This window comes from Coptis chinensis, chromosome 7, assembly GCF_015680905.1.
Source record: "Coptis chinensis isolate HL-2020 chromosome 7, ASM1568090v1, whole genome shotgun sequence".
Classification (NCBI taxonomy): Eukaryota; Viridiplantae; Streptophyta; class Magnoliopsida; order Ranunculales; family Ranunculaceae; genus Coptis; species Coptis chinensis.
In genome coordinates, this window is record NC_141462.1 from 95,031,338 (window position 1) to 95,085,452 (window position 54,115).

Below are 54,115 nucleotides of genomic sequence, written 5' to 3' on the forward strand. Positions count from 1 at the left end.
TCTGCCACTGTCTTTCCATAGTGTGTTGCATGAGTTTTCTTTGTTTTCCAGTGGCAAGACGATGAGGGTAGTGTTCGAAATTTGGCAGTATTGCTTCGCGGGCCTCGCAGCTAAGATCTTGTTGTTCCTGTTCATTGCTTCTTTGTTTTTGTTGTTATATGATGCAATGAGCCCCACGTACCTTGCTTCTTTTCTTGTAAGTAGTGGATCAATCTTTTTCAACCAATAATTTATGGAGTGAACTTCTTATTTCGAAACTGGAAAGAGTCCTTATAATGAGACAAAAAAAACTTTTTAGACTCATAAAAGAAACCAAATCCTTTTTGCTTTTTACATGATTGTCAAACTTCTATTTTTCGGTTTTAGCTTTCCTTTTGAGTTAAGCAGGAGACCATATCCTTTTGAATTAAGCAGGCCCAACCGGCAATTAAGTAGGCCCAATGTATTTTGGACGGATCAAACAAAAAACTACTTATCTACTCCACATTCTTATCTAATCCAAATTCTTATATAATCCGAATTTTTATCTATTTCACATTCTTATCTAATCCAAATTCTTATCTAATCCGAATTCTTATCTACTCCACATTCTTATCGATCTAATCCGAATTCTTATCTATTCCACATTCTTATCTAATCTATATTCTTATCGAATCCGAAGTTGGCATCCAGTTTTAGTCACTAAAATCTTCACCTTCGAATCAAATTCATATTTAACTTTCTTTTCTTCCTATTATTACTAAACTGGCCCTACATTTAATTTTAATTGTCTAATCCTATTATCGCTATCCCGCTGGCATGCGTCGTCGAAATCAATTTTCGTATTATTACGTAATGCGTTCGGTACAGTTTCGGCCATCAATTTCTTTTGAAATTTTTTCTGTGCATTTTCAGCCATCTTTTATTTAACTACATTGCGTCCCGTATATGTTAGTTTGACATTGTTTAGTTCCCGATAATTTATGAATTTTTCCCGACTGTCTATTTTCCTATCGTTTATATTCACACGACACTTTGTTATACATTCTGCTCACTCTTTTTTTATTCTATTTTTTCCTTGATTTTTCTTCTCTTCTTTGCCATATGAACTTTGTTCGCATGCCAAAGAGGGGGAGGTGTTTCGACCCCCACCTACGTGGCAAACGTTCATTAGTAAGGGTCTCTATTTTATTCGTTTAATCAACAGGGCTAAAGTCCAATTTACAAGACCATGGATCAATGTATATGCCCATTAACTCATGTATCTAAGGCTGAACCTTAGCCACATGGTTTGCCACTAACATACATTAATTTATGTTCAGATTTGTTTTTTATCAAAGAGATAATCATCAACTAAGAGTCATACTCCATTACAATTACTTGAGCTACAAGAAATCTCTACTCTACAGATATAAATACCAAACTATTTTTCATACAGAATTACGTTCTTGAGACTTGATCCCATCGATAATTTGGGTACGTAGGCAACCAAAAGATACAGTCTCATCATTCACTCAATCACCATCACTTTTCTCAATATTTTTCTACGTTCTCCGTCTCTTTCTTCACCACTTAGTGTTTTGATCATATTTGGTCGAAACACATAACATTAGAAGAATTGCAGCATAGTTTGACTCAAGTAATGTGGTGTCTTTCATGAAGAACAGAGGACACCCATGGCAAGCAAACTGCTTAATGGAGGAGATACAAGACTACATAAGACACTTAGACCATTTTCCTATTGCACATGTCTATAGAGAGGCTAACAAATTAGCAGATGCCTTAGCTGCTAATATTCATACTGTAAGTTTTATTGAGATTGTACCTAGCTCTTTCTCTGAAAATGTTAAGAAAATTGTGTATAAGCCTATAGGCAAAGTATATGCAAGAATGTAATTGGCTTTCCTTTTTTAATGCAAAGGGGTAAGGGACCTCTATAACAACCTTGCTTACCTACCAAAAATAAAATAAATAAGTAGCATATACCGCTTCGAAGCTCCTACATACATTCGAGCACAAAGACTGAGGTGAAGGAGAAATTCTTTGGAATTAGGTTGTACGCTGGTTTTTGGATATACTTGATGTGAATGCCAATGGTTGAAGCTTTGAATCTGGCTAGAGGAAGAAGTTCCATATCAAGAATTTGAGGTGTGTTGCCTCTGCTATGGTTGCCATCTATATATAGGGGAGGGATCAATATACCATGGTTTATACCATGTCCCACAACTTCACCCACAAGACGAACTAGAACCTAATTTTTTGCAGATATGTCCAACAAACCATGAAGATCACCTTTACAAAATTTCAGCTCATTTGATGATGTTTACCAATGTCAAAAGATGATTGCAAAATTGAAAAATCTGGGCAGTTATAAAAAATTTAAAGTTGTCAACAATTTTTAAATAGGTTAGAGATTTCCAAATAAGCCGAATTTTTGTGGAAAATCTATCCATAGTTAGGAGATCATATCCACAAAATATTAGCTTTTAACTCATCTTGTAAAGGGGCATGGTATAAACCATGGTATAAAAAACATGGTAAATGGATCCCTCCCCATATATATATATATATAGACATCGGGACATACTGGAGGTTCTAGTGGCAAGATAAGTTTCGACAATACTGAAAGACAACATTTCTAGCAATCTACTCATACATTATATGAACTCAAGTTAGCTTATATATAGAGTGATGAGCTGGAGTGAACTGATATATATGAATTTTTGTTAGCGTATATGCAATGAACTGACACAGTAAAACGTACCATCTATCCAAAATTCCAAATAGTAGGTGTCAGTACCATCCACTCTCAACCACTCGTAGCAGACCACGTGTCTAGACTACAAGCAAGTTGTGCTTACGACCTAAGGTCAGGTCGTCCAAACAACCTAGGAAACGTAACCGCTGCAAGCTGGTCAACAACACCATTAATGACAGATCATTACTTCATAACAGAAGGAGTGAAAGCAATCATCAAGACAGCGCAAAAGGGGGATCTATGCCTATAAAAGGAGGCGTCTTCTCCATTCTCAGGGGAGGCTGACATTCTCTCCATCTCCAACTCAATCACTCAACATGAACTCGTCTGACTTGATTCCAGGTCATCAGAGAACTAGATATGTAGGCAGCTCAAAATACCGACTTGAGTTCAGTCAAACATCTTATACAAATCCTATTCTCCGAGATTGTAAGATCATGACTAAAATGTACTTCCACATTTGCGCCGTCTGCCGGTTTGTTTTCTTGAGAAAAAGCATTTACACCATTTTCTCAAGCCCACGAAACTTGGTAAAACCACCATGGAAGAACAGTCAGTATTCTTCCATTCAACTATCAATGGCAGCAAGCGAAAAGTCAACGCTCTAAGAGATAAGTCTATATTCAACTATCCTTCATTTATACTAATCTTTAATCTTAGATCAATTCGGATAATCTGTGCACACTTCTATATTGCAAGATATACTTCATATTTACAGATCACTTGCAGTCGATCCAGTACCAACCCGAGGGTCACAACTACCACCATGTCATATGTTCCTTTACAGCGAATCAGTGACAATACAAATCCAGGAATCCAGCTTACAGGTCGCTCCTTACCAGGTCAACTAAGGTGTTGGTTCAACCACTCTCAAATAGAAATTTCAGAGCATGCTAATATCAATAAGGCAAAGCGTACACCAACATAACTCATCACAGAGCTATATCAAAACCTCAGCCAGATCTCATGCAAAGACCCGCCAAGTTGTCCATCAGCTCAGGTCATCCTTAGCCAGGTCGTCCTCAACCAGGTCATCCATCAGATCAGCACATCATCAAGTCAGGTCATCCTCAGCTCATGTCGTCCTTCGCCAGGTCCTCCTCCTCCAGGTCCTCCTCATCTAGGTCATCCATCAAATCAGTGCATCATTAGCTCAGGTCGGACAAAAACAGAAAAAAGTGAATTTGGAAAGGAAAACAGTGGATTTTGACCTTGAAAATGGCCACCACGGATATGGCCAAAATAGCTAATCCTCAGAACAAGTCATTGACAACTGTAGCCAAAGTTATGGCCAAAATACCAAAACACATCCAAACTTACTCCAATTAGCTAAAGATCAGCTCATCCTCAGCTCAGGTTGTCCTCAAGATAGGTCGTCCTCAAGTTAGCTCATCCTCAGATCAGCTCATCCTCAGCTCAGGTCGTCCTCAAGTCAGCCCATCCTCAGAACAACTCATCCTTAGATCATCTTATCCTCAGCTCAGGTCGTCCTCAAGACAGGTCATCCTCAAGTAAGCTCATCCTCAAGATAGGTCATCTTCAAGTCAGCCCATCCTCAGAATAGCTTATCCTCATATCAGCTCATCCTCATAGCAACTCATCCTCAGCTCAGGTCGTCCTCAAGTCAGCTCATTTTCAGAACAGCTCATCCTCAAGTCAGCTTATCCTCAGATCAATTCATCCTCATCTTAGCTCATCCTCATGTTAGGTCATCCTCAAGACAGGTCGTCCTCAAGTTAGCCCATCCTCAAAACAACTCATCTTCAGATCAGCTCATCCTCAGATCAGCTCATCCTCAGAACAGCTCATCCTCAGCTCAAGTCATCCTCAAGTCAGGTCAGAGCAGGTCTACAACCTGGAAGAAGCAACCAATATTCCAACTATCAGTTCAACTCAAACACAATCACTGTCAATTTAGCTTGTACACAGGTTGTTATCAGTTCACTGGAGCTTGAACAAACATCAATATTCCAGGTCGTCCCAGACTGACCACACCGCAAAGCTCGCGTCGATGATGTCAATCAATATAAAAAAACTCACTTGCCATGGAGTTATACCACACACAAAAAGTTGCCAACATATCCATCATCAATTGAAATAACAAATCAAGGGGAAGCAATACTTTGTCGAATCAAGGAATCAACAATTCCAAATCGAGAAACATCCAAGTGTTCCCAAATCAGATATAACAATTCAAAGCACGTAGTTCCCTCCTCAATAGTTCACATATACTACAAACTAGTGAGTCGCTCGAATTGCAAAATGGAAGCTCACTCCCTTACAGTTTATTGCAAGCCAATCAAGCTGGGGGCTAGCCATAGCCATCTCCGAACTGGGACAAGTTATTTCACTAGGGTTAAACAACATTAACACCCACAAAAGGCTGCTTCTACTACGAACTGGGGGCTAATGATAAGCACGCCAACTAAAGGCTAACGATTAATCATAGTAATGCCCCCAAAATGCTTACTATCAACCAACCAAATTGGCATTTGCGATCATAGTAATGCCCCCAAAAGGCTTACTATCAGCCAACTCAAATGGCATCTACGACAACAATAGCGCCCCCAAAAGGCTAGCTATCAACCAATCAGCTTGACTCCCTGCTAAGGATCAAGTTCGAACCACACACTACGATTACAATCAAGGACGCTCAACGGGAAACAACTATAGTGACGCCCCCAAAAAGCTAGCTATCAACCATAGTGATGCTCCCAAAAAGCAAGCTATCAACCATAGTGACGCCCCCAAAAGACTAGCTATCAACCATAGTGACGCCCTCAAAAGGCTAACTATCAACAAAATTAAAACGCCCCCAAAAGGCATACAATCAACTTAACACCAACGCCAGGATTAAGCTTGATTCAACTGTAATTACCACTCAAAGGCTAATTAACAGTCAAATCCAATTCACGGTAACCCCAAAAGGACCACAAATCAACTTAAGGTTTATGATATGGTTAAGCTTGATTCAACTGTAATTACCACTCAAAGGTTAATTATCAGTCAAATCCAATCTATGCACTACGAGCTACGACATACGATTTACAATTTACGTATTACAAGCTACGATCTGCGCATTACGACGTAGAACCTACCACATCAACTCCCAATAAAGCTCTAACCAACAAACGACATCCAACCTACAAACATAGAAAATTCAATTCGCAGCAATCTCCATTTTCAACCAAGTAAGACACGCAATCTCCTTTATTATCTTTCTTTATACTACTATTCTACAAACAATGATATAAAGAAAGGGGGCTATGTCAGTACCATCCACTCTCAACCACTCGTGGCACACCACGTGTCCAGACTACAAGCAGGTCGTGCTTACGACCTAAGTTTAGGTCGCCCAAATGACCTAGAAAACGTAACTGCTGTAAGCTAGTCAACAACATCATTAGTGAGAGATCATTACTTTGTAACGGAAGGAGTAAAAGTAATCATCAAGACAGCACAAAAGGGGGATCTACACCTATAAAAGGAGGAGTCTTCTCCATTCTCAGGGGAGGCTGACATTCTCTCCATCTCCAACTTAATCACTTAACATGAACTACGTCTGACTTGATTCCAGTTCATCAGAGAACTGGATACGTAGGCATCTCAGAATACCGACTTGAGTTCAGTCAAACATCTTATACAAATCCTATTTTCTGAGATTGTAAGGTCATGACTAAAATGTACCTCTACCCTCGTAAATGTGTGGCTAGAAAACGTGCGTACCATTAGTTTCGGTACATCTTGCACACCATAGATTTAGCTAAAAAAAATTAAGTAACAAAACAAATTTTCACAGAAAGTTCAACACGAAATTGTAACAAACATTTTTATCGAAAAATGAAATTGTAACAAACAGATTTTCATTGGAATTTGTTGGGGTTAAAGTTGAATAAACCAACTACAAGAACTAGATTTATCCAAAAAAGAAGAAGCTACCAGAACTGGGCCCATAAACATACAACTGAAGGCCAAACGCTGAATCAGTGTAGTCAAGGCGCAAGGCGCACTTTAGTGCCTCGCCTTGACCAAGGCGCGAGAGGTAACATAAGGCGTGCATTTTTGTGCCTTTTTGCGCCTTTTGTTGAGGCGCACAAAGCATGCGCCTTATCAACTTTTACAATTTTTTGGTTTTTTTTTTACAATATTTGCTATACGTGACACATTTACACTCGATCCAATTGATGTATGATATAAGAAATTGTACAAATTTAGTAAGTTTCATTGTGGAGTATACTTTAAACTTAATTTTGACTAGTTTTTGTTAATTTGTATGGATTGAGAGAAGACACAAAGATGGATTAAATTTTAAATGAAGTTTTAAGGGATTCTAAAATTTGAATCACGTGTTCTATTTTATGAAGAACTCATTTAGCTTAATTCGATCGGTTCATTATTTTAGTTTATTGAAGTTGAGATAGATTGTATTGAGAGACACGAGTTTTATTTTGCTCTTTACTTATTGCTTAAGATTTTTCTTTTAAATGACTACAATGGTTTTATGTTTACAATCACGTAAAATTAATTTTAAAGTTTGGCTAAACAAATCAGTGATAATTCATGGCATATTTAATATTTATTTTATTTTTTATTTGATATATCTATTTTTTTTATTATTACTCACTTCAATCAAAGACGCCATTTGCGCCTAAGGCACAAGAGGGTGTTGCACCTAAGGTGCGCTTTAACGCCTTTACTACACCGCGCTAAATACGGCTAAACAGTAGGGCCACAAGCTTTTTTTCCTGAATGAGCAAATTACAAATAACTCTTTACGATATGTGCTATGTGTTTTGTGTTTGATACTGTAGTGGTAGGGTCGAAGGGGTGACAAATCAACAGTGAAGGGAACCTGGGGTAACATATACTGCGAAGGTGAGGTGCACAGGATCGGTCCGTAAACCCTAAGTTATGGTACGACACCCTACACGTGGAGAGAGGCGTACTGTGAGATCAAGGGACAGATGGAGGACTGGGGACAAAGATAGGATAAATATAAAAAGGAAAGATGGAAAGGGGAAAGAGGGAGGGCATTGGAAAAAGAAGGGGCTAGACCTAGAGAAGAAGAGAAGGAAAAAGAAAAGTGAGGAGACATTAGAGTGTGAGATATAACATTTGGCGCCGTCTGTGGGGACCGAAAAGAACAAAAGCAGCATGAAAGGAGCTACAGTAGGAAAGAGAGCAGTAGGCCGACCGCGAAAGGTGGTGGCGCAAGAGATGGAGGCGGAAGTTGTAAGCAGCGAAAGGGGAGATCAGCGAGAGGAAATAGATGCGGGAACGGTCTCGGAGGAGACACGACTAATGCGGGAAGAAATCGCGAGGTTGAGAGAGGAGAATGATACACTAAGGAAAGAAAGAGAAAAGACGGAGGAGAAGGAGAGAGCGGAAGCAAGTGAGGAGTCTGACAATGAAGAAGAAGGTCCGATTCTCGTAGAAAATCCAGTAGCGGGCCTTACAATGGAGTAAGTATAGGAAATGATAAACAACGACCAGGAGACAAATCTTCAACAGACGAAGAACCCAACAGGCACGGCCAATCAGGTGGTGGCTGGGTTGAACCACAACCCGCTGGCGGATGCGATATGGACTTTGGAGGTGTTAAAACGGTTCAATCAACCAAGGTTTGAAAGATACAATAGTACAGGAGACCCAGCAGATCACATTCATCATTTTAGGCAATAGATGTCACTCTGGCAAGAGTCGCGGTATGATGGGTTGTGATGCATGATGTTCCCGGCCAACTTGAAAGGGGGAGCTTCAGACTGGTATTATCGGTTGCCTTCGAAGAGTATAACCAATTTCCAAGAGTTGGAGCAGGCGTTTATAGATCATTTTATACATCAGAAGAGGCGGGTTGTGGACATCCCGACCTTGTTCAATGTTAGACAACGGTCTGCATAATCTGTCAGGGAGTATCTGTGCCGCTTTAAGGCTAAGACCTTGAAGGTGGAGAATTTGAACGAAAGGATGGCAGTGATAGCGTTTGAAAGAGGTCTGCGGCCTGGAACAGGGGTCCATCAGTCCGTCCCAAAGAATGAGATTGCGACCTTGCACGAGTTATATCCGTAGGTAGAGAAGTACATTAGATACAAGGACACAATGCAGAAGGATTCTAAGAGGGCAGCAAAGGTAGTGTCATCGGTGGAGAAAGAAGGGGATCGTAGAAAAACGGAGTCGGTTGATAGAGGCAATGGAAGATATCGCGGACAGCCATCGCATCCGGAAAGGAGTAGAGAGATAGTGCGAAAAGAACAGAAGGAAAGGAAGCCATACCGCGAGCTAGAACATACGCCTTTAAATAGGCCGCTGAGTGAGATATTGTCGTTGATCAAGAACATGCAGGGGTATGAGGGACCACGAAGCGTCCCTACAAAGATGCCGAACAAGTCGTCTTGTGCGTACCACCAGGTGTGCAATCATGAAACTAATGATTGTTATGCGTTGAAATGGTTGGTCCAGAGGTTGATAGAGAAGGGAATGATGAGAGAATTTATAGTGGAGGCCCCAAATGTGGAGCAGGTGCCAGCTCCAGGGAGAATATTGGGAACCATCAATGTTATTTTTAGTGGAGAAGTTCTGAGTCATAACGTCTACAGAGATAAGGTAAGAAGGATAGCAAGTATTCAGCAGGTCAATGAGGCGACCAGAGGACCGCGATATAGTGCAGGGACAATGGACGGGGAAGATAGGATTATATTTTCTAGTGCAGACCTCCGAGTCGTCGATACTCCTCATGAAGATGTGTTGGTCATTACTATGGCGATGGGCAATTACATGGTCAAAAGGGTACCGATCAATTGTGGCAGTACGGTGGACTTGCTATTTAGGGGAGCTTTAGATGAAATGAGGATCGATCCGGGGTAACTAAGGCCGCCGCGGTCCAGTTTGTATGGGTTTAATGGGAGTGTCACGGAGCCTATAGGGGAGCTTTTGTTACCAGTGACGACGGGGCCTGTAACTGTGTTCTCAAGATTTATGGTGGTCGATTCCAACTCCCAATACAACGCGATCCTAAGAAGGAGGTGGATCCACGAAATGAAAGTGGTGCCTTCGACCTATTACCAAATTATTTGATGCCCCACCTCAATGGGAATGTATAAAGTCCACGGAGATTAGGTGGCATCGAAGAACAGTCATCAAGATACCGTTAAAAGGATGGTCCGCGGACCTGGAGGAGAATCATTGATCCCCAGGAAGAGGCAAGCATAGCAATTACAGTGCGGGGTCGTGGAGGGGGAGGAGGAGGTTGTAATGGGGCCGAAGACTTTAGATGAGATCGAGGTAGTGAATTTAGGAGCAGGCGAAGAAGAGAAATTTACGTCAATAGGGTCGAGCTTGATGGAGGAGTGGAAGACTAAGATGGTACAGTGTCTGTCAGAGAATAGGGATGTGTTTGCATGGGGGATAGAGGATATCACAGGGCTGGACCCTGATTTCACATGTCACCGGCTACATATGAGGGAAGATGCAAAACCAGTAAGGCAGAAGATGAGGAGTGTGAGGCCTAAGTACGCGGAAGGAATCCGGGAGGAGGTTGCCAGACTAAAAAAAGTGGGAATCATCAGGGAGGTGGAGTTCACGAACTGGCTGTCCAATATAGTTGCGGTCCCAAAGAAAAATGGCAAGGTTCGAATGTGTGTTGACTTTACGGATGTAAACTTAGAGTGCCCCAAGGACAGTTATCCTATGCCGTGAGTAGATGAGTTGGTGGACAGAACTGTGAGGTTCAAAATGTTTTCATTTATGGATGCATCCATGGGATACAATCAGGTTGTGATGTATGGACCGGATCAGGAAAAGACGTCTTTCGTGGTGGAGGGGGGGGGGGTACCTACTACTATACGAGAATGTCATTTGGGTTAAAAAACGTAGGAGCCACTTTCCAACGATTGAGGGAGAAAATGTTCGAGAAAAAAATTCGAAAGAGAATCGAGATATACATAGACAATATGGTGGAGAAAAGCATGTCAGAGGAAGAGCACTTGGAGGGGTTGAGGGAGACATTCAGGATACTGCGAGTGCACAATTTGAAACTCAATTCAAAGAAATGCACATTCGGAGTCACCACAGAGAAATTTCTGGGGTACATTGTGACGCAGCGGGGGATAAAGGCTAATCCCGAACAGATAAGGTCATTGGTGGAAATGCCATCACCTCAGACGGTGAAAGAAGTGCAGCGATTGGCAGGAAGAATCGCGGCCCTAAACAGGTTCATTTCAAATTCATCCGATAAATGTAGGTCGCTGTATAGGTTGCTGAGAAACACCATAGATTTTGCATGGACAGCAGAGTGCGAGAAAGCGTTTCAAGAGTTAAAAAGATATCTTGGAGAAGCACCTCTGTTGTCGCGGCCCGAAATAGGAGAGAAATTGTATTTGTATCTGGGGGTCACGGAGTATACGATCAGCTCGGTCCTCATTCGTGCTGTGGATAAAATGGAAAAGCCGGTGTATTTCCAGAGTAAAACTTTGTTAGATGCGGAGACTAGGTACAGCCGAGTGGAGAAGTATGCTCTGGCCTTAATATTCTCAACCTTGAAGTTGAAACCATATTTCGAAGCTCATGCAGTGATCATGGTGATAAACTTGCCCTCAAACAAGCTCTGAAAGCTGAAAAATCAGGAAGAATGCTGAAATGGGCCATGATGTTGAGTTCATATGCGATCCAATATCAAATCAGGACGGCGGAGAAAGCTCAGGCAGTGGCGGAGTTCTTGGCAGAGTTTCCTGTGGAAGATCCCACTTGGGGGGAAGAGATGGTCCTAGAACCCAAACGAGAAGAGGAACAGGATCACTTGAATCCATGGGATGAGAGGAATGATTGGAGGGTGTTCGCGGATGGATCGGGACAGATGCAAGCAGCGGAATAGGCATGGTGTTGGTTACACCGGAAAACAATAGGCTGGAACAAACAATGAAGTTGAGATTCGCGACTTCAAATAATGAGTCGGAATATGAGGCGGTGATTGCGGGCTTGAGAATGGCTGAGGATTTGGGCGTAAAGGAACTTACCGTATACTCAAACTCGAATTTGGTGATGTGTCAAGCGAATGGCGGATTTGCAGCGAGATGCCCTCGAATGGCAAAATATTTGGAAGTCTTACATAGGTCGGCAGCGAAGTTCACACAGATCCGATTCGTACATTTAAACCATGGGGAGAACCGCCATGTAGATGCTCTGGCCTATGTGGCCGCAGCCATGTCCAGGATCGGAGGAGAGGATTATCAAAGTAAGAAAGTTAGACAGACCAAGTATCGAGGAGCCTCTAGAGATACTGAGTGCTGCAGAAGAGGATGAAAGATGGATGGAGCCTATCAAGCAATTCTTGTCTGGGCATGAGGTGATTGATAAGAAAGAGAAGAGAAGACTGGAATAGGTGTCACAGAGGTATACACTGATGGGAGGGGAATTGTACAGGAAGAATTTCAATGGGTCTTTACTGAAATGTCTGGGGCCAAGGCTGGCGCAAGAGGTGCTAGCGGAGTTACACGGGGGAGATTGTGGGAGCCATTCAGCGGGCAGGACAACGGCCCACCGACTATTAACGCAAGGATACTTTTGGCCTCATATGAAGAGAGACGCTGTGGAGTTTGCCAAAAAATGTGAGAAATGTCAGAGGTTTTCTCAGTTGATATTTGCCCCAGTTGAGCCGACAATGTGTCTAATCCCTAGCCATTCGCGATGTGGGCCCTCGATATAGTGGGACTGCTGCCCATGGCCAGTGGTAAAAGGAGATTCATGTTGGCCGCTACCGACTATTTTACAAAATGGATTGAGGCCGTGCCATTGCAGTAGGTAAAAGAGGTGCAAGTGGTCAAATTCCTGTGGGAGAACATAATATGTCGGTTCGGGCTGCCCTACTCCATTATCGCGGACAACGGAACCCAGTTCATAAGCTCTAAGGTGAAGGAGTTTTTACAAGTCTATCATGTGAAACAGGGATTTTCGGCCCCATACAACCCCGAAGACAATGGACAGGCTGAGTCCTCCAACAAAACCATACTTAACAATCTCAAGAGGAAGTTGGAGGATGAAAAAGGGGCGTGGGCCGACGAATTGAACCATATGTTGTGGGCTTATCGAACTACACCATGGATAACCACTAAGGAGACTCCCTTTTCATTGGCATATGACATAGAGGCAGTGATACCGTCAGAAATGGTGGCAGCTACCACCCGAACCAGAGCTGTCAAAGATGGGTCAAACTGGGGCATCCTGTCTAGGGATATGAATTTGGCCGAAGAAAGAAGGGACACCGCGCGCATAAGGCTGGAAGAGTATCACCGCCGCCTCCAAAGGCAATACAACAAGAGGGTGAGGCTAAGGAGATTCAAAGTAGGAGACCTGGTGCTTCGCAGAGTGACCCCCAGCACAAAAAAAGCGAGTGAGGGGAAACTGGGTCCAAATTGGGAGGGACCATATGTTGTGGTCGACGTTGGAGGGGCTGGCACATACAAGTTACAAACCATGGAAGGAAAATTGGTAGAGAGACCTTGGAATGTGAGATTGTTGAAAAAAAATTCACTATTGAATGTAATAGGAGAGGTCATCAACTACATGAGCTATTTGTAAATATATAAAACCATAGCACTTTTGGGGTGGACAATGTTGCTTTAACTTTTAATTTCCCTTCAGAGTGAAGGCAGGGGGGATGAGCCTTTCGCGGACGTAAGGTCCAAAGCGAACTGAGGGCAAGCTGAGTTGCTTGTTTGCGAAAGAGTCTCAAAATCTCTACCAAGGACAAGACGAGTTGTCCCTCCTGGACATGAGGTCTACAGCGAACTGGCGGCAAGATGGGTTGCCGCGGGGACATGAGGTCCGAGTTGAGCAGGGGGTACGGGGAGCAAGGGAGTTGCTCCCCCAAAAAGAGGACAATAATATGACGTAGGCATGAGAGGGCTTGGAATCCTACAAAACATATCCAGGAGGGATACCTGTGAGAGTTTGTCAAGGAAAGAAGATGAATCATTAATTGAGAGTCAATAACTGGACACTCCTTAAACTTAGCAAAATACATCAGTGTTGATAGAGTATACATGGTAGCAAAACAAAACCAAATTACAAAGGTCGCACAGTTAAGCATCTTCGGCAATTACTGCATCCGCAGCGTCATTAATGGCCACATCCGCAACTGCGTTAATAACCTCAGCCACGATGACAGGGAGAGTGCCAGACTCCAGAGCCTCGGTAGGGTGGTGGGGGCCCCAGGGACTAGTGCAACTATGGACTCCTCAATTGGGGCAGGCTGTTCAGGAAGGAGACGACCCTCTTTGATAAGGCGGTCATGCTCCTCCTTGATCTTTTTGGCCACCCGCTTGTCTGCCAGGGATTTAAAGCGTTCTTGAAGTTTATCCATGTCCGACTCATGTTGGGATAGAAGAGCCGCGGTGGCATCCTTGTGCTGCTGAGAGAGGGTGTTCAGGGCTTTGGTGTGTTGCTGAAGGAGGGTCTCTCGCTGGTTACTTAGGCAATCATTGACCGTGTCCATGTAGGCCTGATGTGAAGCCTCAGCCCCCCTAAGTTCATCCTGAGCCTTGACCTTATCCATAGCTGCAGCCTCCAGGTCTTGTTTGAGTTGAGCACAGGTCTCCTTCAGTGCCTCCAGGCGGAGGACTTTAGCCTCTAGGGATTCCACCTTGGACCGACGCCGAACAGTCCGCGAATCATGTAAGAGATGTCCAGGCTCACCTAAGAAAGAGAGAGAGGTTAACACAACTTAGATGGAAGATAAAAACTGAGAGGAAGACAGAGCGGGAGTGCACCTTCTCCCAGCCAGTGTAGAAAGAGGTCCAGTGTTAGTCAAATGAGCCCTTTTCAGCGTATGTCAGGTCTTGGGGAAGGTGGGACCCATAGAACATGGAGGAGGCGACCACCAGATTCTCCAAGGCCGAGTCATTGATGTTGACGGTATGGCTGCGGACCTTGAATAGGGGGCGGAAGGCAGTTAAGGGATCGGCGGACTCCTTTCCCGGCCGCTATGCATGGCGAACAGGAGCAATGGGAGGGGGAGCAGTGACCGTTGATATTGGTTCATCGGAAACGGAGGTCCGCAGACGCTTGAGAAGCGGACCTAGGGGGAGATATGGGGGCGGTAGGAACAACTTCTGTCACCGCGTCATCGTCTGAGTCACTGTCAAACAACTTTCTCTTGGAGACATTCATATCTAAGCAAGGGGAGTCGGCGGTGGGGGAGTGAGGGGAGTGGTATTGATCCTCCAAAGTGACCAGAGACTGGTATGACCGAGAGGAGTGGCGAGCAGGAGGAGAATGAGTGGTGAGGGGCGCAGGTTGGCGAGTATTGGCGGGGAGTGAGTGATGCTTTCTGGTAGGGACTTTTGGGGCTGGAGGAGAAGCTCGGGGTTTGCGTTCCTTCAGAGGAGGGGAACGGTAAAAGGGGGCACTATAGGCTCCAATGGTTTGCAATTGAGGGTCGGACAGCAGAGGGGTGCAAGTGTGGGGGTCAACTCCAAGGACAGCTGCTTGGGATGGGCCAAGGTCGCGAAGCTTCTGGAATATGGTGGATTTTATGCCGGCATAAATGCTAGACTTCGAGTTCGGTCTCCAACCTGAATAGAGAAAAGAGATCATGATATTAGGGTTCATACATTGAACTACACATGCAAGAGAAAAAGGGGCAAGGGGAACTCACCACTGGGCAGAAAAGCGAGATGAGTGAGAGTCAAGGCAGGGGGTAGATCCGCGGACAAAAAATTTCCGGAGACATACATCGGATAGTGGTGCCACATCTTGTCCGAAGAGGTGATCCCCCGTAGGACAAACGACTATTTCTTAGGACGGACACAAAAGGAATGATAGCCGACACTAACATCCTTGGTGCTTCTTTTTATATAGTAATGAGCGACTATATCGCGACATGTTATTTTAGGCACACTAGATTTGTTATAATGGTTCGCGGCATACATGAGGCACCAAAAATTGCTGATACCTTGGCAGGGAGGGATCTTAAAATGGTTACATATACCGCGACATCCAAAAGGGTTAGGGGGAAGTGAAGCCCAGCGACAATCTGTCCAATTGTGGCCACCAGACACCCCGGCCTATAAGGGACTAAGTGTGGAAAGTAAGTGAAGTCAGGCACGTGTTCCAGGATGACATCAGCTGGAATACCATAAGCCGCCTTGACTGCCTATAAATTAGGTCTACGACTACAAGGCGGCGGTGGGGGAAGAGCAAGGGGTTGCCCTGAGCTGGAAGGGGCCTCGGAGGGGTCAGGCGGAGGGGGTGAGCCCACCGTAGGGGAGGTAGATGGGGAAGAATGAGTGGAATCGGAGTCCGCATTAGAAAAAGAGTCCAAATTGAGGGAGAAGATGAACAATTTACAAAGGGGAGAGAAAAAGAAACGATTCTATAAAAGAAAACAGCGTAAGAGGGTAAGAGCTGGAGAGAGAGACAAACCTGGAAATGCTAAAAAGATTGGTCCTGTATGGGAAGAAAAGTGGTGGAACAAGCACCAGGAGCACAACCACCAACTAGTGAAGTGAAGGTAGGGGAAGAGCAAAACGCGAGAGGAAGAGGCTGAATGGGAGAGAGAGAAGTTTGAGTGGGCATTTATTAGAGGAGGGGTAAAACCGTAATCCTGTGGTGCTGAAATCGAGGGGACACCCCTAAGGACCAGCCAAAAAGTAACGCGTGGATGCACAAAGCTCGAAGAGGCACGGGTCAATTACGCATGCAAGCTTGGTTCAGTGCTACTGTAGGGGGGATGGACCGCGGCTGTCGAAAAAAGAGAGTGCGAGGACTCTCGACCCCCCGACCTTTAAGGATCGCGGCCTCGAGAGGGGGCATCTGTAGTGGTAGGGTCGAAGGGGTGATAGATCAACGGTGAAGAGAACATGAGGTAACATATACTATGAAGGTGAGGTGCACAGGATCGGTCCGTAAATCCTAAGTTATGGTACGGCACCCTACATATACTGTCAAGGGACAGATAGAGGGATGGGGACAAAGATAGGAGAAATGTAAAAAGGAAAGATGGAAAGGGGAAAGAGGGAGGGCATTGGAAAAAGAGGGGGCTAGACCTAGAGAAGAAGAGAGGGAAAAAGAAAAGTGAGGAGACATTAGAGTGTGAGATATAACATATACCATTGTTGATCTTATTGAAAATTTGAGCTACATATATTTACGTATTATTGAGCGTGAAAGAGAGACAGAGGTGTGAGAAAAACAGATATGGCTAAAGTTGTTGCTAAATCATTTCCTATGAATGGGGGAGAAGGTGTTTATAGTTACACTCAGAATTCCTCTCATCAGGTAGTCTTATTTATATAGCATGAGAAAGTCAGTCTTTGTCAGTTTGTCACAATTGTTTTGAAATATATTTTCGGGTTTTCTCATTTTAATTGATTGTTCGATCTGATCTTCATATTTATTTCATCATGTAGAGAGATGGAGTGAATAGCAGTAAGGTCGTGATCGATGAAGCAATAGCTGAAAAACTTGATATTGTTGGAATAATGCAGTAGAAAGCTAAAGAACAAGTACAAAAACAGAGAGAATAGACTGCAAGTGTTACTTGAATTCTGAAAACTAAAAGACTCGATGCTTACATTGTACTGACTCTCTGACTTATTTATAAGAGAAGCATAGCCTACGTGGGATATACTTGTACAACAACCTAAGACTCCTTAAGACTAGCACAACTCCCAAGTATAGCTAACGGACTCTCTAAACCATTCAAACACTACGCCAATTACATAGACCACTTGGACTACTAACTTGCATGGAAAGAACATTTAGACTACTAACTTGCAAACACTAAACCCACTTGTTTTACATCAATTCTTATCACTCCCCCTTTGATGCAAAAAGGAAAACATTTAGTGAGGATCTAAACTTCCGTAACTTAGGATATGCGAAAGTGCCTTGGTAAATCCATCCGCAACTTGATCATTTGTTGGACAATACTTCATCACGATTGTTCTTTTCTGCAACTACATCTAGAATGAAGTGATGATTAAGCTCAATGTGTTTTGTCCTCCCATGGAAAACTGGGTTCTTCGTCATTGAAATAGTAGCTTTGTTGTCGCAGCTTAATCTCTGTTGGTGTTGCTTGTACTTGGTGCAAGTCCTCCAAAACTCTTCGCGATCCAAATGGCTTGACACGTTCTTCGACGATGCTGCCATGTACTCGGCTTCGATGATGATGACACTTCTAGCCGCTTGCTTCTTTGAGAGCCATGATATAGCTCCCGATCTTAGGCTGAAAATTAACCCGCTTTTGTGCTTTTTTCGGTCATCTACTTAAACCCTGCTTGATCACTATCAAGTGACCCAACCGAACTGAAATGAGGAACTGGTTTATACCAAATGCCATAGCTGTTGGTTGCCCGAATATAACGAAGAATTCTCTTGGCTGCTCCAAGATGATGCACTGAAGGATTATGCATAAATCTTGAGACTAAACGGACTGCAAACATTATATCCGGACGAGAGTGTGTAAGATACATCAGTCCACCAACCATACTTCTAAAAAATCTTTCATCGGCTCTTGGTGTTCCATCATTCATTGACAACTTCTCACTCGTGTTCATGGGAGTAGAAGATGTCTTGCAATTCAGCATGTTAAACTTCTTAAGCAGGTCCAAAGCATACTTTTCTTGGCCTATGAATATTCCATCATCGTTTTTTGAACACGGAGACCTAGGAAATAGTGCAACAATCCCAAACCGACATATCAAACTCCCATCATCATGCTATCTTTGAATTCCTTGATAAGAATGTTAGAGGATGCAGTGTATATAATATCATCTACATATACACATATAATAATAATATCACCAGCACTTGTTATCTTCACATATAATGTAGGCTCATTATCACTTCGATGAAAACCATCCTTACGAAGATACGAGTCGAGTTGGCTATACCATGCTCTTGGCGCTTGCTTAAGCCCATAGAGTGCCTTATTCAACTTATATACTTTCTCCTCCTGTCCTTCAACAATGAACCCTTGTGGCTGCGCAACATAAACATCCGGCCTCTTCCAAAGAACCATTTAGGAAAGCCGACTTTACATCAAACTGAAATACTGGCCATTTATTTTGAGCAGCTAATCCCAAAATAATTTGAACAATTTCATATCTAGCAACCGGGGAGAAGGTATCCACGTAATCGATACCATATTTTTGCACATAGCCCTTCACAACTAGTCTTTCTTTGAACTTCTGAACACTTCCATCAACATTATACTTAACCTTGTAAACCCATTTTACACCTATGGCATCTTTTCTGGGTGGCAGTTCGACTAGTTCCCATGTATCATTTTTTTCAATGGCAGCAATCTCTTCCTCCATGGAGTGCTCCCACTCTTCCTTTCCTTCTGCTTCTTCATAACTAATAGGTTCTGCAACCATGAGAGCATAAGTACAAGTCTCATAAAGATCATGCAAAGATTGAAATTTATGTGGAGGAGTGTCGGAGTCAAGAGTAGGGTCATTGATGTTGCTGCCCTCACTACTTTGACACCTTAAAGAAGTGCTCCTTGTGCTCCCTGGAGTACTCTGTGATGGAGAAGACTGAGGTGAACTTCGTAATGGAGAAGATTGTGATGGCCCAACTTGCTGCGCTATTTGTGCCGGTTCAGATGCATCTTCTACAAAAGGAACATGCTAATTTTGTTCAGCTTCCCACTGCCAAAATCTGTTTTCATCGAATATAACATCTCGATGAATGATTAGTTTTCTAGTTTCTGGATTATACAACCGATACCCTTTGGTTTCATCACTATAGCCAACAAAGATACATTTCTCACTTTTTTTATCGAGCTTAGAACGAGCACTAGACTCAATCCGAATGAATAAGCTATCTTTGCCAAAAATCTTTAAACAACTTACATTGGGCTTTGTTCCACCATGCTTCATATGGAGTCATGTTTCGCGACCGCTTTTGTTGGGGATATGTTTAAAAGATAGACTGATGTCGCCATCGCTTGACCCAAAATGCATTAGAAAGCTTTTTCTCATTCAGCATGCTTCTCGCCATTTCAACAACCGTCTGGTTCTTCCTTTCAGCAACCCCATTCTGTTCAGGGGTTTTCCTCATTGTCAACTACCTGTGAATGCCATTTCTCTTGCAAAATGATGCAAACTTATCAGATAAGAACTCTCCCCCTCTATCAATTCGAAGAACTTTAAGGGTACACCCGCTCTATTTTTCTGCATAGGCTTTAAACTCTTGAAACTTTTCAAATGCTTCTGATTTGTAAGAGAGAAAAAATACCCAGCTCATACGAGTATAGTCATAAGTAAATAGTAAAAAATATCTACTCTTACTGAAAGACATGGTTCTTGTCGGACCACATATATCGGCATGGACAACTTCCAAAGGCATCTTGGCTCTCCACGCCTTTCCAACTAGAAATGGTAAGCGGTGTTGCTTCCCATAAACACACCCTTCACACACATGATCAAGACTGGAAATATAAGGCAAACCAAACACCATATCTTTCTGACATAACAATTTCAGCCCATTCAAGTGTAAATTCCCATAGCGTAAATGCCATAATTTTGAATCATCATTAGCGCAGACAACTAAGACACAATCATCAAAACAAGAAATCTCAAGAGGAAACATCTTGTTCTTGGTCATGGGAATTTTTATAAGAGGGATATTAGACCTATGTTTTCTGATTTCACACATAGCATCATCAAACATAACAGAGTACCCTCGTTGAATCAACTGTCCTACGCTTAGCAAGTTATGAGCTAGACCAGGGATATAGTAAACATCATGAATTAGTCGTTCAATACCTGATTTAGCCATACAACTATAGTCCCCTTGCCTTCGATTTGGACTGCTTTATCATTGCCAAGCCAAACTTGTAACTTTACAGATTCATCAAGATTGCGGAACATACTTCTATCTCCTGTCATATGATTGCTACAACCGCTATCTAGGAACCATAGATCACTCTTACTTTCTTGAGAGTCTAGACAGGTCAGAAAAAGATTACCGTCTTCTCGGTTGTCTTCAATGAAATTGGCTTGTTGCTGAACTTTTTGTGGGCAATATACTACAATGTGCCCATACTGATTGCACGTATAGCATTGCCTCCCTTGATGGTTCTGCCTTTGGTTGCCTCTATCACCATATTGGTTTCCGCCATTATGGTTGCCTCTACCCATACCAAGTCTCCGCCTCTTCCTCTACCCGCGACCACGATAGCCTCCTCCGCCTCGACGACCGTCCCCGACTACATGAACCTTCTTCTTTGTTAGAAAAATCAACTTTGGTTTGAAATGCATGCTCAACACTCTTCTCTGTAGACCTGTTCATTCGATCTTCATGCGCTAAAAGAGATCCCATCAAGTCATTCAAGGAATAGTTATCTAAATCCTTAGACTCCTCAATAGCAGTAACTACATGATCCCACTTTGAAGGAAGACTTCTCAAAATCTTTTCAACAACCTTCTTATCTGAGATTGTTTCTCCAAAAGTTTTCATTTGATTTACTATGATAGAAACTCTACAAATAAAATCTTGCACAGATTCATTACCTTTCATAAGGAGAGTTTCAAACTCCCTACGAAAAGTTTGAAGCTTTACCATTGTTACCTTGCTGTCCCCATGGAACTCTTGCTTTAAAATTCTCCATGCTTCCTTCGACTTGATTGCACTTGCAAGGCGAGGAAAGATCGATTATGTCATAGCTTGTTGTAACACTAGTAGAGCCTTCTCATCCTTCTTGCGATGCTCCTTTGCATCAGCTCCCGTCTCTGCATAACCACTTTCAACAATCTCCCAAAGGTCTTGAGAGGTGAAAAAGGTCTTCATCTTAATGCTCCAGAATTCGTACTTCTCTCCACTAAAGATCGGAACTAGAGAGTGAGAATGTGAGACATTAAGAGAATTGACACCATTTGACGCCATGGATACTGCCATGCTTCTCTATGAAGATTTGCTACAGCAACTAATCTCCAAAAAATGGTGATTCGCCCAACCTAAATCGAACCTTGCTCCGATACCAAAACTGTTGGAATAATGCAGTAGAAAGCTAAAGAACAAGTACAAAAACAGAGAGAATAGACTGCAAGTGTTACTTGAATTCTGAAAACTAAAAGACTCAATGCTTACATTGTACTGACTCTCTAACTTATTTATAAGAGAAGCATAGCCTATGTGGGATATACTTGTACAACAACCTAAGACTCCTTAAGACTAGCACAACTCCTGAAGTATAGCTAACAGACTCCTAAACCACTCAAACACTACGGCCAATTACATAGACCACTTGGACTACTAACTTGCAGACACTAACATTTAGACTACTAACTTGCAAAACACTAAACCCACTTGTTTTACATCAATTCTTATCAGATATCCTAAAATTTTCTACGTCAGATCCATTTACCATTGCAGACTTCGGTTGTTCCACTGGTCCTAATACATTCCTGGTGGTACAGAATGTAGTGGACGCTGTAAAGCTCAAGTACCAGAAGTGTCCTAGCCTTAGCATGCATAGTCCAGAATTCCAAGTTTATTTCAATGATCACATTGATAACGATTTCAACACGCTATTTAAGTCTATCCCTCTTGAGAAACAATACTTTGCGGCTAGTGTCCCAGGTTCATTCTATGACCGGTTGTTTCCTAAGGCTTCTCTTCATTTTGTACACTCCTCTTATGCACTCCATTGGCTATCCACGTTACCATCCGAATTGTTGGACAAAAACTCTCCTGCATGGAATAAGGGTAGGATCACTTATGCAAATGCACCAGATGAAGTTGTAAAAGCTTTTAAAGCTCAATTTGCGAAGGACATGAGTTCATTTTTGAATGCAAGAGCGGAAGAAGTTGTCCCTGGGGGATTGATGGGACTACTACTTATAGCTACACCCGATGATATTCCTTCTCCCAAGTCCATTTTCGCTGGACTTTTCGATCTCATGGGATCTTGTCTCATGGATATGGCCAAGATTGTAAGTGATGTTCAATTCTGAAATTATATTCCATTATTTTAATTCTTCATATTCTGTTGTTATGTGTGATTCATTTTCTTAGTTCTAGCTCTGAACCCAAACCCATATTGACATACTATTTCATATGAAAAGAAAAAAAGTCTATTACGTTACTGTTGTTAAATCCATAACTCTCAACTCTAGCAGCAGAAAGGATCAAGCAATGTGCCCAACTAAAACTGATTGATCAAATGCAGGGAATACTAAGCCAAACGCAAATAGACTCGTTCAACATACCTGTCTACAGCACAACTTAACTCCCAAAGAGATGGAAGATCTAGTAGAGATAAATGGTTGTTTCACTATTGAGGACATGGCGCCATTGATTCATATGGCATCTGATGCTGAGAAATGTTCTAAGCACTTGAGAGCCGGCATGGAGGGTGTCTTTAAGGAACACTTTGGAAGTGAGATCATGGATGAATTATTCGACCGTTTAACCAGGAAAATTGAAGAGTCATTGATCCTCTCTGAAGGGTAATTGTTTGTCATTCTTAAGCGCAAAGTTGGTAATTAGAAGATAATACCCATCTTTATCTCACTTGTATCCTCTTTTTCTTGATAATACAAATGAAAAGCGGAAGTTGATTTAAGCCTATATATACTTGATTGTGCTCTTTAAAATCGCATGTTTTATTTGGGGTCATGACGAATTGAGTGATGCTCCCAATCTCAATCTATAACCTACTACTTAAATTCCACATCATAAAGAAATCGATGTGTGAACATCTCTTTGAATGCACTTCTCGATTTATAATGATGTACGTACCTACATGATGAACAAGGAATTGATATTTGTGAGGAAAATGGCCACCATGGAGATCGTCTATAAACATTAGCCCCTTCGAATACCTTATTCAAAGTTTGATGCAGAGTTGAGAAATCTGGAACTATTTATTTAAGATAGAATTAGTTAGATTTACCTGAGGAACAATCATCCACTACTTGATATTATTGACAACTACATAGCCTTTCCTAATTATCACTATGTGTACCATAGCTCGCTAGTAAATTCGTGGACCGCAAAAATTCGGTACGAAAATTATTCGTCAAAAATCCGAAAATTTGGATTCTGATTCGTTTAAAAATTCGGCCCAAACAAACGAAAAAAATGTCAAACATATAATTCGTGTTTTATACGGGTATAATACGAAAATATTTGGTCATATTTTGTTGCATTATAAGTTAAGAAAGTAATATTTTGCCCAAATTATAGTGTATTTTTTTAAAAAAAATACGGACCTGCTTATTATTCGGCAATTATAAGCCTGGATCATATAATTCGAGTATTAATCATTAGGTTTGAAACGTTCGCCTTATTATTCGTATTATATGGAAAAACGTATAAAACGTGTATAAAACGGATCCGAGTATTACTAGCTATGGGTTGTACACAATTTTGCGATGAAATATATGTAAACTGCTGGCAAGTTCGTTTGTCCATATTAAGAGACTAAATAATTAAACTGCCTATTAGGATATATTTTTATTATGTCCTATGTGATTAGGGCTGGCAATGGGTTGGATCGGTCTGGATATATTCAAATCCAAAACCGATCCGCTTTTCAACAATACAGACCCAGAACCCGGACCGACCCCAATAGATATTTGAGTTAGATCCGATCCATTCCGAACCAATAAGCTCAATTTCAATCCGGTGAACCGAGTTTTTTTATAATTGGATCCTAATTTTCGTTATATAAATATTAAATAATTTTTTTTTGCTAAACACAAAAACAATGTACACAAATCCAAAAGAGTCCGGCTATGGGATTGCAATCCAGTAACCGTTGCAATTTGCAAGCCGCGTGTCCCATACTTAACACCACTAACTTTCCGTCTATTTTTTTTCACTTATTTCTTTTCCTTTTTTATTTGTAACCAAAAACTAAAACAAACAAAGAAAAAAATGAAAAAGGAAACTTAAAAGCAACTAAGCCTAGAACAATACCAAAACCCCACTAAACCCCTTCGTCTTCTCTCCCAACCGATTTTTTTTTTTTTTTTTTACTCTCAAAGCAATCATCTTTCTCACTACACTCCCTACCTTTTCAATGTTCACCTCTTCAAATAACTTCGTCTTCGATCGACAAGGTCTTGAAAACGAAAATTCCGCTTTCAAGCAGCAAGGTGGAAGTTGGACAAACATTGATTTTTCCATCGATGACCAACGTCCAACAAACAACAATTTTGCCAATTGGGGCTTGCAAGGTTTGCTTCTTTCTACTCTGTTTAATTTTATTATTGTTTTTTAGTGATTCTCCTAATTTCTTTCTTTGATACTTTACAAAAAATATTAATTTTTATAGATACAAGAGAGTTTCATGAACTATGCTTTATGATGATTTCAGGTGTAAGTCTTGTGAGTATTAGTAGTAGCAGCTCAAAGAGTGAACCATTGCAAGGTACAAACGATGATGTTGATGATACCGCTTACCAAATGCTAGAAAATGATGAAGAGGAACCTTTTACGTCAAGTGAAGTCGATATGGGGAATTATAACGAGATGGTGTTTGAGGGAATGACATTTGAATCAGAAGATGAGGCATATGAAAAGTACAATGAGTATGCGAGGAAGGTTGGCTTTAGTGTTCGCAAAGGCAATTCTTACAAGAGAAGAGACGGTTCTGTGCGGTGTCGGATTTTTCTTTGTTACAAGGAAGGTTGTAGACAAGATGATCCACGATCCAAGAATGTAAGAGAACATAAAGAAATAAAGACCGGGTGTAAGGCACATATAATGATTAAGGAAAAAAAGGGTGAATGGACTGCTACTGATATTGATTTTAAGCACAATCATCCACTCGCAACTCCAAGAAAAGCACCTATCCTGAGATCACATCGAAAAATGAATGATGCACATAAAGGAGAAATTGATAGCTTGGACACAGTTGGAATTCAACCATCTGATGGCTTCGACTATATGGTTTACCAAGCTGGGGGACATTCAAATGTTGGTATTACGTGTGTTGATTACAAAAACTATCTTCAAGAAAAGCGCCTATGAGAGCTTAAAAAGGGTGATGCAGGTGCTATTCTAAATTACTTTGCAAGGAAGAAATCAGAAAACCCGAGCTTTTTCTTTGCTATCATGCCAAACGATGAAAATTTGTTAACTAATTTCTTTTGGGCTGATGCTACATCCATAATTGACTACAACCATTTCAAGCGATGTAGTAGTTTTTGATACCACATATCGCACAAATCGTTATGGTCAACCATTTGCTCCATTTGTCGGTGTAATTCATCACAAACGTTTTTTTTTTTGTGGTGCACTTTTAATAGATGAGAGGGCTAGCTCTTTTGAGTGGCTATTTAATACTTGGTTGGAAGCTATGGGTGGAAAGAAACCGAAAACAATCCTTACTGATCAGTGTCCATCAATGGCAAAAGCTATTCCCCTTGTGTTTCCAGCTTCAGAAACACAACACAGACTTTGTGTGTGGCATATTTTCCAAAATGCCTCTTTTTCTCATGTGTATAAGCAACCAGATTTTTCAAAAACATTCAAGAGGTGCATATATAGTTGTGAAACGGAAGAGGAATTTTTAAATGGATGGGGAAAAATGTTGGAAGACTTTGACTTGGTGGAAAATGAATGGTTGGGAAATCTACTCAAGCTAAAGGAAAAATAGGCATTGGTGTATGGCCAAGATACATTTTGCGCAGATATGACGATTACTCAATGCAGTGAAAGCATCAACAAATTTCTGAAGAAATATGTAAAAAGAAAATATACTTTGATAGAGTTTGTTCATTGCTATGAAACTGCACTTGCAAGGCGGCGTCATACAGAATTAGTGAGCGATTTTGAGTCAATTAAAGCAACATCAAAGTTATACGTTCCAGCATTAATGTTATGACAAGCAGCTGACAAATTTACACATGCCATGTTTAAGGTGTTTGATAATGAGTATAAAGCACACCTTATGTGCAGGCTTGAAGATATTGGTGTGGATGAGACAGGGGTTTATGAGTACAAAGTTACACGAGGGACACCAAAAACGCATCGTTAAATTTGACCGTCAAAATTTTCATATTGTATGTAGCTGCAAGAAGTTTGAATTTGCAGGAATCATTTGCTGCCATATCATCAAAGTATTTTACCATTGGAACATCCATGAAATCCCAACTAGATACATTTTGAAGAGGTGGACAAATGATGTGAACGGTGGGATTGTAAAGGATGTAAAAGGAAATCCAATTGAAGGCAATTGAGATGCTAACAGATCTTTGATGTATAATGAACTCTGTCATATAGGTGTTAATTGTGCTCTCAAGGGCTTAACTCATGAGGATGTCTACTTAGTGGCTAAACAAGTGTTGGCAGATGCATACGAAAAAATTGAAGCAAACTAAAAGTTACTCAAGAAGCCTCAGTTGAGAAGAACATACCAAAGGATATGGCAGATTCTACTGATCACCTTCGAGTGATTGATGAGATTATAACTGTGGCACAAGGATGTGAGAAAGGTCGTCCAGGTGGGGCTAGACTACATAATTGTCTTGAAGTGTCCCAAAGTAAGAAAGTGCCTGGGAGAAAGCGTACTAAAGTCGTCGACAAAGTCTCTACAAATGACCAAACAATGCGAAAAAGGAGAAAAAGTTGGAAAAAAATATTTCTTAGTTGTACTTTATCTATATAGTGTTGATTCATATGTGTACTCTTTGCTCAAGAACTATCTAATTGTAGGAACAATGGATGAGGTACCAGTTGAGAGTGTTGGTGCCGAAAAAGTTGTCAATCGAAGAAGTCTTGAAAGGGTGGTGAACTATGACGTACTTTACAATCCACTTCAATCTGCTCAAGTATGTAATTTGTCACGGCATTATTATCTTTTGCTACTTCTTATTTCATCTTTCACAAACAATATATCTATAAGTTTTCAATATAGGGATCTAGTGTTCCTTTGTTTCAAGCTACTCCCTTCATTGGACACGCATCTCCTGGATACTTCAACCAATTGCTACAACAGGTAATCACTTACTAGTATGCACATGTTTTTATATTTTCACATATAGTATTTGTTTTCTCTTCGATTTCATTTTTCTCGATATAGGGATCCAATACTCTAGGGTCTAAAGCTAGTTGGTTCATGGAGGACACTTCCCATTGTAACTTCAACCAATGGCTAAAGCACGTAAGTTGTGAAACTTTCAGTAGTTCATATTGTTCTTTAAAAAAAAATCTTATTAGATCGATGAGTTTGATCACTATACTAAATGGATACACACGTATTGCAGCAATCGATATATCATATCATGATAAGTTCCAACCATCATTTCGTAGCAGCAAGGAACCTGGTTTTGCTTCGAACTCGGTAATGTGTCGACCATTATTGACCATGTTACATACAATTTGTTTTAAAATTTTGCTTGACCCAAAGTTGAAATAGCAGTTAGAGTTATGTCAGACAAGTAAGCCTCATCAAACACCACGCAAGAAGTTGAGTTTCAACCATGCATGATACGACCATGACCTGAGGATCCTCTCTTAGTATATCGTGTAAGTAAATGATATGCATCAATTATGAATTTGTTATATATGATCGTAAATATTCTAGACTTTATTGTAGCCATATATTTATATATGTTGTAGATTTTGTCGTACGAGCAATTAGAAGACATGTAGGAAGAAGCTACGAAGATGATTTTTTTGGGATTGACGTGATGACGATTCATGAGCGATAGTGATTTTACATCAGGAATGGAACCATTTTTTTTTTGTGAAAACACAGTGAAAAATAGTGGCAGTACTTTGAAATTTAATTATCAATGTTCTAAATGCTACATGCAACAACTTTATGAATCATTTTGTATAGCAATAATCAGTTGGTTTGGTTCCAACAGCTCATGGTTGTGGTGGTTAGTAAAGCCTGTGACACGCCACTATGGGACTCCTAAGTCCATGGTTTTGCTAATCCGCAGGTATGCTTGGCAGCAACAACGTGACGACTTGCGGTTCCTCTGAGGTTTACTCTCATTTGATGCTTTCATTGGAGTGTTGCCAGCTCGATGACAAACAAAGTACCTTCTCGTGAGTCCTTTGCCCACCCCATCTTTCCCTTCTGAGCAAAGTACTCTCATTTAGTCACTTTCGTTTTTAGTACTCTACCCAACTGAGCAAAAAAATAAGTACTCTGCCAACAAAGTGGGTGGTTTTGGTATTGTTCGTACGTAGGCTTAGTTGCTTTTAAATTTCCTTTTTCATTTTTTTCTTTGTTTGTTTTAGCTTTTGGTTACAAATAAAAAAAGAAAAGAAATAAGTAAAAAAAAATAGACGGAAAGTTAGTGGTGTTAAGTGTGGGACACGCGGCTTGCAAATTGCAACGGTTATTGGATTGCAATCCCAGTAACCGGTTATTGCATAGCCAGACTCAATCCAAAAGGCATAATGAATGATTTGAAATCCAAATTTGTAAGGGCGGATTTTCCGTTAGATAGAAGCCATCTTTTTATTACGTAAAAAACATATCGTAATATTACATATGTATTTTGCATATCTTATTTTGGAACTTTAAATATTGCAATGTTGTGGTAATCTTTATATATATATATATATATATATTATAGCTCTACCCTCTTCAATTGAGGAAGCGTTTCTAGAGTGTCCACGTGTCATGGCTAATTAAGAAAAAGTAGGAGATAAAATAGGAAACAAATATTTATCTTTATCTTTAGATATATATTATAGTTATACCCTCACAGAGACTCCAGTTTTTCCTAAACTATATTACTAAATATAAAAAAGTATGATATAAATAAGGAAACAATCTATCCGATCTAGAGTTTCACACTCTCCAACTTTTTCTAAACACTATAGCTAATTACGAAAAAAAAACAATCACATCTAGAGTTTCACAGAATCTCCAACTTTTCCTAAACAATATAGCTAATTACGAAAAAAAAAATAGTAGACAAAAAACTAAATTGCTAAAAACAATAATTTCCACCGAAAACGATTTTTCTAAAACCCTTTCGATTTGATGTGTCATCCACTGTGTGATTTAGACATTTATTCATAGTTAAAGATTCAAAAAATCACAATTACGACCACAATAATTATGATATTTCAAATCCTTATATATATATATATAGTTATATATATATATATATATATATATATATATATATATAGTTATACCATCTCCAACTTTTCCTAAATAATATAACTAATTACGAAAAAAAAATATGAGACAAAAAACTAAATTGCTAAAAACAATAGTTTCTACCAAAAACGATTTTCCTAAAACCCTTTAATTTCGATTTGATGCGTCATCCACAATGGGATTTATATATAATAGAAAAAAAAAAAAAAAACACACACACACACACACACACACACACACATAGCAAAGCAATAATAACAAATATTTTAAAACATATATAATACTGAATGAAACTAACGTCAATGAACAATTAATGGGGAACCAAAAACTAGATGCAAATGCCTCGAACTAACCTCAAATAATATTTAACAATAAATCGGAAACTGGTTGCAAATGCAAGCATTAAACTAATCTTAAAAAGTAATTAATAGAAAATCGGAATATGGATACAACTGCATTAAACTAACCTCAAAGAATAATTAACGGGAAATTAAAACTTGGATGCAAATACATCAAACTAATATCAAAAAAATAATTGTCGGGAAATCAGAAACTGGATGCAAATGCATTGAACTAACTCTCAAAGATTAAATTAACGGGAAATCAAAAACTAGATACAACTGCATTGAACTAACCTCAAAGAAAAATTAATTATAAATTGGAAACATGATGCAAATGCGTTGAACTAATCTTAAAGAATAATTAACGGAAAATCGGAAACCGGATGTAACTGCACTGAACTAGTCTTAAAAAATAAACTGGATGTAAATGTATTGAACTAACCTCAAGAAATAATAAACGGGAAATTGGAAACTGGATGCAAATTCATTGAACTAACCTCAAACAATAATTAACGAAAAATCGGAAGCTAGATGCAAATGCAACCTTATCAAATAATAAACGAAAAATCAGAAACTGTATGCAAATGCATTAAACTAATCTCACAGAATAATTAACGGAAATTAGAAACTAGATGCAAATGCATTGAGCTGACCTCAAAGAACAATTAATAGAAAATTGGAAATTAGATGCAAATGTATTGAACTAACTACAAAGAATAATTAACAAGAAATCGGAAACTAGATGCAACCGCATTGAACTAAACTAAAAAAAATGGGAATTAAAAATTGGATTCAACTGCATTGAACTAACCTCAAAATATAAATAACAGAAAATCAGAAACTGGATGCAAATGCATTGAACTAACCTCAAAACATAATTGGATTATATGTTATGAGAATGTCTCGATAAGTATAGTTTTGCATTTAAAATGATGTTTATCTTATCTCTTTCCGTATGATTGGTAACTCCTTACTATTCAAGTAGCTTCAATATATATTATTAGGCAACCTCACAAAACTTCAATCAAACTTCTATTATTAAACAACAAAATGGAGTTGAAGGGTTTTATCAAAGGTGAGTTTTTTTTTTAATGTAGAGTGAGGTTTTCACGTTATAAGAAATTTGGATGAGTAATCAATATAATATTAATATATAATAGTTCTGCATATTTGCAAATATTTTTTAGAATAATTAATATAATAATACCCGTTCATAGATAATCTTTGCAGATTCCACATAGTGAGTCATGCATAATTTAAAGAATAATTAATGGGAAATCGGGAACTAGATAATCTTTGATGAGCTCAGATAGTAAATCAAATATAATTTATTTTTTATGTCATGTTTGCAAAGACACTACAGATGGATCAGTAGAAGTTAGTATTGCACACCACATTGGATAATTAAAAGGAAATTGAAAACTTGATTCAAATACATAACTGAGCTCAAAGAGTAATTAACGGAAAATCGAAAAATTTATGCAATTGCAATAAACTAAACTTAAAAAGTAATTAACTATAAATCGAAAACTGAATGCATTTGCATTAAATTAACGTCAGAGAATAACTAATGAAAAATTAGAAATTGGATGCAAATCCTTGAATATTTAACGGGAAATCGTAAACGGTATGCAAATACATCAAGCAAACCTCAAATAATAATTAATGAGAAACCAGAAACTATATGCAAATGCATTGAACTAAACTCAAAAAATAATTAACATAAAATAAAAAACCGAATGCAACTGCATTGAACTAACCTTATAGAATGATTGGTGGGAAATCAGAAACTAAATGCAAATATGCATTGAAATAACCTCAAATAATAGTTAACGGGAAATAAAAAACCGGATGTAATTGCATCGAACTAACCTCAAAGCATAAATAATCATAAACTAGATGCAGATGTATTGAACTAACCTTAAAGAGTTATTAACGGAAAATCCTGCGATCTTATGGTTCAGCTGAGGTCGCTTCCTACCTCGACTTTTTTCTTTCTCTACGACAATAGTGAATTCAAAAAATGGAGCTCGTGGTGGACAGCGGGACTTCATTAGCTTCATTGATGTCGAAAACTAGCTGCAATTGTAATGAACTAATCTCAAAGACTAATTAATGAAACATTGAAAAATAGATGAAACTGCACTGAACTAACCTAAATGAATAATTAACAGAAAATGATAAATTTGATCTAACTGCATTGAACTAACCTCAAAAAATAATTAACGAGAAATCGGAAACTTGATGCAAATGCATTGAACTAACCTAAAAAAACAATTAACATAAAATCGAAAATTGGATACAACTATATTGAACTAATCTCAAAAAATAATTAACGGAAAATCATAAACTGGATACAACTGCATTAAACTAAAATTAGAGATTAACTAACGGAAAATCAAAAATTGGATGCAAATGTATTGAAATAATCTCAAAGAATAGTGAACTAGAAATCGGAAGCGGCCGGATGTAACGCACTGACCTCAAAGCATAAATAACTAGAAATTGTAAACTATCGAACTAACCTAGAAAAACAATTAACGGGAAATCAGAAACTGGATGCAGATGTATTGAACTAATATCAAAGAGTAATTAACGAAACTTCAAAAACTGGATGCAACTGTACTGAATTAACCTTAATGAATAACTAACGGGAAATTATAAAGTGGATGCAATTGTACTGAACTAACCTCAAATAATAATTAACGAGAAATCGGAAACTTGATGCAATTGCATTGAACTAACCTCAAAGAATAATTAATGAGAAATTGGAAACTGAATGCAACGTACTACATTGAACTAACCTCAAAGAATAATTAATAGAAAATCATAAACTTGATGCAAATGCATTGAACTAATAACCCTAGAACATGTTTGTATTATATGTAGGGAGAATAAATGTCTCGACAAATATAGTTTTACATTTTAAGTAGTGTTTATCATAATTTTTTTATTATAATTAAGAATGTCATGCTATTCAAGTAGTTTCAATATTATCTTCGTCATATTGGGCATTCTCACAAAACTTCAATGAAACTTCTATTATTAAACCTAACAACAAAAAGAAGTCGATGAGTTTTATCAAGGTTTGGTGCTTCCTTTTTATAGAGATTGGTGCAAGAAATTTGAATGATTGATTAATATAATTTTCATATCTCATAGCTATGCACAGTTGCTAATATTTTTTATAATAATTTAATATAATAGGACCCGTTCGTAGGACGGGTTCGAAAGCTAGTAGAAATATATGGCGAAAGAAAATTAGGAAGAATAAGACTAAAAAATTTAATCGGATCAGGCCTTTAACAGTTTCGTACATACTTAATCTATAACCAATCCAATAAGAGTCTGGTTCTGATTTTCAAGACCCAGAACCGATCTAATATGCTAACTACCTGTCCCAGACCCGCTTTTATTGGTTCGGACTGGATCAGGTATCGGTTCTTACAGGACCCATTGCCAGCCCTATATGTGATCTATAACTTTGTGGTTCTTGTTGATTATGAGCTATAACATGTCTTAATTAAGAGTGAGAATTGAAAGGAGGGGAGAAACATAGACATGGCTAAAGCTGTATCAGAGTCATTCCCCATGAATGGTGGAGCATAGTACAAAATATTCCGATATATCGCGATATTTGAGGATATCTATTCAGATTTCAGAGAAAGATATATAAATATCATAATATGTTCAGAGATATATACGACTGCAATTATCGGTGATATTTCGAAGATATTTGCGATATTTGTGATATTTGGAGATATTTTGGGATATTTTGTGTATATAACAATTTTATTTAATATTTACTATTATATTTCAAATAAATATAAATAATGTATCATGATATATCAAGAAATATCTACAATATCTATGATATTTGTCGATATTTTGGATATATCTACAATATTTGCATGTGAAACAATGTCAAATATCTCCAAAGAGGGGGATATATCCACGATACATATCCAGAAATTAAATATCGATAAATACCCATATCCTGATATTTTGTATATATGTGGTGGAGAAGGTGTTTACAGCTACAAGGGGAATTCCTCTCTTCAGGTAGGCTTACATAGCATATGTAAGAAAGTCTATATCAACATCAATAATTAATTGATTATTCATTTATCTCTAATGAAGTACTATTGAAACTTCATGTTTCATAATGTAGAGAAGAGTGATTAGCAGCAAGTTCATAATAGATGAAGCGATTCTGTGAAAAACTCGATATCAAACGTTTTTCGACCTCAAATCCATTTACAATAGCAGATTTTGGCTGTTCCACCGAACCTAATACGTTTGTGGCGGTACAACACATATTGGACGCCGTAGAGCTCAAGTACAAAAATTCTCCCAGTCTCCAAAGACCCATATTCCGAATTTCAAGTTTATTTTAATGACCACATTGCTAACGATTTCAACATGCTATTTAAATCCATCCCTCTTGAGAAAAAATATTTTGCGGCTAGTGTACCAGCTTCTTTTTATGGCCGGTTATTTCCTCAGAGTTCTCTTCATTTTGTACACTCCTTTTATTCACTCAATTGGCTCTCTGCGGTACCATACGAATTGTTGGACAAAAACTCTCCAGCTGGGAATAAGGGTAGGATCTCTTATGCAAATGCACCAGATGAAGTTATAGAGGCGTATGCAGCTCAATTTGCAAAGGACATGAATTCTTTCTTGAAAGCTAGAGCTTTCTTTTTTTTTTTCGATGTAAACATACTACCCTTAAGATAAAACCACCTAAAGGTGAAGAGGAACACAGGAGTTTTCAACCATACACTTTGGAAGATCAGAACTTCCCAGCTGATGGTTTGCCCATTTCGCTAGGAGTCTCAAGGTCCCCCCATTAAACAAAACCTCTACCGATCCAGTTAAAAGTACAGGAGTTAAAAGCATGAACTAAGAAGATAATGTGAGCCTTCAGCGCTTCCAGATACCAAGGACATGCTGCTCCTTGGAGCGCCTGCATCACTTCCAAGTTATCCCCTTCTATAACATATCTACCAAAGTTGAGTTGCCTTGCCAGTAATATGGCCACCTCAGCTGCTCCCATTTCTGCTTCCCCAATATCCTGAGCCTTGAACCTTCGGATTGCTGCTCCAATCATGACCCCTTCACTATTGCTAGCAATTGCTCCAGCTCCAGCCCAACCTGAGTACCTGTTATAAGAAGCATCAAACCTAATCACAATGCTGTCATTTGGGATTGCCGGAAACAAATTATCTAAAAGATTCTCAGAACAATTAATGGGGGTTTGAGATAGAGATGGTTCTTCTCTGAAGGTTGCATAGCATTTGTCTGCTAGCACTCTACTCTGTCTGATGATGCGGTCTCTGTTAGCTTTCCTTTTTTCAAATTTCATCTCATTTCTAGACCTCCATATCTGTTGAAGCAGGTACATGGTATGAGTCCCAGCCAGCCGTAGGTCCTTGTCCTTGCTATTGCACCACGTGAGGTATAACTCGATTCTGTCCCTCAAGCTGTGAGTCTGCTGTGTTGGAGTTATTCTCAACCCCAAATGGGAGCTGAACCAAACTGCTCGAGTCCACTCACAAGTGAAAAAGAGATGTTCTGCAGATTCTAATTCTTTATTGCAAAAAGGGCAAGAGAAGTCCCCTTTCATATGCTTTTCAGCCAACCTATCTCCCAAGGCCAGCACATGCATGTATATTTTCCAGATAAACATCTGCAGAGCATATGGCAGAGGAGCTGCCCATATATGCTTGAGAGCTCTGCAGTTTACACTAGAGCTTTGCCCCATCTCACCTTCCTTATTTTTAAGGAAATCATAAACAGATTTAACCGTAAGCTTCCCAGACCTTTCCATAGCCCATACCATTTTGTCAGCTAGGGCAGCATGAGGTCTAACCACTATCTCCTGTATCAACTGACTTAAGAAGGGGTGGAAACATTTGTTGAGCTTAGCTAGGTCCCAGCCACTACCATCTACCATAAAGAGGTCCGATACATGAAGATTATTTAGGGAGTCATCCACTACCCCCAGCTCTTCTAGTGTCACAGGGTTGTTTAGACATTTAAGCCAGGGATCCTTCAGTATGGAGATGGTAGTGCCTTGCCCTATTCTCCACATCAGCCCCCCACTGATGGAATTGAAGACATTGTGAATGCCTTTCCAGAAGTAGGAGGCTTTGTCAGGTGGTTTAAAAACATCTCCAATCCAATGTTTACTATATATACTAAACATGGTGCGAGTCCACAGAGAATGGACATCAGTAGCTGCCTTCCAAGGGAGTTTGGCTAGCATAGCCATATTCATGTCTCTGGTTTTCCTGAGACCCAACCCTCCTTCTTGTTTACTCTTGCAAATCTGTTCCCACCCAATGGTGTGAACACTTTTTGATTGTTCCGTGTCATTCCACCAAAAATCCCTACATGCTTTGTCAATCTTATTGCATGTTGCCATTTGGCAAAGATATAAGTCGACATGACATATAGGGGGTGGCTTGAATCAATTGCTTGGATCGGGTAGAAGTTCTCAAACTTGGGATAGAACCTTTGCTTTCCACCCTTTAACTTTTCGTGGATTCTATCCACCGAGGGTAGTCAAAGTCTTCTCGGACTTCTTTCTAGAGAGCATGATAGGTACTCCAAGATACTTTTCTTTGGGCTGAAAATTTTTCATTTTCCGGAATCTTTTGAGTTTGATTTTTCGCTCATAATTGACATTCCGACTAAAGAAAATACTAGATTTTTCATAGTTTATTTTCGGCGGATGCCCTACGGTAGTCATCGAATTTGTTTAAGCTTGACACTCTCAACAAGGTTTGCTTTGATGAAAAGAATCAAGTCATCTCATAAGAAGAGCGGATGGGTAAGAAAGGAGGAGAGCCACTTTTACCTTGATTCCATGCAGCTCTTTATTACTTTCAGCTTGAGCAATCATTCTGGAGAGGGCCTCTGAGACCAAAATGAAAAGATAAGGGGATAGGGGATCCCCTTGTCTCAGCCCTCTCTCTGGGTTAAACTTCTCTAACGGAGAGCCATTGAGCATGACCTGAAAAGACACTGTGGAGAGACATTGATGGATCATGTGTCTCCATTTCCCATTAAACCCTAGCTTTTTGTTTCGACCAAATATGATCAAAACACCAAGTGTTGATGAAAAAGACGAAGAACGTAGAAAAGTAATTAGAAAAATGATGGTGATCGGGGAATGATGAGATCAGTACCTTTGCGGTTGCCTCACGCACCCAAATTATCGGTGGGATCAAGTCTCAAGAACGTAGTTCTTTATGAAAAATAGTTTTGTATTTATATGTGTAGAGTAGAGATTTCTTGTAGCTCAAGTAATCGTAATTGAACATAACTCTTAATTGATAATTATCTCATTGATAAGAAAATGAATCTAGACATAAATTAATGTACATAAGTGGCAAGCCATGTGGCTAAGGTTGACTTTAGACACATGAGTTAATGGGCTGTACATTGATCAATGATATCTGCGAATGGGCTTTAGCCCCTGTCGGTAAACGAATAAAGTGGAGACCCCTACTAATGGACATTTGCCACGTAGGTGGGGTTGAAAACACCCTCTTTGGCATGTGAACAAAGTTCATATGGCAAAGAAGAAAGAAAAAAAATGGCGGAATGTATAATGAAGTGTGCGTCGAAAAAGAAATAATTGGAAAATTGACTGTCGAAAAAAATTCGTGAATTATCGGGAACGAAATAATGTCAAACTAACGTATATGGGACGCAATGTAGTTAAATAAAAGATGACCGAAAATGCACAGAAATAAAATAGCAAAAAAATTCAATTAGCGAAATGCGCGATCAACGTCCGCGTAATAATCGAATTTGATTTGAACGACGATGCGTGCCAACGGAATAGCGATACTTGGATTATACCGCTGAAAATTAAACGTAGGGGCAGTTTAGTAATAATAGTAATAAAATGAAGTTAAATACGAATTGGATTCGAAGGTGAAGACTTTAGTGACTAAAATTGGATGCCAACTTCGGATTAGATAAGAATTCGGATTAGATAAGAGTTATAAGAGTTAGAGTTCGGATTAGATAAGAGTTCAACCAGCAATGGAAAACTAGATCGAAGAAATATTATATAAGTGCTGGCTAAGCTCCATATACAAAGCAGTAGACGGAAAAAAAAAAAAAAAAAAAAAAAAAAAAAAAACTAAGTAGAGAAAGATATACAAGGGTGAGTGATACGGTGTGGTAAGGCAGCATACCATGAGGAATTGGAAATCAAGTTTCGAATCGGTGGAGACGTTTATGCACAGACAACGAAAAGTAAAAGGTTAGTAGAACAATTTGATTTAGTGATATTGTGCCAAAATAAAAACTTTTAAACACAAGTAGAGAGATCGAAAAGATTAAGAAGGTCAGGTTTCCTTACTTTTATCATCATCTGATTAAATTGTTTAACTTTTAGGGCGTATTAAAACTCAATCTTCTCTGATTGAAAACAGCTTTAAGTTTTTTTTTTTACTACTAGTTATACTTACGATCGAAAACTTGTTTTATTCCACAATCTGTTTTATTATGTACTTAGGATGTACTAAAATTTAAACTTATTTGATTGGAGACGTTTTTTTTTTCCTAGATTATGTAGATGAAACGATAATCTTACTATTGAGGTTGTGAATCATTAAGAAGAAGCACCAAAGTGGCAATCTTACAGATAACCAATTATTTTTGTTTTATATGTAATATATTACTCATAATACTGGCGGTGTTTCTTGTAAAGGTACTGGAAATTATCTAGATGCTAAAATTTTCCCTTGTGGACCTTGGTCTTGTCAGGTGGTTTAGATCTTCTTGTAGACTATGTGTCCACTCGATCTTAAGGTTTTTAAGCTCAGGTATTAGTCCTAATCAATATTAGGATGCCAATAAAAATAAAAAAAAAAAAAAAAAAATCCAAACACCGTTGTTATGTTGTAACTTCCAGAATTCCAGAATTTGTAAGCGTCTTACACTTTGTTATCCTCGAGGTATGATTCAACAGACTCCATGGACAAATCCACTACTTACAGGAAAAGAAGCAAGGTACGTGGGGCTCATTGCAGCATATAACAACAGAAACAAAGAAGCAATGAACAGGAACAACAAGATCTTGGCTGTGAGGCCTGCGAAGCAATACTACCAAATTGCGAACACTGCCCTCATCGCCTTGCAACTGGAAGATAGAGCAAACTCATACAACACACTATGGAAAGACAGTAGCAGAAGTTTGTGGCAAAGGAAAACAATTGTGCACAAGCGAATTAAAGCAAAGTATGGAAATCAGGACACCAAGCAACCAAAACGATGAACGAAAAACACTCGAGTGAGAATAGTTATTAGATTGGTTTAATTTATTATTACAAGTTGTTTGAAGAAGGAATTGATTTTCGATAGGCAGTGTTTTTTGTTAGTTATTGTGAAAATTTTGGTTAAGTCTGAGAGATTGAAGAAAAGCTAGATATACATTTTTTTTTTTTTTTTTTTTTTGCTACAGGTTGAAAATGCGGTACTACGGGCGAAAGAAATTCACGAAACGGTCGTGAAGAAAAGTTTCGCTCCGCATGATCTCAATGCCTTAGAAGAAATAAAGAAGGTGAAGATAATTTTCGCTCAGAAAATTTGACATTTGACGTAATGCGAAGTTTCGCCACATGTAAAAACGGTGGTTTTACAAGCCAAATATATTTACAAATAGTCGACGTAGAAAAGTTTCGTGTAGAAAGGTGTCCGTTAATGCCGTTGAAGAATTAAAGAAGCTGACAGAAATTTCGTCAAGAAAGATCAACTCAATGTCTTATAGCACTGTCGGAAAGTTTAACTCGGAAAGATTCGTACGGAAAAATCGGCTCAATGCCTTAGAAAAAAAAGAATGAAGTTTACGGAAAGTTTTACTCGGAAAGTGTCGCTCGGAAAATTTTGCTCAGAAAGATTGGCTCAATGAAGCTGCCGGAAAGATTCACTCAGAAAGATCGTCTCGTTGCCTTAGACAAAATAATGAAACTGTCGAAAAATTTTCACTTTCGGAAATTTTTCAGAGAAAGATTGGCACAATGCCTTAGAAAAATAATTTGTCATATAGTTTCGCATGAAACGGAAAGAGTTAAAACGAAGTTGTATAAGCAAAAAGCGATACGGAACCATTGGCTTTTCCCAAACCAATGAATATGTGATTGTGTGAATGTAATATCATAGAGCTAAAAATTCTTGTGATGAAAATAAAAATAAAGTATGTTTTGGCAATTGAATATAGTTGCGATGTCCGATAACAACATACATGTAAAAACCCGACAATGTTGTTGGTTTATATATATGACATTTAAATAGAATGAAACGCCCCAATGCTAACTTTAAGTTTGTAAAATTAGATTGAGCGAAAAAATGCTTTCGCCAGTTAACCCATTTAAAAGCGAAACGGGTAACTTCATCGATGTTGTCATAGCGCGAAAGTAACCGCTAAGCGGCGTAAAATCGTTCAATTTAGATGGCGAAATTAAATGTGATACGTTAGGCCGATTTTTTTGTCAGAGCGATAATACGACTAAGCGAAGCCGTGAATAAATGCGTTCAACTTAGGCTGCCGAAATTAAACTTGGTAATATCGTCGATTTTGTCGAGGCGATAGTAACGACTAAGCGGTAAAAGCATTCAACTTAGATCGACGAAATTAAACGCGTGGTATTTTCGCCAAATTTTGTTTGTAGTGATAGTAACGACTAAAGCCGCGTAAAAGCGTTCATCTTAGGACCCACGAAATTAAACGCGTGGTAATTTCGTCGATTTTGTAAATAGCGATAGTAACGACTAAGCGACTAAAAGCGTAAAAGCGTTAGGATCGACGAAATTAAACGCGGGGTAATTTCGCCGGATTTTAATAAATGGCGATAATAACGACTAAGCGGCGTAAAAGCGTTCAACTTAGGATCATTTTAAATTAAACGTGGTAATTTCGCCGGATTTTGTTATAGCGATAATAACGACTAAGCGGCGTAAAAGCGTTCAACTTAGGATCCACTAAATTAAACGTGGTAATTTTGGTCCGATTTTTATCGTGATAGCGATAGTAACGACTAAGCGGCGTAAAAGCGTTCAACTTAGGACCCGAAATTAAGCGTGGTAATGTCGCCGATTTTGTAAATAGCGATAGTAACGACTAAGCCGGCGTAAAAGCGTTCAACTTAGACCGACAAAATTAAGCGTGATAATGTCGCCGGATTTTGTCGTAGCGATAGTAACGACTAAGCGGCGTAAAAGCGTTCACTTAGACCCATTGAAATTAAACGTGGTAATTTCGCCGGATTTTGTTGTAGCGATAGTAACGACTAAGCGTAAAAGCGTTCAACTTAGACCGACAAAATTAAGCGTGGTAATTTCGTCCGATTTTATAAATAGCGATAGTAACCACGCCGGAAATGAGTAAAAGCGTTCAACTTAGACTGACGAAATTAAACGTGGTAATGTCGTCAGATTTTGTTGTAGCGATAGTAATGACTAAGCGAGCGTAAAAGCGTTCAACTTAGACTGACAAAATTAAACGTGGTAATGTCGTCAGATTTTGTTGTAGCGATAGTAACGACTAAGCGAGCGTAAAAGCGTTCAACTTAGACTGACAAAATTAAAGCGTGGTAATTTAGGCCGATTTTGTAAATAGCGATAGTAATGTTGCGATGGAAACAAAATTATAACATTAGAACTCAGGTTTTTCGTTCAACTTGTTAATTTTGTCCGCACATTTAGTAAAATAATTTGTTGCGACGAGCCAGAAACGAACACTGTCAGGGGCTGTCGGAAATAAACCAACAATGTCAATGCCCCATTTCGCAAATGACCAAGGTTTATAGATTGGATGACGCTTCGTCGCGGAAAGTTGACCCATATCATATATCATGTGTTTGACAAGGCACACACTTCTCGGACAAACACTTAACATCCTTTGGCATGTATGGCCACCAATACCATTGGGTCATTGCTATGTGAGCGAGACTTAGCCCGGAGTGGTGTTCACATAGTCTGAATGAATTTCTTGAGGCCTAGTAAATTGTTCGTTCTGCCCAAACAACGAAGGATAGGATTGAGACTTGTGCTGCTGTGATAAAGTTTTTATTCATCAGGAATTCCTGAGCATCGTCAGCTGCATGATCGTCGTCGGTAGATACCGAGACATTATCAGTGCCAAGCTCGTTGGAATCATCTTACAGCATAAGTGGTTAATCCAGTGTTGTCATAACAGTGACGACTTAATTTTCCACGGATAAGTATACGATAGAATCAGGATGCCTTACATCATAACGCGGATACTGTACAGTAGTGATAGATATAAAATTTCATGCAATTCGTTGAACGAAGTCTAAATAAATGTTCATTCTATCATTGCGAGCCGCATATTATCATTCAAATTGGCTAACAACTAACTTAGAATAATTAATCGTAACTTAGTCGCCCCCAGGTGAAGAGTTGTGCGTATACCACAAATGACAATTTCGGACTCAGCCATATTATTTGACGTGTCAAATCCCCAATGTAGAGACCTCTCAATTATGTCTTCATTGACTTCAAAATGACACAAACAAGACCGAGGCGGACTTATTATGCGAACTATCGGTGTAAATCTAGCAATTAGGCGATATATCCGATATATATTTCAAGTCATCGCTGAGGGAGGTAATGACAATTAAAGATCGACGTTTTCCTCCATCGAAGTAATGCTTTTCGACATAGGAATATCATCAATAAGAAAATCAGTCATTAGCGAAACCAAAGTTTGTCTCGTTTAATTGTATGAGTGTCGAGACACATTGTAAACGCTTAAGGTAACTTTTCCATTCTGCGACTCTATCCGTAGGCGTTGCGAAAAAAACTTCTTGGCCGGATATTCGACAAGTATAAACCCGACTATTCCTTCTTTGAAATAAGCTTAAGGCGCCCGACAAAGATGAAACAAGGCCGGTGTAATATTTTCAATACAAGAATGCCTCGAGACATATGCCGGACATTATCCATGACGGATGACGAAGAATCGTCGAGGCAATAACTACCGTCTTTGAATAATTTGGCACTTTCGGTGGAGCGGTAGCCGGTCGTATGCAATCGGATGTTGAAAAGGAATAGGAGGGAGTAGTTCGATATCGCCCGAGTTGACCTTGCACCGCACATTAGCGATGATCGTCGATAAGTGCATCGAGAACTTAGGCTCGTCGAGTATTAAATCATAACTTTTGTAGAGAGCGTGATCGTCGGTTTTTGCATAAGAACCAGGACGGGGCCAATTATGTTTTCGACCAAATATGATCAAAACATCAAGTGTTGATGAAAAGGCGAAGAACGTAGAAAAGTAATTAGAAAAATGATGGTGATCGGGGAATGATGACTGTACCTTTTGCGGTTGCCTCACGTACCCAAATTATCGATGGGATCAAGTCTCAAGAGCGTAGTTCTTTATGAAAAATAGTTTTGTATTTATATGTGTAGAGTAGAGATTTCTTGTAGCTCAAGTAATCGTAATTGAACATAACTCTTAATTGATAATTATCTCATTGATAAGAAAATGAATCTAGACATAAATTAATGTACATAAGTGGCAAGCCATGTGGCTAAGGTTAAACCTTAGACACATGAGTTAATGGGCCCGTACATTGATCAATGATATCGTGGTGGGCTTTAGCCCATGCCGATTAAACGAATAAAGTGGAGACCCTACTAATGGACATTTGCCACGTAGGTGGGGGTCGAAACACTTTTCAAAAATCATGTCCACCAACTCCCATTCCACCCTATCATAAGCCTTAGCCATGTCCATCTTGAGGGCACACCATCCCTCGGTTTTTGACTTCATGTTTTTCATATTATGAAACACCTCACATGCAAGCCCCACATTGTCCCCTATGCTTCTCCCCTTGATAAAAGCCCCTTGGAAAGGGGAAATGATCCTATTCATGAGACCTTTCAGTCTTGTTGCAAGAATTTTAGATACTACTTTGTACCCAAAATTGCAAAGACTGATTGGTCTGAATTTGGAAGCATGGTCAGGATTAACCACTTTGGGGATAAGGGCAATGTAGGTCTCATTGAACTTTGGATTAAGATATCCAGTGTTAAAGAAATTTTGCACAAAAGAGACCACAACAGGCCCAACAATGTCCCAACATTTCTTATAAAAAACTCCTTGGAAGCCATCAGGACCAGGGGATTTAAGGTTGCCCATCTTCTTAACAACCTTCCAAATATCCTCCTGGTCCGGGGTATTGGTGAGAATCTCGTTCTCCCTCTCACTAACAATACTAGTGAACAAGTTCATAATCTGTTCATCCCTTTCCGGGTGGTCAGAAGTGAAAATATTCATAAAGTATTGATTGAGAGAGGTTCCCACAGCAGTTCTGCCTTCTCTCCACTCCCCAACATCATCTTTAATCTTTTCTATCTTATTTTTCCTCCTTCTATAGATGGTGGACAAATGATAGAAACGAGTGTTTTTTCCTCCATCTTTTACCCAGTCTGTGGAGGATTTTTGTTTCCAAAAGTCCTCCTCCTTTTCATACCACCCCAACAAGACATCTTTAAGCTCCTTAGCTTTATTATAGTTTTCAGCAGAAAAAGGTTTTGCTAGAACTCTATCCAAGTCTTTTTGAGCAGCCTTAATGTTAGTGAAGATATTCCCAAACACATGCCTGTTCCAGAGAGTGAGATCATATCTCGTTTTATGCATCTTGTGTATGAGATTGCTGTCTGGAAGATCATGGGTGATGGCATTCCAGGCATTCTCAATCACAGGTCTGCAAGTATCGTTTGCAAGCCACATTTTGAAGAATTTAAAAGGTCTGGGGTTCCTTTCTTCCTTATTTTCAGATTTATGATTAAGGATATATGGTCAGAGGAAGCATTAGCATAAGTTTGCACTTGGGCATAAGGGAACAGAGCTATCCACTCAGGAGAAGCCATAGCTCTGTCCAGCCTTTCAAGAACATGATCCCCTAATCTCCGGTTATTGCTCCAAGTGAACTTTGGGCCTTTAAAACCCAAGTCCACCAATCCAAGGTCATTTATCATGTTATTGAACTCGTGCATACTTTTGGTGATTTTGCTTTTCCCTCCAATCTTCTCATTTAACTGGGCTATAGCGTTGAAATCACCAAACAAGCACCAGGGTCCAGGAATCAGAGGGGCTATTCCCCTCAGTTCATTCCAGACTTTGTTCCTATTGTGAGCAGCCGATTCCCCATAAACAAAAGTAAAGAACCAATCATCAGTACTAAAATAATTTGTAATTTTACCTGTGACTTGATTTTTTGAAGCCCCAAGTATCTCCATATCCACACCTTCTTTCCATAACACTGCCAGCCCTCCACTTTGACCTTGAGCTGGAACCGCAAAATGACCCTTTAACTTGAGCTGCTTACTGAGATAGTTAATCCTCTCTTTGCTTGCTTTCGTTTCTGCCAAACAGACAATATCTACATTAAACCTACCTATCAGGTCCTTTAGTTGTTGAACTGCCGTGGTGGTGCCTATCCCCCGGCAATTCCAGGCTTGGATCGTCATGGATACCAAGGCAGCTGTGATGGGACAGCTACCGCGAACCCTGGGGGAGTAGACAGACCCCCACTGTAGAAACCCTCACTTTTGTGTCCCCTCATGATGTATTCTTCATCCCACTGTTTGTTCAAACTAGCCGAGCTTTGCCCTGTGTTGTCCGAGAAGCCGTTCTTACGGTTCCTTGTGATTTAGGCTTCTTAACACACTTGTGTCATCTATTGCCAGAGGAGGTGGTTGGTATATGTGTTGGTCCCCATCACCTCATATCCCATCATTACTCTGTTGTTGCCTTCTTTCCGCGTGTCATACACCATCTTATCCTCTTCATCATCCGAGAAGTATACCTCCATAGGAGCTTGATGCTTGTCCATTATTTCCTCTGAAACCCCTGACTCATATGATGTTATTGACTCATTTGTGCCTCCAGATTCTGTCAGACTTGGTTCTGTTGTTGAGTCAATGACTATATATTCCTCTGAGGTGGTAGATGCTGCTGAATCACTTGATATCTGCACTATATGTGCATTTCTCGGTATCAGGAGATGTCCTTGTCCTTTATTCCTCAGCTCTTCAGCCATTTGTTTAGCTTTCTTTGATCTCTGTTCCCCTATACGTTTGCTTCTCCTTACCCATCCTTCTCCCCCATTCATCACCATTTCTTCTTCCACTTCCTCACTCAGACTAAGTTTTCTTTTCTTTTGTTCCTTCGAGCTAGTTTTTTTCTTGCTCTCTATCGGCACTCCCACCTGGATTTTGGTTCCGGCTTTGTTGACATCTTTTTCCTTTCGCCTTTCGAAACCATGACTTTGAAACCTCGCCACGTGTAGGTTTGTGTTGGGTTTGTTGCTTTCGGCTTTTTCTTGAAGCTCTCTCTGCGAATCACTTCTTGTGTGGCTCGAGACTCCATTGCAAACTAAAACTTTTTCCGTGGTAGTTGGGGTGTTAATCGATACCTAATAATCTGCAAGCATCTGGCCGGTAGCAGCCTAGGCGCATACTAGTAGTAGCACCTGTCTATCATCCCCTCCTCCTGAATTAAGACGTTGGTGTTGTTAGAGATGCATATAGGGTAAGCTTGAGATAGTCCCAGCTCTTTTTCATTTATGTCCTCAGCTACCACTAGACCCAGCTCATCCCTGTGGTCCCCGTTTCCGTGTCGCCGACTTCTTCTCACTTCGGTTCAATTGGGCTTTGTTTTGCCTCTTCATCCTGATCCATTGCCAATACCAGCCCATATTCCTTCCCAGTTAGACCTTGGGCCTGACTGCCCAGCTCTTGTTTTTTTGTTGGGTCTGATGGTACCATCTTAGTGACCGTTTGAAATTTGTCTGTTGAGCTAGCCGTTGTACCTGATGCTGTCGCCCAGTCTCCAGACCCCACATCTACTACCTTATTTTTGTCCTTATACCAATCTGCCTTTGCTAATGTGGAACCACCCCATCTGCTTTGTCTTGATCGAAAGTTCGTTTTCCAGTGTCCCGCCGACCATTTCTCCCTTTCCGGTGCCGGTGTTTCTTCATACCTAAGTTTTGAGGGGGTACCTCCTATAGTGTACGTTTGTGTGCCCGTAAACGCAACCCCGTTGTAAAACTTGTTTGCCTTTATCTGACTGGTGAAATTTGGTTTAATATCCTTGAGGCTTCCCCCACATTTAATCAGATCATATCGATACTGGTTTCTAATACGGCAATTCAGGTGGTCATGTCCTATGACTCCACAAAAGTAGCAGAATATCTCCAGCTTTTCATACTTGAATCTGACCATTAGCACTTCCCCAGTCTCTAACTTGATCTGTTGTTCCTTCCTCAGTCTTTCCTTAACATCCATTTCTACTCTAACACGCGTAACCGGTTGGTTGAACTCAGGTGGACAAGAAGTGTCAACTTCCCTAACCTTCCCCAGTTCCTCTCCAATTGTCCAAATATTTGCTCTGTTAATCCTGTCTTTTGGTAGCTCCCATATCTGGACCCAAAAACTAACTAGTTCAAACCTATATTCTTCCATCCTTTTCCCTCTCGTCCACTCCTTTACAGAGAATATGAGCCCTCCCAACATCCATGGTCCATTTGTGATCACATGATTGCATTCCTGGCTGTTCTCAAACTTTATCTTTACATGATCTCTGTCAAGCCTTCCTAATTCGATTTTCCCTATTGTTTGCCATAGCCTATGAATCTCCTGTCCAACCTCATCCAGTTTTGGAGGATGGTGTCCTCCAAGAATCTTCCCAACCAGAGTATGTTCCTCATTTGCCTCAGCTTCCACATTGAGACAATTGATCTCTATGGTAGAGTGTTTATTCCCAAAGAAAAGCTTTTGCATTTTCTGTTGTAAAATCTCTATCTGGCTCTTACTACTGCTACCTTCCTGCTGGGTTATAGCTAGAACTGTTGAATTTGGCATACTACCTAGCCTTGCTGTATCAAAGGACAAGATAAAAGAAAAAGAAAAGGGGTTAATGATAGTGGGGAGATGTGATGGGGAGATCACAGGGGCTAAGGTGAAAGATAGATGTAGGTCATGGGAGAGGAGTGGGAGCTCTGCTATCGCCCGCAGGAGAGGCTTTTTGCCGTAAGCAGCAAGACTCTTGAAAGCTAGAGTTGAAGAACTTGTGCCTGGTGGATTGATGGCACTACTACTTATAGCTTCCCCAGATAAAATTGCTTCTCCCAAGTCCGTTTTATTTCGCCTTTTTGATCTCAAGGGATCTTGTCTCATGGATATGGCCAAGTGTAAGTAACGTTCCATCTCGTTATCATGTGTGATTTTAACCTATGAACAGAAAAACGTCACTTGTATTCCATGCATATGACACTGACGAATTCCCAAAAATATTGTACGAGAAAATTTGTCGTATGCTGCACCAAATCTTTGATAAAAAATGCTACTTTTCCACTAACAGAAATTTGTTTTCCCAATTCTCTCCACATTCCAATTGTGAAGATTCAGACAAACTACACTCCAGACTCAATGTATACTCTCACAGATGCCCTGTGCCCCTATCCAGAATTTCCAGTTAGTAATCTTTGCAATCAAAACGTTCTACGAAGACTCTTGTAATGCCTAATTGCCTATTACTGTGTCACACCCTAAATTTCCAGAAAATTAAAAATAGGGAATTATCCACAGTCTATTCCATCTTCTGAAAATACAGGATGAAACAAAACCCTAATAACCTATTATCAACCACGATATTAAAATATGAGATCAAATTAAAACCAAACGAACAACTCTTAATATACAAATTAAGAATTTACTAAATCACTCTATTACATCTGTTTCAAATCAAGACTTTATACTTCATAAAACTTATACCAGTAAGACTCCAAAAGCGAATCACAATCAAGCGTCTTCATCCGCTGCATTTCACCATCTATGTTTCCAAGAACACACCCACGCTGCAAAACAAAGCAAACATAGGTCAGCAAATTGAATTTGCTGGTATGAATAGACTAACAACAAAATATATATAATAATCTTTCAAATTAATAAATATAACATTACCAACCATTTCAACTTGGAAGACAATATAGTTCCGTTTTCCAAAATGGCGGGTAGTTTCTTCCCAAGTAAGATTTCAATCCCAATATACATTTACAAGATAACTCACAACAGAAATACCACTTATTATATACACATATGATAACTTAATTAAATATTGGTTTGATACACATTACCTTTAAGCCAGCACGTCGTCTCAGGATAGGATATTTACGTCCCTGCATAAAAGATTAACAGATCTTACCCTCGCAGAAAAGCGAGTTAGACAAAGACTATAAAATGATTTATCTCAGCCAGTCAAATTTCCATTCATAATCAAACCTCATTTAAGACATTGAAGTCTAATTAATACAACATAGTTCGTCCCACATATTCGGAGAATACTACTTATCATACCACCTATATCAAGGGTAGTCATTCACATGATATTTTTACGTCATAAAGTTTCCAAGTGCATAACTATATATCTCCGACTTCTACAAGTCATTAATGCTTTCATAATAACATATCATTTTAGAGTCATTCCACAATCACAGAAAAGATCACAAGCATTCAATAATATTATTCCCAATCACACTTCACATCCATAACCTCACACAAACCACCTCTATATTTATTTGTAAGAAAGCATATACATCATAATACATAAATATTCATTGGCAATAACTCACTCATACGTAAAATCAATATTTCACTTTGCTTATTAATTATCTTGTTGGCTCATTTATAAACATACTCAACCCAACTTTTAGTTCCTACTCCACGATTTGCACTCCACACATTTGCCAAATCACACATACATGTGTGCCTCTCTCCCACCGAGTATCACTATATCACAGCCATCTCTGGGCTTTCCATACACATAATCACAACCTCTTTGGCCATAAAATCTTAGGTCATTCATGGCACATTCATGGCACATTCAATAAATACCTTGGGTCATTCCCGCCACATTCAAGGAATACCCATCATAACACTAACGGGTCATTCATGGCACATTCAATGAATGCCCTGAGTCATTCCCGCCACATTCAAAGAATACCCAAACCTACATTCCCGTACATTCAAGAAATACGACCAACCCGCAAGACGAATACCTTAGTTCCTCTCTAGGGCAGTCCAAACTATTGGGTCATTCATGGCATATTCAATGAATACCCGGGTCATTCATGACACATTCAATGAATACCCATCTATCACATGACATCACAAGTCATAATATCTCATTACCAAATCCTGAGGTGTGGAAAGTTCTAAAGATGTGGGCGACACATTAAAACATTATTATCACTTATAATTATACTAGCATTACTCATGTCAAAACAGACCACACATGCAGAGAGTCATTTTCGCGCGTCAACACAAATCAAGCACTTAAATATCATTGAATGTAAACAGACTTATAATCAAACAAATACAATTTACATAAACACACTCATATACACGATATCGTAAACAAATAGTTCATTAGCCCAAATTCAAGTCCACACACACTAATGTCCAAAACAGATCCACATGTACTAAAATCTATATTCATATACAACTTCTATCTCACACATATATATTTATGTAGTCTCAAAACAATAGTAATTTATAACACAATCACATAGTTATCACACAAACTAATATATATATTATAGATATAATGGCTGCACTTTTGTTCAAAGCTGTCTACGTATCCAAATCTTTCAGGATTGGAATCAAGCCTTCGTAGTTCTTAACCAATATTAATCAAGCCTTCGTAGTTCTTAACCAATATTAACCAAATCTTTATATTACAAGAAGCATATATGCAAGTTGTGCAAGTCAATTTTGAGATTTAGTTGTTGGGGAATAACGATTCCAATCGATCCCCACTATACAGATAACTTGTAATATGAATACACTACTACTCCAGACAAATTCTAAATATCCACTACAACCAACCTAGCATGCCTAACTCTCTAAACAACTATTAACAACAAATAATAATGCAAAGAAAATATAAAGCATACCACAACACAAAGATGTACCGTGGTTCGGCCAATGATGCCTACTTCCACAAGAGCTAATCTTTTTATAACGTGGGAAAGAAGATTATAATAACTCCTTTCAAGTCTCTCCACCTTACTAGATCACTCCTCTCTCTTTACAGGCTTTTCTCTCTGCAAAGGTTTTCTCTCAATCTTGATTGCTCTCAAAATTGGGTTTCTAAGACTTTTTGTGTTGGCTTAGGTTTTCCAAAACCTTGTTTATGTTTATATAGTAAACCACAATCTTGCGGTTACTGTAGCAAAATAGAAACTGCGAAATTAGACATGACATGGCGCTCTCGGCAGGCCAATGTCGCCAAGACGCCCCCCCTCAAGTGCTTGTTTCATTTTTCGATTACCGCTGGCAGCCCTCAAGTGCCTGTTTCATTTTCGATTACCAAGAGTCGCGGTGGCGCTTTGGGTTTAGACCAATCTGGCCGACACGCTTTTAGACCTTTTTCACGCTAGCGTAACTTCTTTCTCATCCTCATGTGAGGGATAACTCCAACTATCTCCCCCTCCCGAACAGTGAAGGGGGATACCTCCATGCAATTTCCAAGTCAACTGGAGGAGTGTGCTACCATTCCAGTGGTCGCACAACAAACATCAAGCCTACCTTTCGGTAAGACCTTAGTCATCATATCCGACCCGTTATTGTCGGTATGGATCTTCTCAATGCACAAATACTTGTCTTCGAGAACTTCTCTAATCCAATGATAACGCACATGTATGTGCTTGGATCTAGAATGAAAAATCAGATTCTTGCCCAAATGGATGGCGCTCTGACTGTCACATAGAACTACAAACTGTTTCTGCTTTAGCCCTAGTTCATCGAAGAACTTCTTCATCCATAGCATCTCTTTGCAACACTCTATGGCTGCAATATACTCGGCTTCTGTAGTGGAGAGGGCAACACACTTATGCAACTTAGATTGCCAAGAAACTGCTCCCCCTGCAAAAGTAAACAAATAACCGGAGGTGGACTTCATCGAGTCAACATCACCTGCCATGTCTGCATCAGTGTAGCCTTCAAGTAAGGGCTTACTTCAACCAAAACACAAACACACTTTGGAAGTGCCCTTAAGGTATCTCAATATCCACTTAACACCTTCCCAATGCTCTTTATCCGGATTTGACAAAAATCGGCTTACAACACCAACGGCGAAAGCAATATCTGGTCTTGTACACGCCATTACATACATCAAGTCGCTTTAATTGTGGATGCATAAGGAATCTTTTCCATCTGACTCTGCTCATGCTCATCCTTTGGATACATCTCTTTGGTCATGTAGAACTGGCCACCAAGCGGACAACTGACTGGCTTCGCTTGATCCATGTTGAATCTTTTCAACACCTTCTCAATGTAGCTTTCTTGAGAAAGCCATAACTTCCCACTCTTTCTATCAAGAGTGATCCGTATCCCAAGTATCTGCTTTGTTTTACCCAAATCCTTCATCTCAAAGGACTTATTCAAGTCTTTCTTCAGCTTGGATATCTTGTTGATGTTTGGGCCAACTATCAACATATCATCCACATATAACAAGAGCACTATGAAATCCCTATCTGGAAATTTCTGAACAAACACACAATGATCGGAAGCAAACTTCTTGTATCCTTGCTTCACCATAAAGAAATCAAACTTTATGTACCACTGTCTCGGTGCCTACTTCAACCCATACAAACTCTTTATCAGCTTGTATACTAGGTGCTCCTTGCCTTTGACATCAAACCCGTCTAGCTAGTCCATGTAGACATCTTCTTTAAGGTCTCCATGAAGAAAAGCTGTCTTGACATCTAGTTGCTCAACCTCTAGGTTCAGACTTGCGGTCAGACCCAATACCACCCTGATAGAAGTCATCTTCATTATAGGAAAGAAAATTTCATCAAAGTCAATACCTTTCCTTTGACCGAATCCCTTCACAACAAGACAAGCTTTGTACCTTGGGTGTGGATTATTCCCCTCATGCTTGACTTTGTAGATCCACTTATTCTTGAGAATTTTTCTTCCTTTCGATTTCTTAACTAAGTCATAAGTGTGATTCTTATGCAAAGAATCCATCTCATCATGCATGGCCTTCAACCACTTCTCTTTGTCTGTACCTTCAAGAGCCTCTTGATAGTACATAGGTTCTCCACCATCAGATAGTAAAATATACGTAAAGGGTGGGTACCTGGTTGAAGCTAGTCTCTCTCTGTCAGACCTCCTTACCCCATCTTCTTGTAGCTCAGGAGGATGCACTTCTGCTTGCTCAGGTGGTGGTTTATGCACTTCATCTGCATCTTCTATATCAATAGGTTCTATCCCATCATGAGCAATAGGATCATCATCATGAGCTTGAAACCCAGAGTTCTCTACATTCTCAATGCCTTCTTCACGTTCCACAGTAGGAACTTCTAGTTCTGAATCAACAAGATCATTAGTGAAAACTTCTAGCTTCTCACCATCCTTAAAGTCTGTTATGGTTTGGACTTTCAAGAACACAACATCTCGACTTCGGATTACCTTCTTGTTAATCGGATCATAGAGTTTGTAGCCAAACTTCACATTCCCATAACCTAGAAAAATACATTGCTTGGTTTTGTCATCAAGCTTGGATCTCTCATCCTTGGGAATATGAACAAATGTATTGCACCTAAATACCCTCAAATATCCATAATCAACATCTCTGCCTGACCATACTCTCTCTAGATAATCACTATTCAGAGGCTTTGATGGTGATAGGTTGATCACATGTACAGCTATATGCATTACTTCTACCCAATAACTTCTAGGTAACTTAGAGTGAGACAGCATGCATCTCATCCTCTCTACAATGGTACGATTCATTCTCTCAGCTATACCATTTTGTTGCGGTGTCTTGGGAACGATCTGCTCATGACGAATCCCATGACTCTTGCAATACTCTTCAAACGGCCCTAT

At 39.5% G+C, this 54,115-nt stretch overlaps 3 pseudogenes across 1 annotated transcript; all 3 read left to right on the forward strand.

The window, feature by feature from the left end:
* Positions 1-21,872: 21,872 nt before the first annotated feature.
* On the forward strand, positions 21,873-23,194 carry LOC147490191 (loganic acid O-methyltransferase pseudogene; annotated as a pseudogene).
* A 1,573-nt stretch (positions 23,195-24,767) lies between these two features.
* LOC147490192 (protein FAR1-RELATED SEQUENCE 5-like) lies at positions 24,768-26,931 on the forward strand (annotated as a pseudogene).
* Positions 26,932-33,672: 6,741 nt separating this feature from the next.
* Positions 33,673-34,903, forward strand: LOC147490193 (loganic acid O-methyltransferase pseudogene; annotated as a pseudogene). Its single transcript, XR_015202892.1, has 3 exons — positions 33,673-33,771; positions 34,188-34,225; positions 34,335-34,903. The product of XR_015202892.1 is annotated as a loganic acid O-methyltransferase pseudogene (transcript).
* The last annotated feature ends 19,212 nt before the right edge of the window (positions 34,904-54,115 follow it).